The 60948-nt window shown below is 42.0% G+C and overlaps 1 protein-coding gene across 1 annotated transcript; it reads right to left on the minus strand.

Annotated features, from left to right (window-relative positions):
* Window positions 1–11752: 11752 nt before the first annotated feature.
* ANXA5 (annexin A5) lies at window positions 11753–40463 on the minus strand. Its single transcript, XM_054029950.1, has 13 exons — window positions 40263–40463; window positions 39859–39954; window positions 33074–33158; window positions 31419–31513; window positions 29247–29360; window positions 24645–24735; window positions 23464–23543; window positions 22825–22881; window positions 18401–18494; window positions 17230–17325; window positions 16250–16308; window positions 13578–13700; window positions 11753–12355 (listed from the first exon to the last, which is right to left on the minus strand). The coding sequence occupies exons 2-13, from the start codon at window positions 39865–39867 to the stop codon at window positions 12293–12295; spliced, it is 966 nt and encodes a 321-aa protein (XP_053885925.1). The 5' UTR covers window positions 39868–39954; window positions 40263–40463; the 3' UTR covers window positions 11753–12292.
* Window positions 40464–60948: the final 20485 nt, after the last annotated feature.

The raw sequence follows: 60948 nt of genomic DNA on the forward strand, positions 1-60948 counted from the left end.
GGGGTGGGGTCTCACCTGGCTGTTTGGGGAGGCAAAGCCTCCCCCCAGCCTATGTGACCCACCACCCACGTGCACAGGGGAATGAGAAACAGATGCAAACAGTGCCTAGCATTGTTAGTTTCAAGCCCTTCTCCCACATGTACCATATAACAAAATAAAGGCCCCTCTACCTCATGTAACCGTGCACTATCAAAGAAAAATGAGTACTTACCAGCGCTCCCCTCTCCTGCTTTAGGCACGCCAGAGCCAGACTGCTGAGCCGGGCTAGACCCCTCCAGAGTCAAAAAGAGGTTCTGGGTTGCCACGCCACCTGATTAGCCTTTGTCTGTCCCATATCCTCTTCCAACTCAACCTCCTCTTCCACCACTTTGTCCTCAGGATTGACTCTGCTGGCTGCTGCCTCCAGTGCCCCCAAAGTATCCATGGGGCTCTTGGTGGTTGAGCTGGGGTTGCTGCTGAGGCTGGCCTGCAGCTCCTTGTAGAAGTGACATGTTTCCACTGCTGCACCGGAGCGATGGGTAGCCTTCCTCGCCTTCTGGTACGCCTGCCTCAACTCCTGGCTCTTAGCATGGCACATTTTCTGCCCCTTCTCATCCATGCCACGAGCAATCTGCTCATAGGTGTCAAAGTTCCTATAGCTAGATTGGAGCTGCGACTGCACAGCCTTCTCTCCCAGTGGACCCAATAGATCCAGCAACTCCAGTGTACTCCAGACAGGAGTGTTTGTGCTGCAGAAAGCTGGCAGGGTCAGCTGGAAAGATGCAATGTGAGCTGTCCAGGCCAAGCGAACAGGAAGTGTAATTTCAAAAATTCCCAGGGCTTTAAAGGGGGATGGGTGCTTGCCCTGGGTACTTAGCTACAGAGCAGTGGAATAGAAACTGCTTACCAGACTGGTCATGATGGGCATTGTGGGACACCTCCTGGAAGCCACTTAAGTCACTGCGTTGCTCTAGCCTCATTGCAAAAAGCTCTATGCTGCTCGTCCAGGTTGTTTTATGATGTCAGCATAGCAGGAAAGTTAAATCAGGAGGAGGAGCACTGTTGTGTGTACACCTCCACTGTTTTGTCGATGAAAACTGACTTTTGTCGACAAAGCTGTAGCATAGATAAGGCCTTAGTCTTTGATAATAATCTTATGACTGTTTTCACCATAAATATGTGTCAGTGCTGTAATGTTATATTGGAGCTGATCCTCATCCCAATTAAACAAGTTGGTGTGTCCCCTGTTCCTTTGGGGACAGCCTACCTTGTGATTTCTGGGAGAGTTCAGGAGTTAAGGGCTGAACACTGCAGGGGAACGCTTCAAGGGCACTAGTGTACCTATTGTTACCCCTACAAGGCAAAGTAAGGGCTGGCAGAGCCTTGAGGAGATCGTTTGGGTAACTTACAGACTGGAGTGGTCAGGGAGCGGACATCCAATTATGCAAATCTTCTTGCTGGTGGCAGGGGAGTAACAAGGTGCCTCACAGTACAGGGCACCCCACAAAAATGTCTTAATCTCTTAGTGTGATTAATATCTTCTATCTCCTCACAACCATTTGAAAGTCAGAAATCCATCTGTTCGTTCATTCCTCCCACCTAGTAGCATTTCTCAAATAATCTAATGCCAAAAGCCTTTTAGTTTCCCATACACTGCAATTTAAGCTTGCACTGAAGCTTGAAAGCTATAAAACAGCATTTATTACACCACAGATTTATTAAAGCATGTTAGTAGCTTGGCAAAGGGAAGCTGGAACAGACAGCCGTACTCACTAATGCAGGCATCAAAACGTATTCTATTGAATCCAAAGTATTTAATCACAAGATTAACAAAAACTTATTTGAGCATATGGTTGAGCAGGGGAGAGGTAGGCACAGCTGTGTACATATGTTGAGAAATTCAGGGATAAATGTTCAATAGGCATGCAGGATTTTAGGGGCATAGCTCCCATTCATGTCAATGTGTATTGAGCATCTCAATACCCACACGATCTCTCATTTTACAGTGAAAAAGAATTGATTTTAGATCAACACGAAAAAACCTGAATGGCCCATCTGGCCCAGATTCCAGATGTGCTATAATAGATAGAGAGAAAAAAAAAAGGCAGCACATTAATGTGATGACCAAAGTCATTATAGTGAACAGGAAATAGTCTGAAGAGCAAGAATACTAAAAACATGAAACCAGGGACTCGAGAAAGAAACGATTCTGTATAGTTATGGGCTGACAAAGAATATGTAAAACAATAGCACCACCCACTGGCCACAATGCAAACTATGCAAGTGCTGGATTTGTGGAAAATATATTAAATTCCGATCTAGAAAATTTAAATTTAATCTCCCTTAGACAGAAGAAGCTCTGCTTTAATATTGCAGATATTAAAAAGACTATCAGCAAGTCTTTAAAATAATACTTTGCCCCCCCTAATTCTGCAGAAGGAAAGAATGACCAAAATATGTAAAACATTGTTTGAAAGGGATGTAAGTTTGGGTCTCACAGAAGAGAGACTTCTCAGTGGCTAGCAGCAGAAGACTGGAGGCTTCCCCACTAAGCTGTCATTCCTGGTGCTCCCAAAGGCAAAAGCTGTGAATTATGCCCAGCTGTGCAGTGATTTCTTGACAGTCAAATACCTAGCAGAGACAAAGGTGCAAACATCACACTTACTAACACTTGTGACCTAATCAGGATTTGAACCCAGGTTTTTCAAAAGTGATATAATAGCGCATCACTGTTCCATACTTAGCAAATATAACTTTTTAAAGGGTATAGAGTGAAGGATATTTGAGAAAAAATATTTACTGAATCATTAACAGTTAAAATGTTCCAGAGAGAAGAGAATCAGGTGCACATGCCAGCTCTGAAGGTGTGGCATTATTATAAATTCCCTAAAAGCAGAGACTATGACAAAGACTATGACAAGATGAATAAACTTCAGAGTCATAATCCTGATCTTCATATACATTTCTCTCACTTTCATTTCAATACACACATTAATGTTATTTAAAGGGTTGGACTGGAAGGTTCAGAGTATTGGTAAACAGCATATACAGTAAGGGCACGTCTTCACTACCCGCCGAATCGGTGGGTAGCAATCGATCTATTGGGGATCAACTTATCGCGTCTAGTGAAGATGCAATAAAATTGATCCCCGATGGCTCTGCTGTCGACTCTGGAAATCCACCACGGCAAGAGGCGGAAGTGGAGTCGATGGCGGCGCGGCAGCAGTCAACTCACTGCCATCCTCACAGCCAGGTAAGTTGACCTAAAATACACACGTAGCTGAAGTTGCGTATCTTAGGTCAAACCCCAACCCACCCCCCGTAGTGTAGACCTAGCCTAACTCTTCACTTAACGTCATCCCAGTTAATGTTGTTTCATTGCTGATCTATTAGAGCAGCCTGTTGGAGCTAGCTGGTGGGTGCTTGGAACCAGGGTGAGCCAGCAGCCCCCTATCAGCTCCCTTAAGTTCCCTGTGCCAGACTATAAATTACCAGGCAGTTCAGGTGTCCCTCCCCCAACTGCCATGTGCTGCTCCTGCTCTCTGCCTCCTGCTTGCTGTGTGGGGGGAAGAAGAGGGGTGCTGATATCAGGGTGTCCCCCTCCCCTGCTCTTGTACCTGTACCCCATCTCTGCAAAGCAGTGTGGGACGGGGGACGACAGGGCTTAGGATGGAGGGAGCTTGCTGGTAGCAGCTCCTGTCAGAACCTGCTGATCTACTTGAAAGGGCAGTGTACGTAAAGGGGCAATGTTCATGTCTTTCTCTCTCTCAAATAATGTGTGTCTCTGTCTCTCTCACACACACGCATCCCCCTGGCTCTTCGGTGCCTGTGCAACCGTGCATGTGCCATCTGGAAGAGGGAGTGATGCGCTCCAGCAGGTTAGCTTGGGTTCATCATCATGTTCAGTTTCTGCAGGGAAGTGTTTGCAGCCACCGCCGTACATCTATTGTGTCTCCTCCCTCCTACCTCAATCCAGTGCTGCCTTGTAGAGTCTGAGGCTACATTAACAATGTGTTAACTCTTGAGGGCTCAGCCAAGTGCTATTTCATCATTTAGCAGCAAGGCATTCCCAGGGAAATATCCCACCCTCTGACTCCATCACCTCAACCAAGCTTCACAATCATCATTGCTATGTACAGTATTAAATTGTTTGTTTAAAATTGTTTAAAAAACGTAGTGTGTATACACACACATTGTGTGTGTGTGTGTGTGTGTGTGTGTGTGTGTGTGTGTGTGTGTGTAAAATGTCTTTTGTCTGTTGAAACAAAGTTTCCCTGGAACCTAACCCCCCCCATTTACATTAAGTCTTATGGGGAAATTGGATTCACTTAAAGTAGCATTTTTCAGGAACTTAACTACTTAAGCGAGGAGTTACTGTAGTCCCCAGCTCATAGGCTTTAAGCACATGCTAACATCCTATTGATTCAATTAGACTTAAGCACATTGTCAAGTGTTTTGCTAAATCAAGTCTATACAGCAGTGGTGGGCAACCTGCGGCCCATCAGGGTAATCTGCTGGCGGGCCACCAGACAGTTTATTTACATTTGCACAGCCACTCAACTCCCAGTGGCCATGGTTAGCTGTTCCCAGTCAATGGGAGCTGCGGGAAGCGGCGGCTACACACACAGACACACACTCAGCAGGCACCAGTCGTCTCTCGCAGCATGAACTTCCTGGGCATCACAATCAGCTTCAACAATGAAACCTTAGAGACAACTACGTATAAGAAATCCACAGATCACCACACGTACCTTGACAGATCCAGTAACCACCCAAACACACCCAGAAATCTTATCTGCAGCTAGGCAGATATCAGATCATATGTTCTGAGGAGAAAGTCCAGGATGTACACCTTAACACACTTAAAATCGCCTTAATCAAAACAAGGATACTCCACTAGAGAAGTAGATCACATCATGGAACAGACCACTCAAATACCCTGAAAGATCCTGCTTCAATGCAAAAAAAAGAAGAAACCCGTCCAACCGCACACCCCTAGTTGTCACCTACCACCCCACACTGGAACCCAGACAATTACAATGCATACTCAATGGGGACCACATCCTGAAATAAATATTACCCTTGCTCCCTACTTTTTGCCTTCAAATAATACTCCAATCTCATCATCAGAAGCAAGCTGTCCACAGACCAGGACCCACCAACTCAAAGCAACACTAGCCCCTGCCAAAACAACAGATGCAGGGCCTTCAGACATATCTCCATTGTTACAATGATCAATACCCCACCCAACACACCTTTCAAGACCCAATGGGTCCTAAACATGCCTACTACTTCATCCAGTGCACTAAATGCCCCAACAACTATGTGAGTGAAATGTGAATTACTACGGTCTTGAATGAAGTCACATAGAAAGTAATAAAATACAATGCACCATATCACCTGTGAGCAAACACTTTTTCTCAAAATGATCATTCCATATCTCATCTCTCAATTCTTGTCCTCAGAGGAAACCTTCACAACACCTTCAAAAGACAAGCCCGGGAGCTTAAATTCATAACTTTGTTAGGATTTATGGCTCACTACAACATTCTATATATAACCCACTAACCCTCCTTTGTGCTATGATTGCAGCAGTGTTAACTGCCCACTTCACCTAGAATGGTCTCTTACAACATGTTAACTCCTTATGCTAAACAGATTTAGCATAACCTTGTATTTAGCTGTAACACCCTGATTACCTTTCCCAGCATTTGCTCCAATCCCTCAGATAGAGACAAGCACCTAACATGATCTCTATCAAGCATTCTTAAAACTACAATACCCACCTGCTGAAGTGAAAAAACAGATTGACAGAGCCAGACGAGTACCCAGAAGTCACCTCCTACAAGACAGGCCCAACAAAGAAAATAACAGAACACCACTAGCTGTCACCTTCAGCCCCCAACTAAAACCTCTCCCGCGCATCATCAGAGATCTACAACCTATCCTGAAAGATGATCCTTTACTCTCATAGATCTTGTGAGACAGACCTGTCCTCGCTTACAGACAACCCCCCAACCTAAAGCAAATACTCACCAGCAACCACACATCACTGAACAAAACCACTGACCCAGGAACCTATCCTTGTAACAAAGCCCGATGCCAACTCTGTCCACATATCTATTCAAGTGAAATCATCATAGGACCTAATCACATCAGCCATACCATCAGGAGCTCGTTCACCTGCACATCTACCAATGTGATATATGCCATCATGTGCCAGCAATGCCCCTCTGCCATGTACATTGGCCAAACCGGACAGTCTCTACGCAAAAGAATTAATGGACACAAATCTGACATCAGGAATCTGCTGAATAACTCATTAGGTTAAGAGACAAAGTGGATGAGGTAATATCTTTTATTGGACCAACTTCTGTTAGGGGGAGAGACAAGCTTACCATCTTACCCAGAGCTCTTCTGATCTGGGAAATTTCAGAGTAGCAGCCGTGTTAGTCTGTATCCGCGACTAACCAGTGGGAGAACACTTTAACCTGTCTGGTCATTCAATGTCAGACCTGCGGGTGGCTATATTACAACAGAAAAACTTCAAAAACAGACTCCAATGAGAGACTGCTAAGCTGGAATTGATATGCAAACTAGACACAATCAACTCAGGATTAAATAAGGACTGGGAATGGCTGAGCCATTACCAACATTGAATTTATCTCCCCTTGCAAGTATTCTCACACTTCTTATCAAACTGTCTGTACTGGGCTAGCTTGATTATCACTTCAAAAGTTTTTTTTCTCTTACTTAATTGGCCTCTCAGAGTTGGTAAGACAACTCCCACCTGTTTATGCTCTCTGTATGTGTGTATATATATATCTCCTCAATATATGTTCCATTCTATGCATCCGAAGAAGTGGGCTGTAGCCCACGAAAGCTTATGCTCTAATAAATTTGTTAGTCTCTAAGGTGCCACAAGTACTCCTGTGCTTTTCGCGGATACAGACTAACACGGCTGCTACTCTGAAATTTCCCAGATCAGAAGAGCTCTGGGTAAGATGGTAAGCTTGTCTCTCCCCCTAACAGAAGTTGGTCCAATAAAAGATATTACCTCATCCACTTTGTCTCTTAACCTAATGAGTTATTCAGCAATATCCCAGGCATTTGTTGCCCATCTACTATGCACTTTTAGCTAGATTTAAGAGAAGTGAAATGAAGTATGGGTTAAATCAGATTCGTCCCTTATTGCTTTTTCAGGAATCCCCTTTGAGAGCAATGGTTTAATCGGTAAATAAGAGCCAGCAGAAGTTCCAGCTGTCCTGGAATCAAAGGGATAAAAGGAACATTGATATCGAACAGTGCTGGTTTGTTATCCACAAGCCCCACATGATCCTGCTTAGTTCTTACCATGAACTCTGAGCTGCACAGCAAGTATTTCATTCTGTTTCACTTGGTGTTCGTAGTTAAAGAATCAGTAGGAATATTTAATCTAAAAGGCTGAATTATGTCATGGAGGAATTACAACACGTAACTCACAAGTAAATAATAGATCCCTAGCTTTAGTTTTAACAAGAACTTATCGGAAATCCAAATAGAGTGAATTCATACTTAATGCCTCATTACAAACCAATGGAGAAGCTGTCTGAATAAACTAGGTAAATCCCAAGGATTATTTCACATGTGCTGTAAGCAAATCAGTACTAAGAGTAACATCTCATTATGAAAATAGGCTATGCTGCAGTGTCTTATTTTGGTTCACAGGTAAATTTGAAAGAGAAGCCCCGAGGCACAGACTGGAAAACTTGGAATTTTAAATTTGCTTTAAAAATAAAAGTGCCCCTTGACAAATTAGGGGCCTGATTCTACCACCCTTACAGCAAGTAGCCCCTTACTGTGAGTACAGAGCAAGAGATTCCATTCGGACTATTCAAGCTGTAAGTTACTCTCTCAGTAGAAGAGAGAATTGTAAAATTCGTAACACTACAAAATGATACGATTTCAGGAAACAAATAAGAAAAATGGGGAGGGAGAATAAGATTCCAGTCCCTCAGAAAATCATTTGTTGTTACCGAGAAATTTTTATATTTTATTCACTATGTAGTTTAAAATTTCTTAGCTGTGGACAGTTATGAGGAATTCCCAGTAGTTCCATCTTTAGTACTTAAAAAAAAAAAACCCAAACACACCTTAGTACTCATCTATTAAACCAAATACCAGAACACCTCAATTAAATAACCCTCCTCCCTCCAGTTTTATTTCCTATTCACAAAGAAAGGTGCAGTGGTCAGACTTTTTAACAGCCAGAACAATTTAAAAAAAAAAACATGGAATTTAAAATACCTTTGTGGCTCTGCATCTTCTGCAAATGCTTTTTTTTTTTTTTTTTTTTTTTTTAAAAAGATTCTTAGGTGACAAACATTGCAAATGAGGCCCAACCATAAGCTGTTATGCCAGCACCATTATCTGCTGCATCTTTTAAGTGATTTCCTTCTTCATAAATCCTAGCAGTAAGACTACCTGGTTTAAACCTGCAAGTATTAGGTTTGTTATGACCTTCACACCTTGCTAGCACAGCTTCAAGTGCCACCCTTCTACCCTCAATGATAAATGGACAGTACAATGCAGGCTGCTGCTAAGATGAGTCTTTCAAACTGAGATGTTAAAAAAAATTTAAAAGAACCCCCACAAAGGTTCCGTATTGTCTCAATTAGTGCTGCTAATGCCATATCACTTGGAGTTTGTTTCTAGTGTCCCAGCCAAAACTTCTCCTCCCCACAGCTATACATGTTGGTTGCCATTGCAGTGGGGCTGTAGGCTAAGACTTTGGAAGTGAACTGGGGCACAGAAGTGTGCTTTGAAAGTTATTGGCTCACATTACTGCTGCCACATGTTGCCTTTACCTCCCTATGATGGAACACAGATAACCAGGAAGGCCTGGCAGCACAAACAGGCCATCAGCAACAAGGCACTCTCTAGAGCTTTACATAATAAATGGTCTTTTAAAAAGCAGTGGCACAGGCACAGAACAAGAATACACAACAGTGTAACAGAGCATGAAAGGGTCAGTGGCAGGGTACCGGTGGGGAAAGTAAATTTAGATTTGAAAAGCTGTTACTCGGATTTGCAATTTCATCTTATCACACCTTCTCTGTCTTGTAATTTTACTCACAATGTGTGCTGCTCCAAGGACCAGCTACAGGAACAAACTGTACCTATTCACCAGCATCAACAGATGCCACCCTCAGGAAAGGCAAACAGTGTCTTCATCCCTCATGACAGATTGAGAAAAGCAACAGGTTTGTCTACAGGAGAAGTTAAACTACATAATCCTTGCATTGAACACTGCATGTCAAGAAGTTCTCCATTACAGAACTCCAGTCTAACGGATATCTCAAAGAGGGAAATATTGTACCTGTTGCTAGTATTCCCACTTTACAACAATTAAGGTTGCCTAAGCATTTCCATTCTAAGCCCATTCTGAGTTATTCATAAACTCCCAAAAATGTCTAGACTCTAATCTTTGTTCACAAGAGTTTTTTTGTTTTCTTTTGCTGTCAGGCAAAATGATTTTCACTTTGTTCTCAAACTGCTCAAACACTCATATTCCCTCCACTTCTCATTGTGACTTTTTATAGAAAACAAAAGCCAGCTTTAGCCCTCAAGCAGCTGGAGTAAATGGCTGAAGTTTGGCAGAGAATAGTCCTTATTAAGAAGTCCTTTTGAGCGTTCCAGTAAAAATTTATGGGTTTTTTTAGAAAAGCCAAACTTTGCACAAGTACAGTACTTTTTTTAAACAATAATCATGCTAAGCTTGTGACTTTCAGCTAAGAAAGACTGGGCTACTCATGGGTGGCTAACTTAGCTACATACTAAACATTTTCAAATCATACCTTCCTCCACCTTCTAAGAGCCACGCTTCATACACTGCACAGCTGTGTATAAATTAATTACAAGGGTGTTTCTAGCGTATGCATAGTACACAAAACTACATCCATATATCCAAGGGTGCAGAAGTATATAATTTGTCTTCCTTTCCTTTGTGAAACAGAGCTAGTTTATAAGCACTACCTAAGTGCTAGGTATTATACTACTGTATTACTTGTCAGAGGAGTAGCCGTGTTAGTCTGGATCTGTAAAAAGCAAGAGAGTGTCCTGTGGCACCTTTAAGACTAACAGATGTGTTGGAGCATAAGCTTTCATGGGTGAATACCCACTTCGTCAGATGCAGGTATTACTTGAGAAACATTTGCTCATGTTCTCAAACCATTGTAATGCATACAAACATACAAGCATAATTTACATATATCCTGACTGAAAGTGTTTAAACGATGCAACCATAATGTTTTACATCTAGATTTGATGAAATACTTAGGTAATTTCTCCATTGCCCAGATTCTGGCCCAGTTGATACCAGTCTGCATCACCATCTGGTGAAGGGAAAGAGTTGTGGTTAAGGCACTTTATTACAACCCATGATATATGAATTCAATAACCAAGCTCTGCCACTGACAAAAGTTACACAGGAAGTCAAGTCACTTAATTTGTGCGTCAGTTCCTTGCCTGTAAAATGTAGATGATAGTTCTTCCATATCCTCATGTATGGACCAAACAAGTGCCTAACTAGGGATAGTAAATCAAACTACTCCCATAGTTAACCAACAGAAATAGTTGCATTGTGTAGTATCAGTCAAGATTAATGCAATATTTTCTTAAAATTGGGTAGAGGCAGGGAAGAAAGATAAATCAAGAAAGATAGTGGAAAAAATAAAGCATCCTGGGGAAAAAAGCTATTTCAATGGATTAGACTTCAGTTTACATTTATTTTAAAATAATGTTTGAGTTTTATGGTTATGATTTCAATCCTTCATTAGAAAGTTACATTTCAAAACTGAATAGATTTTGGTTTTAAAGAACTGAAGTACTCTGCTGTGAGTCAATTTCAATAGCACTTTTTAAAAAAATGTGGCGTTTCTGCAGTTGTGACTGAGTGACTTATGAGCTATGTTTTGAGTAGCTGTTTATAAACATCTTTTGAAAGCTAGAAACAAATCTGTTTCTCTGGTTGTAACTTTATTCTCCATCAAACGCACACATTGATTTGATTTACAGGGTTGCTCGTGAATGCTAAGCTAATGGCACTGAATTTAAAGGTAGAACATTACATAAGAATTGTAAGGACTTCCTCCCCTCAAAAAATAAGGGAATAAAAGGATTAGGAAAGATCTGGGTGTGGAATTTTGATACGTACCCCAAGTTCCAGAAGGAAAAAAATATCACTGTGCAATTTGCTGTAAATGAAAACTGTGTTTCTGTCCATGCCAGTTCCAACATGTAAGTGGTGACTGAAAATGTGGAAAGATTTGAGGGCGATGGACAGGAGAAAAGTGAAAATTCAAGACGGAAGACTCTTGGCGCAATCACAGTCATGGAGATTTATGTGCTCTTGGCATCTGTCCTACTTGGGACATGGACTGGCAGCACTGAGACACCTCCATTGCAAAGAAAAGAAATAAAGGACTGAAGAAACTGTACCATCCCTGGGATTTCACATGCAGTACCCTGTACCTTATGGAGTATACTTTCTTCCAGCAATGTTGCTATCTTGTGCCTGGTTTACAGGACCAAATACACAACCTAGAAAAGCAAAAAGGGTGCCTAAAGCTCTCCCCTGACACCAATCCATCCATCTGGAAGCCACCTATCACACTATTACCTACCCATTTCCAAAGCACTATGAAAACAGAAAACACTGTGCAGGGTAGTAGGATCATTTAACCAATCTGAAGAAAGAATGGATTTTTTGCTTGTCAAAATAGATACAACTGTGTTGAGGAGGGAACAGTTTATTGGTACGTTATGTTTCCATTGATAGCTCACATTGTTGTTTAGCAGATTCATTCTAATAGCACCAAATACATATGAAAGATAATTTTCCTTAGTTCACAATTTTAAAGCTACCTTAATATTTCCATTAAAATGAGTTACCATAAATGAAGTAAAAAAAAGGTTAGAGACTAAATTTTCTTTCAATTCTTCTTGGAATGTGTGGATTTTCTCTACTTCAGAGAAACATCTAGAAAAAATTGTGCATGAATCTCCATGAAGAGGAGAACATTCGCATAGTCATAAGAGGCACTTCATAAACTCCCGGGGGCTAGGATGGACAGACTTCTGCTTGGATGCCGGTAGGAAGAGAGACTGCATATCACTTCAACAACAAGATTTTCATTGCGTCTTTTTAATGATTAGGATGCTAGTGTGGCTGTAAGTGGCTATAAAAGCACTAACATGCAAAACTTAGCTAGACATGCTAACTGAGGGGCTGCAAGGCGGGAGCAGGACTGAATCCTTCATATCACTGACAGTGTTACTCATCATCTCCACCGCAGAGGAGCAAGAGTGCTTTCCTGAAGTCCCCAGATGTATCTTTCTGTGTACGAAACATCGCATTAGTCACAGTGAGTCACAACCATAAAGACATTTTTAAAAAAGGGTCAAACCCAGGAAATACTCCAACAAATTACAGAGTTTCCACCGACAGGAAATCCATTTGTATGACTATCTGCTCAGGAATGACACAAGGAGATTCTCTGACTAATGTGTTACTTTTAAACATCCAGACTCCTCATTTAAATAAAAATTTCTGAAAGATTTCAAATGACAATACTGGAGCTGGGCCATTTACTGCAAGTTACGAAGTCATTTCTTCCATTTGCAAACCAACTAACCAAGGGAAAACCACCCTAACCCAAAGCATTACAAATTAAAACTTTTTAACATATTGGAGGGGACCTTCCATAAGTTAGCAGGGGTCCAACCCTATTCCACTGGCAGTCAAATGGGAAGTTTTGCTACTGACTCCAGAGGAAGGAGTCTGGTCCCTCTTGATAACTTCAAAAGCAATTTGACAAAGCAGAACTGAAGGATTGCAGTGTATAAATAGAATTGATTAAGAGATGAAAATGGAGACAATACTATATGATGATTACTTCTACAAATACTGTGCTATGGAAAAGAGTTATGGCTTATATTAAACAGCTTTTTACTTTAAAACAAATGCATGGAAATTCTGCAATATCTGGTTTTCTTACCAACTCCCTTCCCTCCCATTGAAATGATTATGATTTTGCCTTTGTCTCTGCAATTAAACTTTCTCTTGAGTAATGATGAAAAAGGAGACTAGATTGTAATTGCAGTCCAGCTCCATTGCACAAAATTGCTTTCACCGTGGGGGGGGGGAGGGGGGGAGAAATGGAGGGAAATGATGGAACAGAATCACATGCAGGATTACAATCCCAGTCCATTTCCTTCTGCCACTAACAGCTTCTCGGAGACACGGAAAATGAAAGGAAAGGAGCTCAGACCAGGAAAGAAGTGTAAAAAAGGCAAGAAAGGGGAAAAAGTGTCTCTGATTTTCTTATCAGATCTACCCCACTACTACACATTTGTAAGGAAATTTGAAGTTCTCCTTTTTAGGAAATATCTCCCTTCCAAATTACTCCGTCATTTAAGCCCTTTACAAAAATTCATTCATTCAATATTGTTCTTCAAATGTTACCTACACTACCTAAAGAAATAGTCTTACATCACCTATAAATACTATTCTCACCCAAGTATTTCTTTATCAGTGAACTGGATTTGAGAGATTTTACCTGAATCATCTGATACAACGATTTCGCAAAATTCTTTCTGAATTCACATCTAATGTCCAGCAGATCAATTTCGCTCCTCGAAACCATGATTCTGATCAAAGTATCATCATCGGTGCCAGCTCCCTATGTTAAAAGATATTTAAATATTATTTTAAAGCATCTATTTATGCTGCGCAGGTATTTTGATCTAGAAAAAGTTTGAGAGCCCTCTGTAGTATGGTTATAACTGATAAATACATTTCACATACAGTGAGAATGTAGATGGGTCTTCAAAGAACCACTGCATTGTATTTCTATCTTATTAGTACAAAATGTTTTGGTCTGTATCATAGGGCATTCAAATTTCAACTTAAAGTAAAGAACTAATGTTGTGAAGTGCTCTGTGCCTTGAACTTCTATGAAGTTGAGGATGCTCAGAACCTCCCAGTTCATGCCCACCAGCTTGTAGCTTCAGGCCACAAGTGCCCAAACAAATAGAAATGATCCAGTTCCCAAAAATCAAACAATATGGTATTTGCATACTATGATCAAGATCAGCATCTTACTAAACAATCCCCAATTCCACCCTAAGAATTGACTTTGTTTCACTGAAAGTTGGAGCACAAAACCCAGTGATGATTAATCAAGGCATGTGACTTGCTGTTTACGTCTGAGTCACCAGTAGAAATAACTATTTTCAAAATTATCTGACTGCTCATATGAATGGAGACTGTGGTAAATATTGTATAACTGTGTGTGTACTCTGTTCAGACAGGCATTTGTTGCTTAAAAAAAAAAAAAGTTTTGAGGGATGTCTACACAGCAAAATCTGTGCACAGGCACGCCTATCCAAGCTAGTTTGATTCCAGCTAGCATGCATAACAATAGCAATGAACACAGCACAGGCTTCAGAGCAGGCTAGTGAGCTGAGCACATACCCAGCATCCATACCAGATTTGTACTACCCCAGCAAAGATGTCTGAACTGCACTGTCTTCCCTGCTATTGTTACCCAAGCTAGCTGGATTCAGGCTAGCATGTGCACAGCTTTTGCTGTGCAGACATACCCTTAGTGAGTTTTAGCACTGATGAATGGTGCCAGATTGACAGCCCTGAAGTCCCAAACCCGTAATGATCAACCAGTCAGGTTCAACACAGGCAATAGCAATGCAAGTTTCTACCCCAAAATGCCTCAACGAGGTCCCAGGTGAGCCCCCTACCCTTATTTCTAGCCCCTATTCTCAATGTCCAGTCAATCCTTAAAAACTTTTGGTTGTGACTGGTGGTGGTTTTCATGGTACACATTTGAATGTTTTAGATGGCTGACCTAAGGACACTCAAATTATGCCAGGAACCAAAAAGCCCCCTTTTTGACCAGGACCAAGGAATGGAAACCACCTTTGCCTCTTCCAGATGTGCAAGCGGCTCAAGTGCAGTGTAGAATTGAGCCTTGTGTGCAGTCCCTGAATGGGTGACTGTGTCAAGACACATTATATTAGTAAATTTTTCTGCTGAAGTTACGAGAAAGTGGTCTCCCTACAGACAGGTTCTACAGATTTTAATACAAAATTATAAACTTTCTATAGGTTTTTTTTTTTAAATCAGCCTGTAGAATTTAATAAGAAATATATGCCTGCAACAGAAATCTAAAATATGGTTCAATACACCTATAGAAAGTTTTTCTATTAAATGCCACAGATCTGTAGTGTATTTTCTTCAAAATTTCATTATATTTGTATGGAACCCTATGTTTTCATCTCATTTACATTTTACAGGGCTTTTCTATAAAGGTAGTAGAACAACTGTTCTTTAAAAATCCAGATATCAATTCATGATTTCCTCCAAGTAATTATTCATGCAGACATTTTATTAATATATTTTACTTCTTGATAAACCCATTTTAGATGAAGGCCTTATCTTAAGGAAAAAAACTACGGGGAGCCTAGTCATTTCATGTGAAATAGCAGGTTAAACTACCAACTGCTGGCTGTCTTCACTATGATTTTAACTCATGTTGACTAACTCAATATATGAATACATCTCTCTCCCCTCCCCTCCCTCTCCCCCCCCCCCCCCCCCAAGATGAGAAGGCCTAAGAGGGAGCATGCATGTGTAGCTAAGGGGGGAGGGCGGAGCACGGGAATGAAGAAATCAGTAAAGCCAGATTGGTGTTTAAATCTCTCTTTTTGGCAGCTTCTCTCTACTTCTCAAAAATGGGATGGACTTCAAAACACATTTGAAAGAGGAACTAGAATTTTACTTTATAAAGTTGGGATATGGGTCTATAAATGATCTTAAAAAAAAAAAAAAAAAGAGAGAGACTTTGCGGTCTGCAGATTTTACAACATAGCTTTTAGTCATCCTTGTTTTCAAAATATGTGTCACCTGCAGAAATTACAGCTTTCAGCAGAATGTGCTCCATTTTCAGGCCAGCAGAAGGCCCCTGAGAGAAAGATGGAACATTGCATACTGGGATATATATAGTCTCTAAAGGTAGTGTTTCCATATTGAAGATTATAGTACCTGCCATATTGTCAATTTTATCCAAATTAGTCACAGCCTGGCAAAATTTGGGTGAATTTAAGCTAGTCTCTCTCTCAAAAAGGACAAAGAATGAAATGGGAGGAGGAGGAGGAGAGAGAGAGAGGTTACTTGGAGGGGCGAAAAAGGGTCATGTGGAGAATAAGTACTTACCTTCATGGCATAAAAGAGAGATTCGGCAAAATAAGCAGGTACGCTTCGGACACATTTCACTGAGAAAATGAATCATTAATAATCAGTTTCTATTAAACATGTATGACAATCTGAGGGGAGGTAAATATTTTGACTTTCAAATTACACAATAAATACAAGTTTAAGCTCTGGAGTAGAAACTTTCTCAAGGCTATCACTCTCTTTCCAACATCTCACTGCTTCATTTGCATGGGTTTATGTCTGTGGCTCACTGACTCCCAAACAAGAATGATCAGTTTACACCCAAATATTTTTCTAATAGTCCTACTTGGGATCTGAAAGGTAGAATTCATATCTCATCAGCAATACAGATCCTGCAAACCCAACTCTACCCTCAAATTACAAATGTGCCAACGCATTATCTTCAGTAGGCTGGCCTGGGCAAATGAAGGTAGAATTTGGTCCCACAATTAGATACAAGTTAACAGTGCTTTTGATGATGCATGTGGCTGAACAGAATCCAGTTCATTCTCCCATAGCTGATAACAAGAGGAAATGCTTATTTACTAAATAAATAATAAGATTCCAAATGAGCTACTTACTTCATAAGAGGGCGTGCATTTTTACAGTCACCTTTTGACCAAAGTCACTAACGTCAACAACCAAAATAATGTTTTTTAATCTGGGACAGACTAAATGAAACCATTTCTGGAATTCCTGCATCCTAGACAATTTAAATAGCTTTATTAAATTAGAGTTCAGATGGATTTACACTGTGAGTCAGGATGGCAACAATAAATAGTAACATAATCCCCTGTGCTACTGGAGATTTTAGAATTTAGGTCATTGATTTGAGAAAACAGGTGTCAGCTTCACTCAGGCTGTTGATCAGGTTACTCAGCACTGTTTTAATCCCTTTAAAGGAAATGCCATGTCATCTTTCCAGAGCTCACATTATAGCACCTACAAAATAGTGTAGCAGTAGTAAGACTGTTAATTACCAATTGCCAGAAGCAGCTTCTCCAGATCCCCAGAGGTTTCACGGTCAATGGTTTCTTCAATTTGAAAACCAGAGATAGTCATGTATTTGTCAAACACTGAAAAGCCAAGGACAAATACATACTAATGCCATGTATGTAAACATTACTTCTTCCACTATCCCCCACAGTGCATGCTATTTTCATCCAAGCACCATATATTATCCACTGCGCAAACCCCATCATCCAGACACTCTTCTGCCACTTTATTTTAAAATATCTTTTTCCTAGCAGACTGTAATTGTACAATACAATTCCTCAGGGAGGAGGATGTAGTCTCCCGCGTCCCCTGACAGCAGTCTACAGTCTAGCTGGCATGAGTAGCATATTTAAACAAGAACAACATTGACACCATCTTAAAGAAACAAGCTACCTCATATCCCTAACAAAGCTCTCATCTATATTGGATTATGTGGAAGATTCTGCACTTAAACTCAATCAAGCTGCCTGCACCTCAAATCTGACAACTTTCCACAGATGTGAGACAGCCTCCCCCCCCCCCCCCCCGCCTCCCCCATCCAACATCTAGCACAAATGCATAAAACCCTCCAAGTTCAGGGATCCAAAAAACAGTTCCTTCATGGCTCCTCTCCTATGGGCTGCATGGAGTTTATGGAGGGGATATGGGATAGTCTAATTTTGGCAATTAATTGATCTTTGACTATTAGCAGTAAATATGCCCAATGGCCTGTGATGGGATGTTAGATGGGGTGGGATCTGAGTTACTACAGATTATAGTAGAATTCTTTCCTGGGTGTCTGGCTGATGAGTCTTGCCCACATGCTCAGGGTTTAGCTGATCACCATATTTGGGGTCGGGAAGGAATTTTCCTCCAGGGCAGATTGGCAGAGGCCCTAGAGGTTTTTCGCCTTCCTCTTCAGCATAGGACACGGGTCACTTGCTTAAGGATTCTCTGCACCTTGAAGTCTTTAAACCATGATTTGAGGACTTCAATAGCTCAGACATAGGTTAGGGGTTTATTACAGGAGTGGGTGGGTGAGATTCTGTGGCCTGCATTGTGCTGAAGGTCAGACTAGACGATCATAATGGTCCCTTCTGACCTTAAAGTCTATGACTCTATATTGGGCACAGCTGAGATTCTGGTTTTCAGTTCTACTTGCACCACTTTACCTACCCTTCCTTAGGTGACAGACACTTCGAGTTCCCAAGATGGTGATGAACTTTTCTTCATCTGTTCCCCATTTCAGCTCTCCAGCCTTAAACAAGACCTGTTATAATTTCAAGAAACCAAAACAAGTTAGTAATTTCTTCACACATTCACTTGAAGGATTCTACGCTTCATAACAACTGCAGTTGGAGGGGAGGAAGCTTGAGTGACGTCCCAAAAATATACATAAGGAAAAACTGGATACACCATATCAAAATGCACACCAATGCTCCATCATCACTACAGATATTTCTTGCCATCATCCTCCATCACCCCCACCTCTTTCCCTTAGTCCCAGTTTTAGTTTTGCCATCTGAGTGATGCTCTATCCTCATTAACAAGTTCATGTCCTGAGATGCATGGCACATGTACAGTAATAGTCCTGCTTCATATAAACATGAGGTACCCTTCCAGCAAATGTTTTAGAAACATGCTCCCCCCCCCCCCCAAAAAAAAAGATTATATTTGAAAGACCCATTGTCAGCCTTCAACCCCAGTGCAATCAAAGTCTCCCCTTGACTGATCCAATTTCCACACAGCCCCATACTTAGTAAGTTTTACAACATAGCAATTTATTGAAGGTGTTGACAAGGGCAAGATGTATATAGTAGCAGAAGGCTAGACTGCTGCTCTGGCTTGGAAACCAGCACTTAAAAGGACTTAAAATGCAGCACTTCACCAGGCACCATCAAAATATACACATGCCACACCCACAAGTATTTTGCATTGGAAAGTCGAGAAAAACATGCAATCTAAAGCACACACACACACACAGATTTCTTGAAGTAAATTTAACAAGCTCTCATATTCTTCCTCTGCCTGTGTTATATTCTTGACCTGATTTATGACCTAGGCCCAGATCTCCAGTCCTGTGCATCAAAACCACAGCTCCTAGGCCCTGGAGTCCATGTCCTCATTTGATTAAAATTTTATTTTTATTTTAATATAGATAATTTTATTATGTTTCTGCACGAGTTCATTTGAGAGCACAGTGATCGTCTCATTTCACCCACATAGTTGTCACTGGGGCATTTGGTGCTCTGGATGAGGTACACAACGAGTGATGCTGAAGCTTAAATGCATACTCCAAAGTTGTCTGCCAGCCACCTCATGCAGTGAAAGATCTCTGAATACAGAGACCTAGGGTCAGTTTCACACTCCTCACCAAGTAGAAGTTAGGCAAACAGGCTCTGTATTTAGGGGTTCAAGTATTTCCTGAAGAAAACCTATGAATCCAAATATCTGCCTGTTTGCCCTTATCTGCTGCACAGAACTTGCTTTGACCAGCTGCCTGAACAGAGGACTAATGGTCTTGTTTTCACAGTATGATCAAAAAGTTTTGAATTGTCTCTTTATTCTGAGTCCCACACCGCTACAATAAATACATTGTTAATGACCATCCAGGCTCTATTTTTTTATATAGAAAATCCAGTATGTAAAAGGAAATGCGGCCACGACAGTTCTTTGGAACACAGCAATAAATCGTTTCATGGCTGTTCATTTAAAACTGAAATATGCAAGACTCAAGTGGGTGACAACCACAATTATACAGATTTGACCAAGCATCCTTGCACCTCCTCAGACTGGATCTTGTCAGATCCCACAAGCTAAGCAAGGGCAGACATGAGAAAACTGAAGAACAGCTCTCACCTTCAAGGAATAACTAGAAGTGTTACAGGAAGTCCTGTCAGCAATACCCTATTCCAAGTCAGTACTAGCACTCTTCCATCTGAGTCATTACCAAATCTAATGCTCCAGCATGGTGTTAGAGACACTGTGCTTTTGGAACTGCAGTTCTCTGCACACAGAGGTCCTGACTACTGGTGATCAATAAAGGTCCCATGGCATTTTATGCAAACGTAAGGTTATTAACCCCAATGTCTTAGCCAACTTTCACATGGATAGTTACATTCTGCCTACTTGAAATCCCTCTGGCGTAAAAGGCACTACTATAAACATTGACAACCTTTAGGAATGAGGTTTTCAAACTGAAGTGTGCTCACCAACCCTGAATTTCACAGAGGGATCTTGAAACTATGGTCTATGGAGATAATAGATCCCAATTTGTTCCTTCATTGTGAACATTATAAAAATTACTTCTTCAGCCAAGACTGCAGGCCACTTTGGTGCAATACACTTCATACAATGAAGTCATCTGCTTTTTAGTAAACCACAGTTTAACACCCAACAAATTTTCCTGAGTAAAGAGGTTTGCAATCAGTGACACGCAGTTATTCATGAATGAAGCTAGAATTATGGGGCGATACAAGTAGCATCCATTATATACCTTTAGTGAAGTATGAAAGGTTCATTCATAAGTGTAAAAATGGTTTGCCACATGTCTCTTTACAACCCAGTCATAGCCAGCAGCAATGCATAATTCAGCTACAATTACCCTTAAGGGATGCTGCTTTAGCTGTGATACTTGCATTAAAATCTAGACAGTCCTGAAGTTGGAGACTAACTGCATTACTTTTGTTTAAGGTTTAGCCTGCTGTGTCATAGGGAACTTATTCACAGTGTTACACTCACAGAGTGCTTCACATGCACAATTTGCAATACAATTAGTAGCTACTGATTTTTTTTCAATCCAAGAGAAATCAAGAATTAAGCCTTTTACTCCTCCTTTACTATTCTGAGACAGTATAGTTACATGTATGTGCATATTGTTCCAAACCCCCTCTCCCTGATTCCTTACTGATTGTGCCGGAAATGCAAGGTATCATTCTGAGAGAGAGAGAGAGAGAGAGAGAAAATGAATGAATGAATGAATGAATGAATGAATGAATGGGGGGGGGGAGGGAAGGGGGCGGGAAGAGAAGTCCTGTTACTGCCTGCAGGCTAGGGGACTCTGTGGTGAAGTGAGAGATCTGGAATGAGACCATTTAAAGCAAGGTTGGCGAGTTGTGGCTTGCTGCCTTTGAGAGCAACTTGTTTTCTCTGTGTTTTTTGGTTCTTGTGTGGTATCGTAGGAATTCTAAGAAATACAGTAGCGTCAGGTTGAAGCCTTCCAGCAAGAAGCAGAGGGCTCCATGCGCTGTCCTCACCTGCGAGTACCTCCCCCAAAGCTCCCATTGTCCGCGGTTCCCTGCTCCCAGCCAATGGGAACTGCGGGGGGAAGGGTCCAGAGCCTGCAGGCAAGGGCAGCACGCACAGCCTTCCGCCCCAACCCCTCCCCCCAGTGGTGTCAGCCGCTTCCAGGAACAGCGCAGGGCCAGGGAGCCTGACTTAGCCCGACGGCGCCATGGGGGTGGCAATCCCACGGGTCGGATCCAGCCTGTGGGCCGTAGTTTGCCCACCCCTGCCCTAGACTAACTGCCAATCTCTGATTTCTTGAGGGCTGATTTTGAAGCTCAATAGATGGAGATGGACATTTATGGATTTCTACAGCTCCACATCAGAGGTAGGAACAGAAGTGGAAGAGCATATATTACAAATATATATTGCCAATTCCTCTATTAATTTTGTACCAAACCTCTAGCAAGAGAGTGTATTTTATTGATCTTGTACTTTACTTTCCCTTCTTGTTTACTTTTCTGAACAATCTTTATTTTTGTTCATCTAGGCCCACAACCTGTAGGAGAAAGATTTGGTCTGAAAACTATCTGAAACAGCCAAGATGCAACATGCATTAAACAAACTCTGCAATCAAACTGCTGAGGATCTGACCCCTACTATAATTAACAATAAAGCCAATCTGATCTGCTAAGAGGTGCCATTTCAGTTATTATATTGCTCCTACTCCTGCTTTTCCTGTTTGGAGTGCAGTTCTAAGAGTTGGAGGCAGAGCTATGGAAAATATAATTCAACTGCAGTATTTCACTCCCTGGAAAATTATTCAGACAGTCACCATATCAGCAGTGGCAGCTCTGGAGTTCCCATGTGGTTACAATAAAGCAACATATTTGGGCCACATACATGAGTAATGCTAATGTTGCATTAACTAGTAAATTGCAGGTCCTGAACAAGTCCTTTATGTAGAGGTTGGCCTGTTTCAGAACATCAGATCTGAATGAATGAATCAATGAATCTGAATGCCCCCAAATTTTGCAGGTGACAAACGCCTGAACATCCAATGTTGGAAACATCCATTTCTCTCAGATATTTGTAATGCTCCCACTGCCATACTATTTAGGCTTCTCATTTTATAACTGGCAAAACTGGGGTGAGGAAGAGGTGGAACAGAGGGGAAGAGAGTCCTAAAACTTGTGTTTGAAATCTGGATCTGAATGTTGCAGCTTGCACCACCTCTGTTTTCACAACACTTGCAACAGAAAGGAAGCAACAGTTGTTTCCAAAACCAAGTATCTCACATCTGGGCCGCACCTGTGCACCCATTTTATTTGTATATTAACCAGCTGAAACACACTAAGGAAATTATTTTCACTTACCTGAGCATCTTGCTCAACCAGACCCTCATCAATTCTTCCATCAGGGTCTCTATTAGCCTAAAAATAATATCCAACGTTTAGTCCAAAACAATGTGGTCCAATATAATGAGCATAAGATTCAATGCCAAATAATCAGTAATTTATGTTTTTCCACAGTCTTATTTCCCTTCCTTCAGCAAAAAAATGCTAACACACAGCAGAGTGAATTAAGTATTCTGCCCTCCCAATTATAAACAAAAATGTATGTATCAAGCTCTCTGTTATCTAACAGCTTCTCAAGAACACCATTGCAAATTGGGAGTTACACCTGTCACAGGGGGTACCAGATCAGAACTGGATCCTAAAACCACCATAACTTCCAATCCACTCACTGGGATCAATCCTGCACCCTGCTACAGCCCCTCCATGCAGCTCTGATGTAGACCAGCTCTCTGGGTGGAATAAGCAAGCAACTATACCAATCTCCAAGATCTATGTCTATAGGAGTATGAAAATAATTCAGAGTGGCCTCTATGTAAAACAGATTTAGATTCGGAGTTATCCTTAACCAGTAGTGAAATAAGTAAACACTGCCCTGAATTCTGCAGTCTAATACTCCAATCTCACAGATGCTCACGCACATACAAAATGAAGACTTACCTGAACAAGGACTACTAGCATCCTCTGATAGTAACCTGTTGTGTCTCCTGTGATATGATCTTCTAAGTTGGATTCATATTCTGCAAGAGAACATCACCTTACAGAATTTCTCAGCTCTTTCTAATGGAAAAAAGTGATGCCCTCACTAGTCCCCAAGAGACAGAGGAAGTTGAAGGCTCACCTAATCTGATTACCATCATCTGTCTAATCAGCCTCAAGGAGCCTTATAGGCAAAGGGCTGTATGCTGTCTTCATTTATATCTGCATAACTCAATGGCACTGCAAAGATGAGCAGAAGGTACAATCTGGTCTCTATCAGCATAAAATCACTAAACCAACTATTACTCAAAGTCAGACCCAGGTTCGGTTCTCATTTCCAATGTCAGGGCAGGATCTGCAAGCAAATAGTACTGGAGAATTCTGCACTAAGCAGGAAGTGTCTGGTTGTATTCAGATGTGAAACGTTCCCTCCAATACAGGAGCCTGGATGCATACATAGTTAATTTAGTAGTTGCCTTTGTTTTTAGGAAGTCCCCCTAACCCTGGAAGAAAAAGGTTTAGTCCCTATGAATCAAAGGAAGAGCCACCTGGAGATGGGAGAAGACCCATCACTCTTATTGGGGATGCTGTACTCTCTGTGGCTCATCTCATCCCTAGAAACATAGAGGAAGAGATGCATTGGCTTTAGCATGAATAGCCTTAGATTGCTCAAAAGGAAGATAGCCCTAGGTGGTGCTCAGATAGCAAGCAAAAATCTTAAATAGCTGATTTTAGATAAGAGTTTCAGTTTGTTATGTGGTGCCAATTTCCTCCTTCCCCATTATTGAACTCCCTCACACACTTTAGAGTGAATAAAATCAACAGAAAAGGGCCAAATTTAAATGAAATCCCACTATAAAAGGAAAAAATATTAAACATTGCATCCCAACTACAATTTGGTCAAAAAGAAAAGTTAGACTGTACAGCTGTGTCTGAGCACTAGCCTCTGGCAGTGCAGGAGTCCCCAACCCACCAGAATAAAATTCTAATTGTAAGACAAGTCTTCATTTTGCACTCCCATCCCCATTTCTTCCCTCAGCTCTCAAGTACGCAGTGTTAACACAGACATTAAAAATGTTAAGAGGGAAAAATGGTAAGAGGGATAAAAAGAGGAGACATTTTAAACACTGACTGAACTTTACCTTCCAGATAAACTTGTTTTATATTCCGCAGCTCTGCAGTTGTTCTGGAGGCAAGAATTTCAGTCAGCACTTTCTCGTTGGTTCCTGCTCCCTACATTAAGAGCACAAATACAGAGCAATTGACACAGTAACTGAGAGAAAGATAATTATTTCTTACAAACCCAACCGCAGTATTCTACCTAACAAACTTTGGGGTGGGGAGAGCACAGTTTTCTTTCTACCAGCTGCGTACTTTTCTTCTTGAAATAAAGTCAGTTTTTAAGGTTTGGTTTGACTTTAAATGGGGCCTAACTGAAAGCTCAACAAAAACAATGGAAAGACTTCTATGACTTCAATGAGCTTTGGATGAGACCCTCAGTGCTCAAGCACACCAAGCTCTATTTCATTTAGGTAACATGATCTGTAACATTAGTGCAGTTGAAATGATGTAACCGTACTTCCTAGGCAACTCTCTGGTGCTCACCTTGTCTTACAACGTCTCAATAGGATCACTCGCATAACTGAGTCAACCCAGGAACTATGGCTACATCACTTGAATTGCACTACATTTACAACCAACCTTTTAGTCACCATGAACACACATTTTTTAAATAAAATTGCCTACTCGGGCACCCAAGTATTTTAAGTCAACGTGCTCTAATTACAATGTGCACAACAGTCACTTTCCACTCCTTTGAGTAGAATATTTATAAAAGCCAAGGCAACACCTTATTTATGCAATCCTGGATTGGCTGTGCCTCTAGGGGGATACAAAATGAATCCTAATCAGCCCTAGCTCAAAATGGTTTTCTTCAAACAAGAAACAGTCAGCCACCTGGCCCCAGCAGATATTTACAACTCTTCTGAAATGAGAAAATTCTATTAATAAATTACTTATAAATAATGAAGTCATTCAGTTTATCCACCATCAGCTGAACACATACAGCTAGACTGACAAAGGTGTGGGGACTAGGGTGACCAGATCGCAAGAGTAAAATAGAGGGACACATGGGAGTCAGCCACAGGCTCACAGCCCTAGGAAGCTGCGAGGGGGGCGCAAGGCCCTGGCTCCAGGCCCCGCCACATGCTGTGGGTCAGAGGCTACAGCCCCCAGCGCATGTCGCAGGTCAGGGGCTGCAAGTGGGGGGGGGGGTCTCAGGGCTAGGGTAGGGGCACAGGAGCAGGGTGCTGAGTTTGGGTGCGGGAGGGGGCTCAGGCCTGGGGCAGGGAGTTGGGGTGTGGGAGGGGCTTCAGGTGCAGGTTCCTGGCGGCGCTTACCTCAGGCGGCTCGCTGGAAGTGGCAACATCTCCCTCTGGGTCCTAGGCGGAGGCGCAGCCAGGCAGCTCTGCGTACTGCCTCTGCTCACAGGCTTCGCCCCAGCAGCTCCCATTGGCCGCAGTTCCTTGCCAATGGGAGCTGCGGAGCCGGCACTCATGGAGGCAGCAGCACACAGAGCCCCTATGGCTCTCCTCTGCCTAGGATCCAGAGGGAGAGGTCGCCACTTCTGGGGAGCTGCATGGAGCCGGGTAGGGAGCCTGACAACCCTACTGAATATCAGGACAAATGGCATCCCGATCATGCATCGGTCGGGACACGAGACAGAGTTAAATATCGGGACGTCTGGTCACCCTAGTGGTGACACTCAGTGCCTAACTTTTAGCCACCTAGAAAAATCACTGAGATTCACAAAACCTGACTTAAGCACATAGGCTCTCTATACAATGAAAGTGGAAAGAGGCGCCTCAGATTGGGATGCACAAAAGCCAGCAGCTCCCTGCCTAAGCAGCCAAGGCACCTAAGTACAAGGCAAGGAGATGCCAAGGTGAGGGGTAGGTCCTAAGACACACACACACACAGAGACCCCAAAGTGCTCAGCACCTAAGTCTGGGCTACAAGGAAGTGCCTCTCTCTGCTTGCGAGTCTGACCTGCAAACCCTCTCTTGGCATTAGACACCTACACCCGTTTTTGCAAAGAGTTCTCTTATAACCTTTAGCCCAGAGGTGAGGGCTTACCCGGGATGTGGGAAACCTCCAATTTAAGTCCCCCTGCCACCTGAGGGGGAAAAAGGATCTGCCACCTCTCCAGTGAGTGCCCTAGCCAGTGAGCTGTGGGATATTCTGACATTGGGCTCCCTCAGTCTCTACTGTTGAAGCTGTTCAGCTGTGGATAAATAAAAACAGTCACTGGAGCAAGGGGACTGGATCCTGGATCTCCCACATGGGTGTCCTAACTACTAGACTATAGAGAATGCACGGTCCTGAAAAATGACACTCTCTCTCTTCCCCACCAACCCCATCACTCTCATTATTTATCCAGCTTAAACAGGAGAGACTGAGGGATGCCGTCCCACCACCTATCAGAATATTCTACAGGACAGTGGTTACGATGCTTACCTGAGAGTTCAGGTTTTAGAGGGGTAGCCGTGTTAGTCTGTATCGGCAAAAACAATGATGAGTCCTTGTGGCACCTTAGAGACTAACAAATTTATTTGGGCATAAGCTTTCATGGGCTATAACCCACTTCATCAGATGCACCTGAGAGTTCAAATCCTTTTCTCATTAGGCAGATGGGGGACTTGAATGGAGGAGGCGGGGGGTGTCTCCCACATCCCAAATAAGTGTTCTAACCACCGGGCTAAAGGTTACAAAAGGAAAGTCCTCCCCCCTCATTTTATGAGCTCACCTATGAGGGCCTAATCCAGCAGGTGAGCTCTCAGCATGCTTACCAGATCAGGCCCTGCAAGCGAGTCAGGTGAAGGAGCACTTGTCTTCCCCCAGTTCATGCATAACACTGGAGCTTAGACATCCAGATGCCTAGGGTGAGGCAGCAGAGCATATGCAGAGAGGCAGAAATATAGGTGTCACGTGAACTTTTACTGCAAAAATTTAGGTGATGAACAAGTTTAGGTGCCCACAGGTCTCGGTAGCATCTGAGTGGGGATGCCTGATTCTGGGATTTAGGCACCTAAAGTGGCAGTTGGGTATCTAAGTCCTTTTGTGAATCTAGCCCACTTATTTTTAAAAAGAAAAAATGTTAACAACCTAACCATCTTTGTTTAATATCATTTATTCTATTTTAACGTTGAGTGTTAGAGGGAAAAGAAAAAAAAAATCTTGCTTCACTATTCATCCCTGCTCTCCTACAACCCTCCATTCTGCCCATTTTTCTTTGCCCTTTTTTAAAAACAAAATTAATTGGGGAGGGACAGTTTTTTTGCCTCTTCTCAGCCAGGCTTCTACTTGTTCCTATGTTCAATGTCCCTTCTCCTTCCCTCTCCAAATATTATTTGAGACGTTACAAAAAAATCCCAGACTTCAAAGTCAATATTTGGTTAGGATACTATTCTCAGCAGGAAGGTCCTTGGAAAAGCAGTTTACGTAGCTAACCTATTAACCAGTGTGCTAACAAAGGTCTTGGGAATTTACCTCTCCAGGTCACTTGACCGAGCACTAGATAGTACCATGTCAAGTTCAACGTTCTCTGGTTTAATTAGTAAATTCTACAAACAATTCAGAGACATTCATATTTTAACCCCTGGCCTTCAAAGTTGAGGTCATCAGGGACAAATAGCAACAGTGCTTCAGAAAAGAAGTCAAGGCACACTGAACAACATGCTCAAACTGTAGGACTAGCTAGATAGCACCAGTTTCCTATTTTATCTGCTTCTTTTTCCCCCAAAAAGGGAGCAATGCATTTAGCCAAAAAGAGAATTGTTACAAATTTACAAGAGTTTAATTCTTCCTATGTATTAATAGTACATTTTTAGACCTGATTCAAAGGGGATAAACACCTGCCCATAAATTTTTACTTAGAGCACCAATTTACAAGAGCATGTCATTGACTAACCCATCTCTATTCAAGGTACCACTTCATCACACTCTGATGTAAATTCACCCGTTAAACTTTTGACCATACTAAAAAATGGAAAGGGGGGTGGGGAGGGACGCATGGAGGTGAACACGACCAAACTACAGAGGGACCTGGAGAGATTAGTGCAGATCTATACAAGGAAAACAATACAGATACCCAATGAAGGGATAAAACCAATCATCAACCACTCCTGATACATCGGTGCACAAGAGGATCTCTCTCAAACAGTGGTTAATAAGAGAAGTTTGGAAACCACTGCACTAACTTATCAACTGCCCTGAACAATCTATGGACCTTGTGATTCCTAGTATGATGTGAGTAAACTGTCTTTTCTGTGTGCTGCACAATAAATATTATACTGAACAATGCGGCAAGGAGTAGTTTTTTTAAACAAAAAACACACACAAAAAACCCACTACACTGAAATTAACTGCTACTAAGTAAGACAAGTCTCAAGGTGCACACCTTTTAATGCCCAACTCCACAGACACTGATCTTTTAACATCTAGTGTTTCTTTGAAAGCAGACATTTTTGTAATTCTTGATTTCTAATCTACCTATCTCGGATGATCTGTTAATAACAAGTCAAGTCATGAAAATCAATGTTAGAAACATGAATGTAATCAGTATAGTATGTTATTAGCATTAAAATGAAATCTCTAACTCAAAGGAAGCAAATCATTCTTAAAGCGACAAGATTGGAGCAAGAAATATTTCTTTCAATTGTTTCATTGTCTCCCACTCCTTTTACCTTAAGGGCATGCTTCAGTTCATGGGCATCAAAAAGTTGTGCTGGTCTCATCAAAGCCACCATCAGGGTTTCAAATTTGCCAGTCAGTTCTGATTTCAGGTCATCTACAAGATCCTAACTCACAGAATAAACAGTGCTACAATTAGGAAGGAAGCCATTTCAAAAGGCATGCATATAGCTGAGACGTTGCTAAGTTTTTTGAGACGGGGGAAGTGTAGCTGAAAGTCTAAGGTAGAGAATGCATAGGTATTTGTAATACAGGAATACATTTTGGTCTGTGGGTTATAGAAAATACTTTGATGAACCTCATTTGAGGACTAAAATTATTAGATGAAAGCAAAAGCAGGATACTAACAGGATAAAAGTAATGAACTAATACAACTTCAGCAAATGAAGGAGTTTTTTGCATATTAAAAAATAGTTTTTAACAGTTAAATGTCCACCTCCCCCCCTTTGTCGTCAGATGGCCACGGGTGTGGTGCTCTGCTCAATGTTGATATCAGTCGGCTGCATGCGTGTGTACCCTGTGTGCTGCCCCAGCTCTACGCAGATAGCTGGCACGGCAGACCCCAAGAGAACCCCCAATGACCACAGACTCTAGTAAGGTACGAAGGCTCCCAGCCAGGTTTATTGTCGAAGAGAAACACTGCCTCTAGCTCGCTGGATTAGATATCGATGGGTCTGCTAGTACATATGTGCTCCCTGACAATGGACCGGCTCAGTCAGTGGCGGGACTTTCCACTGCCCCCTAGGCCAGACAAAGACGTCCACTCAGGGATGTAGTCTTATACACAGGCACAGACAGGTTACGCATCATTGAATGCACTGAGGTACAGCCCCTCTATGCATTACGGTGTTGCCTCTCTTATGGTGCAGGACAAATAAGTATCCATCATACTGTCTATGCATCGTATTGTCCTTTCATATTGTCTATCCATCATATTGTCCTTTCATACTGTCTTTAGGCTGGGTCTGCCTGTTCCTTGTTATCTGTGTCGGATGCGTTCATATCAGGCTGTTCTGGTGCCGTTCTGGCATACGTTCATTTTATTTTATTAGTGCTTTCATACGTGCTTTTAGTAGCCTTCCTCTTGCCAACTTCTGTGAGCAGGGCCTGCCTCTGGCTCACAGCCTAACTTCGCTTTACGTTAGCAACATCTTGACCATTACATCAGTTCAGGCCTCAGGCCTCATACCGGGCTCTGATACCAAGGGTTTATGTCTCAGGGCCTCATCTTACTACACCCTTCAACTGAACTATCTTATTCATAGGGCTTGTCTACACTTACATTTTATAGCACTCTAACTTGCTGACTCAGGGGTGTGAAAAATCACCCCCCTGAGCGCAACAAGTCTGAGCGCTTTAAAGCGCTAGTGTAGACAGGCTCCAACCTGCACTCCCAGCACTCGGAGCTAATCCCCTCGTAGAGGTGGATTACCAGGTGCACTGAGAGAGCTCTCTCGTGAGCGACCACACTCGCACTTCAAAGCACTGCCGCGGGAGCATTCCCATGGCAGCGCTTTGAAGTTTCCAGTGTAGACATACCCATACTGAACACAAGAACAATGGTTGAGATTTTCAATGCTAAGTCTAAATCCCCTAGACAGATTTGGAAATCTCTATCTAGATTTGGAGAAGACTCCATATGCCAGGGCCAGATTTTCCAAAGTTTCAAGCACCCATAATGCCAACTGAAGTCAAGTCACAGGCACTCACCACAAGCACGGGCACTTTGAAATTTAAGCCCACAACCCCTTCTCTTTAGTCACCACCAGTTGTTTGTTTCATTACTTGTATACTGGTTTTCCTGTGCCACTAGATCAAGAATCACCTCTGGCATCAAAATACTTGTATGTCTCTGTATATCAGGAATGAGGATCAATCCTTGAAGCACACAAAAAGAGTAGTAGGAAAGCGAAGATGCCGTTTGGACTATACTGGGTCAGAAGACTCCACAGGAAGAGCACATGGAAAAGAAAATTTAATGTCTATGTGATAATCTAAACTGAATATTCTTATTTCATTGGTGATTATGATATATTTTTAAAGGAAAAGTCAGACAAACAACAGAACCACATATTCTCATTAAATGAACATTCTACAGAAGAGCAGATGGACTGTGAGAGTGTTCCATTCAACTGATTTTTAGAGTACTTTCTTCCTCCTCTTACCCTGCCAAATAAAGTTTTAAAAGCAGCTGCAATTTGTTGGCGTTGAGCATTGCTTCTGCTAGTAAGGATCTTCAGGACAGCCTCTTCATCGGTACCTGAAGTTATTTGAAAAGGGGGGGGGGGAGGGAAGGAAAGAACATTAACAGTTATAAAAACTTTTTTAGAAATCTAATGGTGTAAACTTTGAGAGGACTGAATGTTATGAAGTGTCACTAAATCAAAGATAAAAAGCAGACAGCAGTTTAGTTAAATAGCCACACTGATGAAAATTTCCACCTCAAGCCATACCATTAGATTCTGACACACTGAAAATAAAATGGATGGAGTTCCAACATGCTGCTCTCAGGCAGGATACCACTGCAGGCTCAGCTCCCAACATGACAGACAGCAGCTACAGAAATTAATCATACTTTGTACTTCTATAAAACTTCTCATGTATGACTCTCAGTGATTTACTTCAGGCTAAATGCACCCCTGGAGTTAACACCAGGGATGCATCTAGCCATTAACCCTGATAGGATAGCTATATCCTATTCTTACTTTATGTGCACCAGATGGCAAAACCCTTATTCACACAGAGCAGTTACTATTTCCATTAATGATGCAGCATTAGTAGGGGTATCACAGTGTGGTCCTACATGGATAAACTGAGATACAAAAAGTATATCTATGCCTTACCCAAGCTCAGAGAGGGCTAGATTCACATAGTCCTACCGGCCCTTTGCTCTGGTTATACTGACGCAAAGGGGCCATAGGGCAGAGCTAAGTGCCTCCGAAAAACAGCACCAGGAAAGGGGGCTTCTCTGTAAGACACAGAGCTGGTTATTCCAGCTCTGCATTACCCCCACAAAAACTCCTGATGTGGAGGTCTGGCTAGAGGAGGTAAAGGGTGGATTGCAGTAGAAGAAGTGTAGCAAGGGACTCCCTAAACCTCCACTGATTCCCTCCTGCTGCTAGCCTCACTGAGACCAAGGCAGTAGGGAATGCAAGCTAGGGCAGCAGCTTTTGAACAGGGCCGTGCAAGCATGGGGGCAAGCATGGGCACAGATACACACCCCAGTAATTGTCAGGGGCACAGGATTCCTCCAGCCCCAGCAGCAAGGATGAAAATGGGGGAAGTGAGCTCCTGCTGGGGCAGGCAAGAGGAAAGAGCAAGCTCCTTCCAACCAAGGGAAGAGTTAGTTCCTTCCAGGATGGGGGGGGGGGGGGGGAAAGAGATCCTGCCAGGGCAGGGGAAGAGCGAGCTCCTACCAGGGCCAGGGGGAGGGGATGTGGAGGGAAGAGCAAGCTGGGTTGGGGGGGGGGGGAAGAGGGGGAACAGAATGTGCCCCTGCAAAAGGGGCCAAACTTGAATTCCTGCACACACACCCCTGCTTTTGAATAAGGGAAGTGGCTTGTATCTCCCTGGGCTGGGCTAGGGATGAACTTCCTTGAGAATGGCAGAACCAGAATTGGAAGAAACCCTCACTCTTGTGCTCACAGGGTTAATTCCATCACACATAAAAATTAAAAATCTCTTCTTATCTTTGTTTGCTTTAGCTAATGTAAAACTTCAGTACACAGCCATTGTATTGTGTCAGAAAAGGAAAACGAAAAGCTTCCCATCTAGATGATAGAAATAACTATCTCTGAGCGGACATATCCATAATTCTTACCCAATCCTTTCATTGCCTTACGGAGAGTCTCAGCATCAGTTCTGGCATCAAAACCAGGGAAGTCCTTCACGGTCCCTCTTGCGAACTACAGGAGAAAAATGCCATGAAGCAGCAGATATCGGCTTATTTAATGAGTCCACTGCACATCTGCTCACATTAGGATCACAGCTGTGACTTGGGACTGAGATTTGAATGTTAAATTTTTTTGCTAGAAAAATGCTGTTTAAACCAGTTCTTGCTACAATATCTAAACACAATTCTTACCAGATAGGTGCTAACTTGGTTTCAGTTCAGTGTACACAGGAGCTACCAGGGGCATGGGTACATTTGCATGAAGTGGCTTGCAAGACCAAGGCCTTAAACATTAGCACCTAAAAGCAACGTAGTGACATGGCTCCTATAACGAACCATACCATTTGTGGCTTTACATTTACATACAGGAGATGTCCTAGGAAGAGTTGTACACAGAATCCTAGGGAGACTCGTGCAGTTTTAAAAGAATTGACCCCAGACATAGAATGCAAGAGGTATATCACTTATCTGGAGAACAAGGTATTATAGATCTGTCACACAGCACCACATTTTAAGAAGTTTCATGATACTCTTCTGAAAAACAATATGACACTTTAAAATTCACACTGGCATTCAACTTTACTTCCTGTTTCCTTTGACATGAGCACCTTTTTATTATTGAATGGCCCAGCTAAATTTGGTAAGAAGTAAGTCACAATAGGCAATATAGGTCACAACATAAGAATGAAAGGGTCAGCACATGGGCATGTGCGCACGTACACACACACACACACACACACACACGATTACACTGTTTTGTACATCACCTTCAGAAGTTCTCTTTTAGAATCAAATACATTAAAATTAGCCACCCTTATAGTAAAGTCCGATAGAATTTAATAGGAGTTACTAGGTAGCAGTTATCTCTCTTATTGGATCCTCTAAACACTGCAGAGCAGGGCCCCATTGTACTGTGCTAGGTAGGCAAAATCCCTGCCCCAAAAATCTTACAATTGTAAGACAAGTGATATACTAGGGATGGGAGAGAGGAAACACCAGAGCAAATGCAATTTATATATAAAATTATTATTATTTCCCCTTTTCCCCTCTACCCCAAGCCTAGCCATCATTCACTGAGATTTCTTGTAGGCACCACAGCAGAAAGGCAGTGATCAGCACGACGACAACGTCCCACGTATAAGGCATTTGTTGGAGAAGTGGACAGTTGAGACTGGTACTGCTGGCAGAGCAGAGGTGGATGTATTAAGAAACAGGAATGAGTAGGTAGAGACGGGTAGAGCTATAAAGGGCCCTGAACGTGGAGGAAACCAAAAGGAGAGTCTGGTTTTCAGAGAAAATTCTAATTTGATTAAAAAGAAAGAGACTATGTCTGTTCGTTTTTTTAAATCTGCCTGTACATGACTATCTTCCAGGATTCCATAGTAGGAATATAATTCTCTGTTAACCCCCACCAGATGTTTAAAACACCGATAAAAACGCTGTACATTTTCAATTAAATTTTTTAACACTTTTACTCTCAGGGCAAGTATTTATGTTGTCCTTGCTCTAGATGTTCATTTCACATAACTGCAGCAACGTACTGAATAATCCCAGGGCCTTTTCAAAGATATGGTTTCTTATACCAAATTCTGTTCCTCCTATTCTAGCCCAGTCTGTCAATAAGCTTTCTGTACATCAGTTGAATATTGCGCCCCCGCCCCTTCCTTCCCCCCCCCCCCCCCAAAAAAAATTCCAGTTAACATTCAGGTACAGTTCAAAAATACCAACAAGGATACATGCAAATACAGTAGAAATCCTGAAAATAATTTGTTTATTTCTCTTCAACCATATTTTACAAGCCACCTGGCTTCTGAAAGGAAGTCCTGACCTCAGCTTGGCAATTTCAATTACTCAGTGCTATTGTTACAAATTGGTGGAAGTGATTTTGCATGGGGAGGAGGGGGGTGGGGGGGGAGAGTGGAGAGAGGAAATCGGCCAGAATGGAAAGGAGAAAGCGTAGAACTGACATGGGAACAGTAACCAGCATCAATGCACACTGGAAGTAATAGTTTCTCGAGCCAAGTTTGCATCATGCCCTAGTGGGAGCGTTGCCATGTGTCTCAAATTAATCTCATCTCACACTCTGAGAAGCACTAAAGGTAAACAAACAAATTAACCAGTATCATATCAGCATTTAAACATAAACATAGCAATACAACATTTCTAATAGATTTCTTCAGTTCACAACATACGTGAGGGATGAGATACTCCCCTTGTAACATTTTCTTTTTCCATTTCAAACAACGGGCAGTGTTTCTACTATAAGCCTTACAGCATATATTCATTGTCTTTTCTCAATAGCCTTTGGAAATAAGTCTCTACTGATCACATTAACAAACAGAACTTGATTTAGCAAATCAGATAGAGATTAAAAAAAGGCCTCCATCAGGTTACCTTGTCCATAACCCTTGCCAATGCAAGGTTATTCAACAGAATATTCTCTAGAACTTTACATAGTCTAGTTTTAGATAATTCAAGCCATGGAACTATCACCATTTCCCCTGGGAGACTATTCCACAGTCTCTAAAGCCTCACATTTAGAAAGTGGTTTCCAGCCTCAGGTTTTCCTTTGCTTATCCACTTAACTGGAAACACCCTGAACAATTCATAAATTTCCTTTCAATGATCCTAAGTTACTTAGTCATCTTTTAGCCAAGTTACTGCATTTACTGAGGTTGCCAAAAGATTTCTGAATTTTTTTGGCATAGATATAAGCTAGAAAATCATTCTGGGTATTAGGTTTCAGAGTAGCAGCCGTGTTAGTCTGTATCCGCAAAAAGAACAGGAGTACTTGTGGCACCTTAGAGACTAACAAATTTATTAGAGCATAAGCTTTCGTGGACTACAGCCCACTTCTTCGGATGCATACTTCGGATGGGTATTAGGGTTCATTTGCATGCTACACATTCCACTCTGAAGCAAAGTTGCTATAGCCTATACTGCTACTGTATGTATTTATTGGACTTATAAAATGGCCCTGCCACATGGCTCATATCACAGCCTTTTAGACAGGAGCAGGGTTACCCTTCCACATAGCTTATTTATACCAGTCTTGGGAGTATCTGCTCTCCCTTTTGCAGCCTGTCTTGACCTTGGCATTTCCAGTGAATGCTGCCCCAGGCACCACAAAATCACACATACCCCACACTGATAAAAGTGTGGGTGTGTATGCATAATTTTTTTAAAGACACATATGAAAAATGACTAGAGCAGTATTTTATGTTGGCCATCTAGACACATAGGTTTAAAGGAGAAAAGCTAAGCTCCAGTTAATAGACTCCAACATGGTTGTGCTACTAAACTTAAACTTCTGACAAAGGAAAGAATTACACAGCATCCAAGTGGGAGTCAATGAGTCAGTTCCTGGACGTTAGCACAGAACATGTGCAGGCTGATCATGACACCAGTTGCCCAGAGAAACAGAAGAGGAGAGAAACCTAAACATGCAATCATTTAGGGGCTAACCCTGAAACATTTGTTCATGTAGAGTCCTTACACAAGTAGCATCAGTGAAGTAAATGAGACTACTCAAGGCTCAATTCTGCAAACACACATGTAGTTAAGCACATGAAAAATAATCTCATTGAATGATATTGAGCTCAATGAGATTACCCATGTGCTTGAAAGTAAGCATATGAGAGTTTGCAGGACTGGGACCCAAGTATATTGGGATTGTCAGATCCAACCATTATTTTATAAACAGAAAAGTTTCTTACTGCTCCCTTTTTTAAAATTATTATTTTAAAATTAACCCACATCAGTAGGCACAGTTTCCAATGCAACTAGGTCAACTGAAAATTAGGAAAATATTCTGGTGTACAATGCCATAAGAACGGTCATACAGCCCAGTATCCTGTCTTCTGACAGTGGCCAATGCCAGGTGCTTCAGAGGGAATGAACAGAACAGGTAATCATCAAGTGATCCATCCCATCGCCCATTCCCAGCTTTAGCAAGTGCAGCAGTGTGAGGAAAGCCAACCCTTTAGGTCAACAGCATTCCTCCATTTACAAAGGAGACTAGTGAACAGGGATGCACAGAGTTCAGTCTAGAAATTGTACTACACTATAGTGTAGCTATGTCATTACAGCTATTTCACCAGCTAAATAAACCTTCCTCTGCTGGAAGCGTAGCATGCAAAAATGCTAGTAACTACAATATTTTTTCTGCCATTACTAGGCATAACCAAATATTTAAAGGATTAGGTGAGACACTAAAGAAAATATATTACTGAACCTTTTCAACAATTTATTTGTGATTAAACATATATACACTTTTAATAAAAAGGTGACTATGTTGCACTGTATAACTATTCAAACTCTGACTCTTCAATTCAACACACATACAATATTAGATGGCAATAGTTTTATTTACATTTCATTTTTACTCTGATTTGCATTTTAATTTCATAGCACTGTTTCAAAAATGCTATGAAGTTATCTGGGCCAGACACTAAGAAAACTGTGTGCATTTGTATATATACACATATGAATGCATGCACAATGAAACAGAGCTTATTCTACAGACTTTCTAAAAGGTTCTGCCTTTCTCTGGGATCAATTATGGCTAAAAATGTTGAGACACTTCCAAATACAACCCTCTATGGCTGCATAAACACACACAGAGAAAAAACAGCAACATATTAAACCAGTAGTTCAAGTCTCTGCTCCAAGAAACATTTCTACAAAATGAAACAGTTTAAAAAAGGAAGCAGAGACACACTCATTCCAGAATAGCCTATATAGGGCTGGTGATTATGGCACCCTCATAGGAGGTGCATTCAAGTCCCTGCCCCAAAACAGGCAGAGTGGAGATTCAAACCTGGGTCTCTCACATACCAGGTGAGTGCCCTAACCACTGGGCTATTGGGTAAAATAGGACCAGTACCCCAATCAACCCCAAAATTCCCAACCTGCTCACCCCTGCTGTCTTTTGTGTGGTTAGGCATGCTCTGAGCACACCTACTGGATCAGGCCCTGCAAGCGAGGTGGGCAGGGGAACATCTAGTTTGAGAAACCTCTGGCAGTTGGTAGTGAGCTAGGGCAATGAGCAACTTAGTGGCAGGATTCTGGTGGCTTGTGCACATTTCCCCCTCTTCACCCCCTCCCCACAGAAATGTAAGCATCTATACAGTCAGTAGCACCTGAATAGTGGTTTTGCGAATATCAGTGGTGTCTAAATGCTGGATTAGGGGCCTATCTGCCACTTTAGATACCTAAGTCTCTCTGTTAATCAGTCTACATTGGGGAAGAGTGAAATATTATTTTCACAGAGGTACTGTTTATTAGAGCACAGCAAAATAAAATGTAGTTTCCATTTGAAGTAGACAGAGGAAACTGAATGGCCTCTTATGGCTTTTTAAAAAGGGAAAAAAGAAAATATGGTCCCAATGCTAAAGGCAGCCTGCACAAAGTCAGTGGGGTTCTGTAAAGATACAAGAGATCTGTTTCCACGATCAGGGTACCAAGCCTACATGTGCCTATCTGGACTATCATGAGCAGAATCAGCATCTTGGAACCATTCCGAACTCCTGGGAAAACGGGGTTTATAACAATAAAAGCCTAAGCATCCAATCTTTACCAAACAGGTAAAGTTCAGTAGAATAGTGTTTAAAACAGTAACAATTTCCCTTAATTTATGTAAATATTGAGGGTTGTTAAAAATGCATATTGAGGCTAAATGCTACTGCTAGAAGTTTCATTAATATAAGTTCAACTTGATGCATAATTAAATACTTCCACAGACTACACACTTGGAACATGCTCATACGTTTAATAACTTGTCTAAACAGTTGGAAGATATGGACCAGCAGTTTTAAGTTTGTTTTTTGGCTTCTCAGACATTATGGATTATTTATGTTTGATGTGATTGTGTAAACATATAGGGAGATTATTGTTATGTTTGTTTTTCAAACAACCATTTAGCCTAAAATGTTACAGAGTCAACTAATCATTGAAAATGAGAGTGACCAATAACAAAATAAAAAAATAAGAAGATACTGGAAAAGGCATAAAACTTTCTGGGGGGGAAAAATGGCTGAAAAGGCATTAGAATAGATTAGCAGTTTATGGATCTATCCGAGGAGTTTAGCATAAAAAGTCTGTGTTGAGAAGCAACACAGATTAAATGGCGGAAGAAAGTAAAGAAGAAAAAAAAATTTTTTCCTTCTCCTTACTCCAGCAGAAAAAGGCTACACCCACTCACAGCATAAATATGCGCTACAAAAAACTTGGCTAAATGAAAGGAAACTGGGAGAAAAAGTTGGTCTGATGTTTCTCTCACATGATTACGATGAGTTGTCAGAGTTTCTGTTTCAGCATCTTTGGAATTTGGGGTGAATTTATTAGAGATAGGCTATGAGTTTTTAAAAGGGAAAAAAGGACAGTTTAGAAAGAAAATTGCCTAGCTTTGGAGGAGTCCAAGAAAGCCCACGTCATTCACTCCTGCACTTTTACTGTGTTTCCACTATACTAAAATGGAGCTGTGGTTAAAAACAGCAGCTGCAACAGAAAACCTTGGCAGTGAGGAATAATTCAATAAGCAGCAGCCAGGAAAGAAACGCCAGAATGGATTTAAAGCAACGGGAATCATCACCACATTTGGTCTAATGCCCCTCCAGAGTGGGCTTGCCACGCACACAAGCACTTACCACGGCAAAACAGAAGCTTTTTGCCTTTAGAAAGCACAAAATAAGGAGAGCTGCGAAGTGACTCACCTTTGCCATGTCTCCTGAGGATCAGTGGGCAGAAAGCGAGCGTGCTCCTTGCAAGAGAGACCGGGCGCGTCCTGTGTTCCCCCTGGGCAGCTCAGCCTAGTGGAAAGACAAGTTATGTGGAGCCCGGGGCCAAGAGGGCAGCAGCCCGCTGGGGACCGGCTCCGTTCCACATCTGGAGCAATTTTGCAAGCCAAAAACTCGTGACTTGGGGAAGCTGGAGTTTGTGTCGGGTGAAATGAAGCAGGAACCGCGGGCCAACGCCCATCCCTAGGCACCTCCATCGCTCCCGTCTTCCCCGCGCGAAAGGGAGACGGAGGGCAGCCCACTGCCACACAGCCTGCAGCTGCTCCTCGCCCCTCGGCAACCACCGATCCCCTGTCTCGGCCGTTCGCCCCGTTACTCACCGCGGATGTCCCCGGGTGCAGACACGAGCCTGGAGCGCTGCGGCTGCTACGAGTTAAACGGAGCAATGAAGAACCCCAGCCCTGCTCTGCTCCATCCAACGCTGGCCACGCCCGGTGCTCCGGTCACATTCCCGCCCTCACTGGGCCGAGCTCGGCTGAGCAGCCCGCAGCCACGCCCCAGGCGCCCAGCGCTGGAATCTCCCGGGGCCGGGGAGCTTGCCTCAGGCCGGCTTCTGTCTGCGGCCTCTCCCGTCCCACTCCGCCCTGCTGGGCTCCGACAGAGAGCGAGGCCTCGGGAATAACACTGGGGTTGCTTTTCTCCGTATACAACTAGTAGCAACCGTACGCAGCTGTCTGCTTTAACTAAAGGATGAGGCACACAGGGGCAAGATATCAGAGGGGTAGCCGTGTTAGTCTGAATCTGTAAAAAGCAACAGAGGGTCCTGTGGCACCTTTGAGACTAACAGAAGTACTGGGAGCATAAGCTTTCGTGGGTAAGAACCTCACTTCTTCAGATGCAAGACTTCTTCACTTCTTGCATCTGAAGAAGTGAGGTTCTTACCCACGAAAGCTTATGCTCCCAGTACTTCTGTTAGTCTCAAAGGTGCCACGGGACCCTCTGTTGCTTTTTAGGGGCAAGATAGGCAGGCTGGCCTGAGCGGAGCCTGGGGGTTAAAAAAAAAAACCCAACTAAGTACTATCAAGTCTTCACCGGTTTTGCTCCTGAATGCTCTTCTTGGAAAAGCCAAGCACTCGATGGAGCCAGGGTTTCTCAACCACTGATGACAAGGAGATGGGGGTCAAACCTTTAACAGAACAATCTTTCCTCCCCAACCTTGTCTGTTGTTGGTAATACATAGGTAGTAACCAATCAGAAATAAGTTTTAAGGAGACTGCTTAAAAACCCTTTCCCCTCCGTCCCGTGCACAGGCCTTACTGCCTTGATACTTGGCCAGCAAACACTGGGTAGCCCACACTTATTTATATTTCTAATGGGGGGAAAAACAACAGAAATGAACAATATATTTTGGTTTCTTGAATATATTTTGGACCTTCTTTATATGTCACAAGGAGGCTCACTGGTGATTGCCTTTAAACGACAGCCTTCCCATGCTCCAGGAGGTTGCAGTTAGGGGTGCTTTTCAGTAAATGAACAGTTCTTTAAACAGAGAACAAATGCATTGCTGCGGAAGGCTCTGCCTTCAAAATAAAGGCCTCAACCCCAATACTGCTCCCACTGAAGTCAATGGCAAAACTCCCATTAATTTCAGCTGAGGCAGGATGGGCAGCTGAGGCCCTATCATCATTGTGAACAAGACCGAACAAGCCTGCACTGATTTTTAAAAGTTCCCTTTTATTAGTATGACCTAGCCAGAGATTAACTTTCTTTACCCCATATATTGTCTCACCTGCCTGTGCAATGGAATTGTAAACATTTTGAAGTTACAATGGGTCATTAAGAGGTTGCCTAGTTTCACTATAGTTTAAGTACCCCTGAGCTGAGAACACCTTAGCAGCAATATAGAATTCCCTACTATTTTTCTTCCTCTCCCTCCTCTCCCTCCCCCCCCCCCGCATGCAAGAACACCCAGAGCACTGTTTGCATGGGAAGAGCTAAAGCCACCTCCCTCCTCATAGATCTCCTCCAGCTAATTTAGTTAATGCCTCCACCGAGATCCAGCAAGCTGTTCCATTCAGGTAGATTCCCCCATGCGTATACAGAGCCTCGTTCAAATCAGTGTGGCTCTATGTTGGCACATGAGTCCGTCAGCACAGAACAGCTTGTACAGTTAGAGCCTATGTTTGTAAAATACTTTGGGATGACACACACATAAATTAAGAATGAGGTAAATGTAAGACATTGTTTTGTTTCATAATATTGGTTAAGACCATCCAAATTGAACAACCAATTTATCCACGACTTGGAGCAGGACATCTATGGACATTAGTGCTTTTCTGTGCAACTTTTTCCTGTCTGGGATGTCCTAAACAAGAGTAAGAACCCTCTAGTAAGCCAGGTAGAGAGGAGGGAACTCAGGGAAGATACTCACACAGACTATATGCTATATTGTGCAGTGTCTTCCCCACAAGGAGATGAAATCCTGTTTCCTCAATCACATGGGAGTCTAAATCTGTTTGCTTTGGGCTGCAAGAACAAGCGGAAATTACACCATAGGGAGAAGTTGGCATTCTGCCCTTTGCCAAGACAATGTATGAATGTGATCTCTTTAAATTAGGGTGGGTTTGTTTTTTATACTGTTGCTACTTAAACCCAATTTAAATGTGTGTATTTATTTATCTGTGTCAACACAGACAGAACAGTAGAATAGTGGGGTGGGGGGAGAAGGGTGAGTCAGTTGTTTTGCCTTCTTCATTTTATCTAGACAGTACATTAACAATCAAAGGAAATAGGATAAAGGACTAGAATCAGAGTTTAATGTGTTGCAATATATTTTAATATTTTGGGAGAGTTTATTATAAGGATGTTTTCTTATAAACAATGTGTGGGAGGGACACTTCGAAACCTATGGTCCTCCTGATACTGTGAAGAGAGACTGTCAGGTTGACCTCTTCACTTCCAGAGCCCCACTTACTTCCACATAGGCCCAAGGATTCTCTTTGCAGGACTGGGGCCTAAAACTACAATGTTTGCTAATTAGGGCATGTATCATGTTAGGTTCTGCAGTCTTAATTTTGCATACATGCAGAGTCTCACTGAAGGTAATGGAACTCTACGTGGGCACAGCGGTGCACCAATATGGATCAGATTCCAGACCAGGGCCTCAAATGGCAGAGTTTTATAGCTTTTGAAATTGTTGTTTCCAAAAAACATTTCCAAGCGTTCAAGATGATTGCTTTTAGACCTAAAGCATTCAGGTCTCACAGTGCAAAAGTTAGGGTTACCATACGTCCTCTTTTTCCCGGACATGTCCGGCTTTTCAGCACTCAAACCCCCATCCGGGGGGAATTGCCAAAAAGCCGAACGTGTCCGGGAAAATGCTGCCCAGGCACTTCCCCTCCCGCAGCGGCTCTGCTCCTCCCCTGACTCTTCGGCTCTGTTTAAGAGCCGAGCTGCCCGAGCACTATGGGCTTCAGGCAGTCCCCTTGCCTCCGGACCCCAGTCGCCGGCCGGGCACTTCCCCTCCCGGGCTCCGGCGGCGCAGGGTCCGGAGGCATGGGGGCTGCCCGAAGCCGGTAGCGCTGGGGCAACTCGGATCTTAAACAGAGCCGAAGAGTCAGGGGAGGAGCAGAGCCTCCGGCCGTGGCGGCTCTGCTCCTCCCCAACTCTTCGGCTCTGTTTAAGAGCTGAGCGCTACAGGCTTTGGGCAGCCCCCATACCTCCGGACCCTGCGCCGCCGGAGCCCGGGAGGGGAAGTGCCCAGCTGGGGGCGCAGGGTCCAGAGGCAAGGGGGCTGCCCGAAGCCCAAGCGCTACCGGCTTCACGGTTTGCCGGGCAGCCTCCAGACCCTGCGCCCCCGGCTGGGCGCTTCCCCTCCTGGGCTCCAGCTGCGCTGGGGAAGCGCCGGCCGGAGGCGCAGGGTCTGGGGGCTGCCCGGCAAACCGTGAAGCCGGTAGCACTCGGGCAGCCCTTTCCGCGTGGCTGGGAGTGGGAGGGAGGAGGGGGCGGAGTTAGGGTGGGGAAGTGGCGGGGCTGGGTGGGGAAATGGGCGGGGCCAGGGCCCATGGAGGGTCCTCTTTTTTTTATTTGTTAGATATGGTAACCCTAGCAAAAGTGAAAGACAGTTGCTTTATTTACATAGGCAATAACAGTACTTTGGAACCAGGTTTCCAGCTTTATGATGAAGGAAAGTGAGAGAATCAACCTGCAGTGGGATCCAAACTTGGAAAGTTAATAGAGTTCTAAACCAACCAAGTCAGACTGAGGCTTGTAAATATCTATGTAACTGCATACACAAAGAAGGCACCAGGCAGAGAGAACCACAACTGCTGGAGCATAGGAAAGTGAAACTCAATCAGATCGTATTCATTACTCAGATCCATACAGTAGAATCCCTATAAAGGGGGAGGATTTTTAATTGGACAAGCAGCAAGTGGACTCAATAGAATCCTAAAGTCAGCAATTAGCAAGATGTGTAGAAATCCACTAGTAAAGTCATAATCCCACTTTGCCTTGACATATGCTATACCAGTAGGTTTACACAAAGTTTTTAATGTCAACTTTGCTGATGCAAAAAGTGTTCTGTAAAGTTAGGTAAATATGGGGAAATATTCATTCAATTGTAGACAAATTTTTCTAATAAGTTTGTGTAATAAATTATTCAGTGAACATTGTCTGACCAGCTCTAATGCAATTACACTTCTTTGGAAAGACAAAAACCCACTACCAAGCCAAACAGAAGCCAATTCTCTTCCAGACCTTCTGACTCCAGAGAGCCTCCTCAGGCCCTAGAATTATGATGTAGGCTTTGAATGGTCTGGCCTTCAGGTTTTGGCTTACTAGAAAGAAACATTGTTTAAACCAGGTAATCCTGACATACAAAATTATTCTCACTGGATGACTGACATCTCACTTATGGTCATGTATTTTATATCACCATCTTAAGGAGATCTCTTTCAAATTACATTAGAGAAACTTGTCTTCTCCCCTGACTTCCTGTTTGATTCGTGGGTTATATACTTTTTAATTTTATGGAATATCATGGATGATGAAGTTTTGCTCCATCGATTTAATGTCTCTTGTACTATATTTAATATGCAAAACTATTTCTTGATACCCACTTTAGAAGTTGGAAAGAAGCATGCAAAGTGGTAAGAAGAGAAACTGATTTAACTTCAGATTTGAATGTGTTAAACTACATAAAATAAACAAGAAATTCCTCAAGTTACCTCAACTGTGGCAGCAGCCACTGAAGGGGCTGTGAGGATGGAAAAGATGCCAACAAGTATGCTGAAGCTTTATAAAAAGAAAGGATTAAAGACAGCCTCCACAAAGGAGACTAGATCCTCTCCAGTAGGGGTGTGAATGCTATAATGTATTATTAATTTATTTGTATTAGCATAGTGCCTAGGAGTCCCAGTCATGGACCATAGCCCCATTGTGCCAGATGCTGTACAAACACAGTACAGAGAAAACTTACAATCTAAGTAATATAGTTTAGCTTTTCTATTGCTAACAGTTATGATCTTCAACTGAGTAGTACAGGCCAATTTCTTTGCCAAGCACAAGGCCCAGATGGGGTGGGGACTGACAGATGTTCTTTAGTACCAGCTAAAGCATAACCAAGGTTTATAGTAGCAAGCAAATATTTGTATAACTCTGTGGAGAAAGGAGGTTTTCCAAGGATCTCAGGATGTTTGGACTATATTTGTGCAACAGATGGGTTCATTCATTTAGCTATTACAGATGCAGTAGCCTCTCTCTTGTACCTTCCCACAGTCACAGGCTGTATGCTGACCTGAATGCAAGAACTGTGTGAGACTCATACTAACCTCACCTAACCAAAATGGGCAGCAAGAGGGTGGGCTCATGACCACAGGGAGAAATACACATTGTATCCTCATAGGTACTGTCTTCACTAGAAAATTAAGTCATGTTAAAACATAGCCTTGGAGAGTTGTGTTAATTAACACAACATCAAACATGATTTAGCAGCCAGTGTACACATGTGTTTAACACCATGTCAGCTGGTTGTGGTTAAGCGTATTGTTCCAGTAAGGTTCGTCCATGAACAACAGTTGACATGATGGTTCGTGTCTACACAGACTGCTCAGTCATGTGTAACACAACTCCTCCAGGCTGTTTTCTAACATGGTCTAATTTTCTAGTGAATTCCTGAAAGGTGGAAACAACTCTCCCAGTGCACCAGAGAACCCTAGTGGCTTTGTGCCTCATTGTTGAAATGTGATGCCTCCAGGAGTTGTTGTTGGGACAATGCATTGCTGCACCTTCCCTGACACCAGGCTGTGCACAAAGTACAATCCAACCCAAAGAGAAATTGAACATATACACATGATAATTATTTAATTATGGCAGCACCCAGAGGGTTCAAATCAGGATTGGGGATGGTTGTGCTAAACTCCAAATACACAGGAAGGTATGAACCCGGCCCATGCAAAGTAGAAGCCTGGGGTTAGTCTCAAGATCGTTCACTGAAAGAGTAAATTAATCCCAAAATATCTAACCGAATTTGAAGCCAGACAGTGTAGTACAGTGGCTGGCAGTTGGTTAGCTAAATTAACCTCAGAAATGCAGATTATATTAGAAACCTCACAGCAGACAAAGGTCCCCCCCTCCACAGGGCAAAGCTTCAAAGGCTGAGTTCTTGCAAAACCAGCAGCGGTACATTTGAAACTCCTCCCCCTAACTATGGTTGGTCTATCAGTTTATTTGTGTCTGGCACACTATTTCAAATAGTCCTCTGAAACGTATAACATTTCCCAAGGTTTACATTGGTCACATCTCCCTCCATAGAAGTTACATATAATCCCACAATAATACATAAACTTAGCATTTGTAATGCAATGGCCTCCAAAGCTACCTAAGCTTACGTTTTTTCAAGAATGTTGCAGGAAATTCCTGCATCTGTCACAACATGATGGAATTTCCAAGTCTGAATTAACCAACAGGCTGTAACATATTGGAATCACTTTGAGCAGCAAAAATAATTAGTTGTATTTTGCTTCATTAACAACAATTCTGATCTAAATTAGCTGAGATCTGTATATGAGAGGGACAAGGTGGGTGAAGTAATACATTTTACTGGATCTTTTATGGGTGGAGAGGACAAGCTTTCAAGCTGCACAGAGCATAGGCTGAGGAAGAGCTCTGTGAAGCATACAAGCTCATCTTCTCCACCAACAGAAGCTGGTCCAATAATAAATATCACCTCACCCTTCTTCTCTCTCATATCCTAGAACCAACATAGCTACAACAACAATGGGAGAGATCTGTATATGTACTTGTCAGTTACAATGAAAAATCATTAGCCTCCCTAGACAAAAGAAAATCAAACCGAACTGCAGCTGTTTTCAAAGTGTGGTTTCTGTACTATAAAAAATGTTAGATGTTTTGCCAGGTGATGCTAGTTCCGCTAGAGTCTTACACCTTCTGAATGAGAGTACTGTATGGAAGGGAAGAGCACCAGTTTGATACCAACACTGCATAAGTACTCTATAACATTCACAACATTTGAGCAATTAGCTTGTATCATAATAGAAAAACTAAGGCATACTAAAGGAAGGATTGCTACAACTACTACATATCAAAACTGTATTGAAAATGGAAAGGGCCTTTTAGCTTATTTCATGGAGTTGCTACCTAATGATTCCAGTGTACATCTTTCCTACACTGTACAGAACAGCCAAGAATTGAAAGGATTTCCTGGGTTGCAGCATGTTATAGTCCTCCAAAAATTCCTGCTGTGATATATTAAGAGAGATACATGTTGCAAGTCCTATTATAAAGGCTGCAAAGTGCAATAGATTGGACTGAAAGTCTCTCTGGGTGGCAGTGAAATATCATGGGGCAAACATCTCCAAAGGGACTTTAGGGACATGGTGTTGATTGTATGATAAACCAGTATTCAGAGTGGGGGAAAAGGCACTTCTCAAATTTTGGTTAATATTAGTGATGGGAACTCTGGGGATCTGGGTTCTATCCCCAGTTCTACCAAAGATTTCCTGTGTGATGAGGAAGATCTCACTGAATTTCTCAGGGCATCAGTTTCTTTATCTATAAAAAGAAAAAGTTTACCTCACCTTATTTAGGTGTTAGCCTAAATGAAGGCTTGCAAAGTGCTTTGAGAGCTTGAAATGGAAGGTACTATGCAAGTGCAAATAAATTATCTCAATAGTATATAGAAAAGATTAGAAAAGCCACCGCATTACTGGCAGGATCCAAAAGACTCCATTTACCATAATGGACACCAGGGCCACCCAGAGGATTCAGGGGGCTTGGGGCAAAGCAATTTCAGGGGCCCCTTCTATAAAAAAGAAGTTGCAATACTATAGAATACTATATTCTCTTGGGGCTGGGGCCCGGGGTCTGGGGCAAATTGCCCCACTTGCCCCCCGCCCCGGGTGGCCCTGATGGACACACAGCTGATGAAATTATTTCTGTGCTGCATGTACTAGCACTGAAGCCCAGGTTAAGTATGTCAGCGAATAATGGGAAGGGTTTTGTTGCTTTGTTTATTGTTTTAAGGCTTACTTTGGAAATTAGAGATGTTGGTTCCCATAAGTGATTCATAACTTTTAAACACAGTCCATTACAGAGAGATGTTAATGGTAGATATTTGACCTCTCTTGAGACTCAGTATTGTAAAAGAATGTTAATGGAAACAAAGAGTGTGATTCATGCCAACATTACAACATTTGACGCTGGATTTAGGGCTGGTCTACACTACAAACACTGCATTGGTGCAGCTGAGCTGCTGCAGCACTTGGATGAAGATGCTCTAAGCCGACAGGAAAGCTCTCTCCCGTTGGCTTAGTTACACCACCTCGGTGAGAGGCAGTGTCTATGTCAACAGGAGAAGCTCTCCCGCCAACATCACACTGTCAACATGCGGGAGGCTAAGGTCTGTATTACTAGGGTGGTGGATTTTTCACACCCCTGGGTGACATAGTTATACCAAAGTAAGTGTGTCATGTAGACCTGGTGAAAAATATTCATGTTTGTCACCAGAGGAGATGCGGGCATCTCCTTCATGTGCTGTAGCTTTTCATTACAGGCCTATCCACACACAAAATGAAATGTTCCATTACAGGGACTTGGTGAGCATACTTTTCTGAATCCAGTTAACGTTTTCTACCCAAACAGTTAAGAATTTGGGCCAGATTCTGGCCCTGGCTTCAGCCCCTGTATGCTGATTTCAAATCTAGGCCTTTAGCTATAGTCTATGGAACTGAAAAGAAAAATGAAAAACTATTTTTAATACTCTAGAGTTTCCTCTTGGCAGAGTAGGTGTTTAAGACAAGTGTGTGATTATTAATTAGGTCAAGAGCCACTTAAGAACCAACAGTTGGAAACTCAAAGTGGGTTAGCTTGGAAATAAATATAGCTTAAAATATGCTCAATATGTATATGATAGAAGATACTAAAAAGAATGTTAAAGAAACATGAAGGGACAGCATGCTAACCTAGCAGCACAAGATTGCAGGAGGCCAGAATTTGATTTCTGGACACAGCTTAATGCACCCTAGGGAAAATAGCAGTTACCTCCCTCAAGACTAGTTAGGCAGCATGATCCGTTATACAGGGTACAGGACGAGGAGTCAGAAAATTGGGTTCTATTCCTAGCTGTGTTCTTGACTCACCTTTTGTCTTTGGATAAGTCACACTATCCTCTGTGCTTCAATTCCCCTATCTGTAAAAACGAGACCAGGATAGCTTTGTAAAGTGCTTTGAAATATAAAGATTTTAAGTGCTCCATTATTTTATTAGGGAAGCAGTACAGCATGCCCCAGGCCAGACGGGGAGAGTCCGTGACTTATTTCACTCAAAAGCAGCCTCTCTGGCCAACTAAAGAATTCTAAGAGTTTTCAGAGGACACATGCACATGATATTTGCGAAGTGTTTGAGCGCTTTGTAAAAGGTAGAAAATGAATGGCAACTCCAAAAGCTCACAACACAATTTAAATGCCATCTATGCTTGGCTTTGTGAATCTACAAGCTGGACAAAATACAAGGCAATTAAAATATTTGCTTACCTTCTTCCTGAAGCTAACTAGAGTGTCATAACCCCTTCTAGGACACACAGACGGCTTCTAAATACTGACTGGTTATTGAAGTGGCAGAGTACAGATTTGCAGACTAACCACACAAGACGAAGAAGGCAACACTCATCCATCTCTGTATCCAGAGACGATGTTAGAATTAATGACCCCAGACTCTCTCAATTGGCAGTCACCCCCTCCCACTGCGTCAGCACAGACAGACACCCACAGAGCAGATGTCAGTGAAAGAGTGGGAATGGGCAACACATCGATAATAATGATAGCCGTTTAATTTATAAAATATTTCCTCCCCATCTAGATATTAGCAGCACTCTTTAAATGATTTAAGAGCAATCGCAGGCCTGGTCTACACTAGGAGAATAGGTTGATTTAACTACGTCATTTAGGGGTATGAAAAATCCACACTCCCGAGCCATGTAGTTAAGCTGACGTAAGTTCCTGTGTAGACAGCACTAGGCCAACAAAAGAATTCTTCTGACAACCTAGCTACCATCTCTTAGGGAGATGGATTACCTACACCACTGGGAGAGTCTCTCCTGTTAGTGTAGGTAGTGTCGACACTGAGGCACTACACAGCGGCACACCTGTAGCGTTTTAAATTTAGACAAGCCCTAAATCACACTGGGCTAAAACCCATGAGGTGCTGAGTAAATCACTATCAAATATAAGAGATGTGAGTGCAAAGAAATGTCACTGTATTGGTAAGTCCTTTAATGTCCTTGATGAAAGAACAGCAGAAGAATGAGCATTCATTGCTACCTGCTGTAGATGTATCTTGATATAAGTATGACAAATCAGAAAGAAGCAAATACAAAGCTACCACAGGGAAAAAATAAAAACTGAATTTAGAGGAACTATGCCAGTTTATACCATCTAAGGATGTGGTCCATATATTTTTATTTCAACTGCCTATAAAAAGAAATTATAAGAGGAATTAATGGGGCCTCTAGTGGAGTAGGAGTTTAAGGCTCCTTTATCCATCCAAAGTACATATTAGTCCCCCATTATTGTAGTAGTATGTTAATTCTCACCAGGCCCCTTTGCAGTAGGGAAGTTCTATTATCCTCCTTTTACAGATGCAGAACTGAAACAAAGCGGCTAAGTGGCTTGCATAAGGTAGCAGGAAACTGAATCCAGATCTCCTGAGTCCCAGGCTAGCACCCTGACCACTAGATCAACCTTTCACCTTATCTGCTGCTGAAGGGGCCTGAGTGTAACTGGCTTGTGATTTACACCCTACTTTGCAATAATTAGAAGTTGCATACTCTTCAAGTTCTAGGGCCTGCCCGCACTCACACTGCAAGTGCATTGACTTCAATGGGGTTACTCCAGATTTACCCCATTGTAAAGGAGAGCACATGCAGGCCCATAAGAGTACAAGTAAGCATAGCGGTGCTTAATAATGAGTAAATAAGTTTGGAGGCAACACCAGAGAAACTTTAGCACACTATTTGTAACAATTAGATGTACTTAATCAACTAGTAAATCTCACTAAATTTGAGAAGTCAGCTGTAGTAAGTAGAACGAACCTGTGACGGGTTGGATCACAGAAACCCCCTTGGGAGCTGCCATCTGATGTGCAAAGGCTACCCCTGCTCCTGTTTTCCCTGCCAGCTCAGGACTCCAGCACCCTGTCTTGTTGAGCCAGACACTCCAGTCTGCTGCAACACAGACCCAGGGTCTGAATCACTTGCCCCAAAGCTGCAAGTTTACCTGAAAACAGCTCACAGTAGTGTGCTTGTCTTTAGCACTCAGATGCCCAACTCCCAATGGGGTCTAAACCCAGATAAATCCGTTTTACCCTGCATAAAGCTTATGCAGGGCAAACTCATAAATTGTTCACCCTCTATAACACTGATAGAGAGATATGCACAGTTGTTTGCTACCCCAGGTATTAATACATACTCTGAGTAAATTACTAAATAAAAAGTGATTTTATTAAATACAGAAAGTAGGATTTAAGTGGTTCCAAGTAGTAACAGACAGAACAAAGTAAGTCACCAAGCAAAATAAAATAAAATGCGCAAATCTATGCCTAATCAAACTGAATACAGATAATCTCACCCTCAGAGATGCTTTGGTAAGTTTTTTCTCGGACTGGACACCTTCCAGGCCTGGGCACAATTCTTTCCCCTGGTACAGCTCTTGTTCCAGCTCAGGTGATAGCTAGGGGATTCTTCATGATGGCTCCTCTCCCCCCTTGTTCTCTTCCACCCCTTTATATATCTTTTGCATAAGGCGGGAACCCTTTGTCCCTCTGGGTTTCCAACCCCCCCTCACTGGAAAAGCACCAGGTTAAAGATGGATTCCAGTTCAGGTGACATGATCACATGTCACTGCAAGATTTCATTACTCACTTGCCAGCACACATATATACAGGAAGACTCACAGGTAAATACAGCCATCTGCAGACAATGGGAGTCATCAAGATTCCAAACCATCCTTAATGGCCCACACTTTACATAATTACAATAGGCCCTCAGAGTTATGTTTTATATTTCTAGTTTTAGATACAAGAGTGGTACATTTCTACAAATAGGATGATCACACTCAGTAGATTATGAGCTTTGTAATGATACCTTACAAGAGACCTTTTGCATGAAGCATATCCCAGTTACATTATATTCACTTATTATCATGTTTTTATAAAACCATATAGACTGCACAACGTCACAGAACCCTCTCTGTTTGTTCTGTAAGGCACCTAGCACACGTCTAGGCATTGCTGAAATAAATACACAGGACTAGATTCTGCTACTGTTTTGTAGGGCATGCCGGCCCCGTGGCACCCCTGCTGGCTAAGCATGGCTCTACAGGCACTCCCTGCCTCCATTTCCTTCCTTCAGCATCCCCAGTAAAACAAGTCACAAACGATCTTAACCCCATCCAGAGTAGGGAAAGGGCAACTAAAAAGTTGCAACAAAAAAGGTTCTTCCACTCTTAAGGGGCTTCTCCTCAGTTCACCCATCCCCTTTCTGGGCTACCTTTGAGAGTCTTATTGGCTCTATGGTAGCATACTCAGACAGCCCCCAGCTGGTTCCACTAGAGTACCATTCTAAACCCCTGCTGGGCTCTGTTGCCTGCATCCTTCCATGTGCTGGTATAGAGAGGCTGGTTCCCCTGCAGTACCCGGCCACCCATAAACCCTGACTGAGGGCCTTCCTCAGGAGCCTGCCTACACTCTGTGATTCCACACCCCAGGGTGAGCACTCACAGACCTTTGTATGAGACCCAGGTGTCCATTAAGTTGTCACTTGACCCTCTTAGCCCCATGCCCTCAGGTTGGCAAGCAGCTAGTTAATAATGGCACAGGTGAATCCCACTTCATCTCCTCTTAAAAGAGCCAATCACTCTTTACACACTGAGTAATATCTTATTCCACAAATTGTCTCTTTGAATACAAGGGGACTGTGTGAGAAGTAAGGTACTACTCATCATAAGAGTAGCAGAATCTGGTTCAAAATGAAGATGACTCCAGCAAAGATATCATAAAAACAAACAGAGGGCACCATCCTTCTAAGTACTGCATGTCACTGAAGACAATGGAAACAGGGTACTCAGCAGTGGGCCTCAAGGAGCACCCCGTATAGTGCACCAGATACTCTCATAATCCAAAATGGTTGTGGTGATCAAATTAATGTCTCACTAGATAAAATTATGAGGTACAACCACACAATTTACTGTACCTAGGTTTAGAGAGATTACAATGAAGGCTGTGGAAAAAAATAATAGGTTCACATCTGTTTGATGGAGGCTGGGTGAATCAGCAACTTTGGACTTTGCATCCCAGCCACAGGAAATGACGGCAAGTTCATTCCACTTTTAGAAAATGCCTAGCTTACTAACTCCTTGATTTTAAGTTACTTGTAAAAGACCATGTTAAATTTGAATTATTTTACTTAGGCTACTAAAGTGCCCAAATTTCAGTATAAACCTGTTCTATCATATGTAAATATTCACACCACTGAGCCACTGCATTCAAATGAAAAACTAGAAAGGTTGGGCATTTGAACCACAGCTTAGAGAGGCAGTAGGTTCCTGGAGTTTGGTGACAACTAGTTTGCATCAGACCACAGGAGGAAGTGAAAACCCTCAGGAACTCACAAAGACCTTAAAGCTACATCTTTCTCTGTCTGCATCAGACAATATTCTGCGCAGCCATTAGGAATAGGAAACACTCCTTTCTGCCTCAGATACAATATGTCCCACACACTATCCTATGCAGAATTTATTAGCCCCCCGTTTTATTGATGGTGTGTGTAGAACCATACAGAGAGCCCCTGTACTTCATGGAGTGGTTTCTGCACCTGCCAGGTTAGTGCAAGTGAATTCCAGTGATGGTGGACAAAAGAGGCTTATTTGGATCCAGAGGCCAAGAAATCCTCATAACATGTGCACATGCTGTTCTAGAATCCCAATCAACCCCCGCTTAATCCACGTTTGGTTTCTCAAAGCCCGTTTTCACAGGCTTTATGCAAAAAGTAGTGCATTTCATCCTATCTGAATATTCATCAGTTGCATCTCCTCCTATAATTCATACACATAGGCACTCAGGCACACTCACAGTACATCAATGAGTCATCCAGCACTATTTGTGCATTGTAGATATGCAAAGGGAGAATTAGTGCTGAATCCATGCTGTCAGCGGCTGCAGGATTGGTAGTTTCCTTTAGACTCCACTGAAGTTTATGCACTTGGCTAGTGATATTGTGTTACAATGTAATTTGTGCGATGACAGAATGATTTTCCTACAGACTAGCATGACTGGCAAAACCACACAGTTAAAACACTGAGCACACTCCTCGTGAGCCCCTGAAAAGAAATTTTAGGTGCTCCAACTCCATTCTGACAAACAGTTTAGTATAAGTAGGTCTATTATGACTGGGACCTGTTAAAAGTTTAGGCAAACAAGTATAACTAAGCAAAGGGGCTCAGTTTTGCAGAGGGGAAAGGGGAAGTGAAAAGATGAAAGCATTTAACCATTGATATATTGAAATCCATTCTGTTCAAATGTAAAGGATATTTGAATTTTTACAAAGTGGCACTAATTATGCTTCCTTTTGGAAAAGGAGACATCTAGTGCTAGGTTGGGAGTGTGGGACCTGCAAACCTGTTTATGGAAAAGGGATGCTGCCTTTTCTAAAATGTAGTTTTAAATTGCAGATCTCAAGATTGTTATTTATTAATACATATTGGTACAACTGAATAGAAGTATGACACAGTATGAATACAGGCAAACTTTAATTGCTAGGAACACAAGAGATTTGCACACTGGCTGCCTTTTCTAAGTAGTTTATGAAACAGCAGTAATGTGCTCAAGCAGGTCTTGTAGGAGTATACTATAATTATTCATTTTTCTTTTATCAACACATTCCACGCTTTCACTGTCTTTTTGTCCTAAATCAGAACACTTAGATTATGCCATCCAGCAGCACTTACATTATGGGCTGGCACTAATAAATATCATATCAGTGCTTTCAATATTCTTTGTGGGGGACTTATGATTAATAGTTCTAGAGCTGGAAAAAGAAGGATGTGTTTGCTTATCAGATGTATTCAGTGTTTCAATATTTGATTCCAAAATGTTTTTATTTGGGGGCATTCCCATCACCTCTATGCAAATTCATCTGTAGCTCAGTATGCTGTCTAATACACAGTCCATGGAGAGATTCTCCACTTTACTCAGTTTGGTCAGTCAGTAGAATTGGTCAAATTCATAGAGATAAGCATGTGCTTAAGTGGTTTGCCTCTATGACAGGGAAGCTAGCTTTTGAGTAGAATGTGGGCCTGATAAAAGTTCAAGGTCTTGGGGTCCCTATCTTCAAGGACTCCATGGCCTGGGGCCAGACTATCTAAAGACTGCCAAAAGCTCCAGGATTAAGACCATGATTGACAACTATGCATCTCTGGAACAATGGAACTATTCACAATAAGCATAAAGTTTATCGGCATAGAAGAGAGAACTTTCTCAGGGGCGAGTCCAAGATTGTACAATGAACGCCCCCAGGACCCAAGGACCATCACAAACCTCATCACCTTCCGCTCCAAATGCGAACATATTTCTTTGACCGTGACTTTTCTAACATAAATACAAAGCAACAGGTATATTTATAAATATGTATTTTTAAAAAAACTCTCTAACTAAACAAAACACTCCACTGCACACTTCTCTCCTTGAGGAGAGGATGAGAGAGCAAACACATGATGACAGATGTCAGTCATGTTGCTTAATCCACTTCTGGAACACACTGGAGGTATGTCTACACTGCAAACAAACAAACCCCCATGGAAACAAGTCTCAGAGACCAGGTCAACTGACTCGGGCTCACAGGGCTTGCACTATATGGGCTAAAAATAGCAGTATAGAGGTTCTCACTTGGGCTGGAATATGGACTCTGAGACCCACTCTTCTCGCCAGATTTCAGAGGGGAACATCTACATGTGTGCCCCATGAGCCTGACTCAGTTGAACTGGGCTCTGAGACTTGCTGCCACGGGAAGTTTTTCACATTGTAGATGTCCCCTCCAATGTTACGGTGATGTGTGCAGTAATAGCATCGCTTCAGAACAGAAGAGAACACAAAGCCCACTGAAATCTATGGAAAGACTCCCACCGATTTCAGTTCATATACATCTGGGGACTTGCATATAAAGTTGGATTATATTTTATAGGCTGAAGAACTAGACATAATGTCAGAAAAATCAGAGCTTGACTAATTCTGCACCAAAAAGGTGAAAAATGAGCACCGAAGAAGGAAAACAAATATGTCTAGTTACTTCAGTGCAAAACACAAGTAAAAGCATCATAGTTTATGAAAGCACATGATTTCTTCCACTGCACTGAAAATAAATACAGTTGCAGTGTTTTCTACTATTCAAATATTTGTTTCATTTGCATTTTCACAACAGTGAACTGTCTATAATATTAGCCCAGACAAGTGTCAGTCAAGTAAATCCTTTTGAATTGCACAATCCTATTAACTAACTGAAAAGCAGCTTTCAAATGGCTAAAGACGGAATAGGATACACACTGTGCTATACCCAAACTTAAACCACTTAAACTGAAATAAACTGAATGCATCAAATAAAAATGAATCTATTTAAAGTATCTTTCTCTTAAATCAACATGGTTCAATTGCAAAATTGTAAGCATTTTATATAACAACTCCCAGTCAATACAATACTTCATTGATCAGCACTGTATGCCTAGAAAGTAAGTGGATTAGATCAGTCAGTCAGTATTGTGTCTTCTCATCTTGCGTGGCTCTGACCCTCAATCCTAAACATTTCACATGCCCTTCAGGTTCTAAAACTTTGTTGTTTCAGAGATTTCCATAGAAAATGTCTTCACCTAAGAGGGTTGAAGGTTCTAGATCATCCTGGGGATTAGTGGGCTATAGAGCACCTTCCGCATCTACCTTACTGGTTCAAATCCAACACAGCTTGAAACTGAGTACAAGACTTTTCCATTTGATGACTATTAAATGGCCTCTGTGAAATGAGTTTGCTGGGCTCTGTGCATCTCTTAGGAGTCAGGTGTCCACATCTCTCTCTCACTCTCACACACACACACACAAACACAAAATCGGCTGTCAAAATTGTCTGTTTCCCCAGTACAGTTTCCCTTGTTTGTGTGGGTCTTTCACATAGCAACAGGAGAGAAACAAACAATTGCTACCTATATTCTTTGGACAACAGAACTGAGGTCAAATGGTAAAAAAGAAAATCATGCATCCTTGTTAGGTCTGCATTCTGAGGCACTCCTTGCAGGGCTTAAAGGTTTAAACAGTTATATCTGCAAAGTATCTAAGTAAAAAAAGATTGTTACCAAAGTGCATATGTATATGGACCAGAGCATATTCTGGGAATGATTAAGGTTAGGACATGCCAAAGAGAATATGCTGCAGAGTCCTAAGAATACTAGTCCTCAAACGCCAAAGAAGTCTAGATGGCTTGATCATACTTGCCTTGATTCAGCATGGTTTAGACAGCAGTATAGTTGAGTAGATAGAGGACTGAACTAGGACTAAGGACAAAATGGTGAATCATTGCTTCATTCCATTTTTTAGTCTGGTGTAATTCCATTGATTTCTTTGGAGTTACACAAGTGTAACAATAATGTAGAGCAATGGTGAATGAGGCCCTGTGAATGGAAACATCTCTCAGTCAAGCCTATTCTTTGTTTGCATAATAATATACTGCAGATATTATACAGAGAATATATTTCTCCTGCTAAATATCCATAATCTTCTGATTCTACATTGAAGTGTCCAAAGTTTATATATATTTAAATTAAGGCAATGCATATCAGACAATTCAGTTAATCATTTAGGCAGACTTTACAGAGGCAGTGTTTGAAAATTCCAGTATCTTTATTTTAACCAGACAGAATGAACATTTCATAGAGATGTGGTTTATAACACTTGGTCTACTGGCCAATTACTAATAATAAGAAAAGAAATCACTCTTATTTCATTTAGAGCCTGGTACAAAGGCCACAGAATTGAATGGAAAGGATCCTACTGATTTCAGTGGGCTTTGGATAAGGCCCTTCTCAACTATACCTGCAGTGCAGCTCTGCAAAAACAAAACACTCCCCTTTAAGGATAACTAATGGAATGGCAAGCATACATCTGCAACCCATGCGGTTCAGTTATCCTTTTCATACTCCGAAAGCAATATCATTATTTTATGTATATTACAGTAACACCCAGAGACCCTACTCAGATTCAGGCCCCATTTTGCTAGACACAGTACAAGCACATAAAGAGACAGTCCCTGCTCCAAAGAACTCACAGGCTAAGACTAATATAAAATTTGGTTTATAGAGAGAGACTTTCACAAAACTGAAGGTACCACAGAGTACTTTTGCCATAATAAGTAAGACGCTTCTACCATATTGACTGTGTAGGAACATGACCAGCAACTATTAAGCACACAGCAATATTTACTGTTATTTTATTTACGTTGCAGTAGCACGGGAAGGCCCTAGTTGTGGGTTCCATTGTGCTAGTTGCTGTGCAAACACATGGAGAAACAACCCCTGCTCTGGAGAGCTTACAATTTAAAATATTAGAAATAGAGCTGTGTGAAATAGTCATCGCTAAATTGATCATTAAGTTTACCTGTTTATGAAGCATATGCAAAAGCTTTGTATTTTGCCCTTCATTATCTGGATGTCAGCAAAGATTTTGGTGCTGCTTTTTATGATGCATTTTCAAGTTCTGAGATGGAAAGGTTGGGTTTCATCACATGGTTGAAGTTACATGATATTCTACATTGTGTATGAAAGGCTGGTTTGAGTATATTAATTAATTAATCAATCAATCAATCAAAATGAAAAGGAAATCAGGGGAACAAAAAGCCCTACATTCTAGCTATATATTCTAGCAACAAAAATAGTAAAATCTGCCTAAGCAGCCAGCCACTCAAGGCACCAGCAAAACTTGGTCTGCTAATAAGAGGTGATCTTTAGTAACCACAGAGTGAATAAAACTCTATTAGAAACTGCATGGAGATGCTTAAGACAGAGGATTGCCTATTAGCATCTTCTTTAGTGCAGCGTTAATTCTAATAAAGCATACACAAACAGCTAGCTATGCTAGCATTAGCCCTGCTGGGGGTTTTATTGGAACAACTTCTTGAGGTCTCAATATTGGGGGAAGAGAGAAACAGCTACAAAGCTGTGTCCAATGCCCCTCCCAATGGTCTATATCTTTTTAAGGGCCTCAGTTTACATCTGCCATGCACTTTACGACAAGATTCAGCTGCGTTGCAACATCAGCCCATATATCACTTAAATGGTTTGTCCTCCCAAATTATTAGTCATCTGTGTACCCCAATTCTGAGGATCTTTTGAACAGCCCTTATATTTGGTATTCAGTATCTTCCAGCTGTTATACTGAAAATGATATCAAAGGCAGGGGACCAATTTCTCTCTTTACATTCACATTTATTTATTGTACTGTTGTGGCCTCTTAAATGGACAACCAAGTGGAAGCAGAAAGCTCAGGAACACACATTGTACTGGTAGATATTCCATGAATTGCTTTAAAAAACAAGCATGGGACAAATCATCAAACTCTTGAAATATATACTGAGATAAATATTAGCTGATTTAGCAGCCACAATAGAGCAGGGGAGAAACATTTACTGTACAGTTTAAAGAGCTGCGCAGAAGGAAATTCATTTAGCAAACCTATTCACATTTGCTTAATACTGTGAATGGGCTCAGAGGTCATACAAGGCTTTCAGTTTATCCAGTGTTTGAAATGCATTGTACTGAATCACTTCAGTTGACTGGGAGCATCATTTATTAAGGTGCCATTAAGTAGATCCTTCTGTATGCAGTTAGGAGTAAAATGTAATTCAGTTTTCTTCATCGTTTGTCATCTTCAGTGAAGAAGGAACATAACCCTTTAACCCTGTAATATGCATTGTTTCAGAACACTGTTTCCAGCAAGGCAGGTACAAATAGTCACAAAAACAGAGCACAGAGTTCATGTGTAAAAAAAAAAAAAAACATAATCCATGGAGATGTAGACAAGTTAGGTAGGTCACTGGTGTGTGCATTTCCATTCTTGTTTGTTTTGCAAAAACAAAACAGGAAACCAGCAAAAGCATACCCACTCTCCATTCTCATTGGTGCACTTTCAGCTAAGGAAGTTATATATGGGCTAACAGGCTTTCTGAGTTTGGAAAACAAAGTATATGAATGTTGAGAGATAATACATTAGTATTTCTTCACTTAAAACCATGCTGTAATCATTATGATGTCTGGATTTCTGTGCCCTCCTTTAATTACTCTGGTACTTGACCAGTCCCCTGATAGAGCTGTCATGACACTTTGTTCTGTTCCAAATGACATAGTCCCATTTTCTAAAGCTCTCAGCCACCACTGAAATGGCAGCCAGTCCTGTTTTCCAGTAGGCTAGACTGTCCATCTGAAAAAAGAGAAAAAAAAAAAAAAAGAAAGAAAGAAAGAAAGA

This window comes from Malaclemys terrapin, chromosome 5 (assembly GCF_027887155.1).
Source record: "Malaclemys terrapin pileata isolate rMalTer1 chromosome 5, rMalTer1.hap1, whole genome shotgun sequence".
Taxonomy (NCBI): Eukaryota; Metazoa; Chordata; order Testudines; family Emydidae; genus Malaclemys; species Malaclemys terrapin.

Bases quoted from the DNA above. Each gene is read 5' to 3' on its own strand.
- ANXA5 (XM_054029950.1), bottom strand. The intron at 31,514-33,073 runs GTAAGAATTATG...AAATAACTTCAG, and splicing joins TAAGGCAATGAAAGGATTGG to GTACCGATGAAGAGGCTGTC. The intron at 23,544-24,644 runs GTAAAGTTCAGT...GTTCTCTTGCAG, and splicing joins AAAACAAGTTTATCTGGAAG to AATATGAATCCAACTTAGAA.